Below are 72,089 nucleotides of genomic sequence, written 5' to 3' on the forward strand. Positions count from 1 at the left end.
TTTGTAGATTTTTTAGTAGATTTTTCGTTTTCTTTTTCCTATTATTTTAAAATCTTTTGGGTTTACACTTGCTTAATACACGCACAAATATTTGTTTATAAATCAATAACTAATATTTCAGTTTTTAGTTAAATTAATTTTTATTTCATAGATAATTACTTAGATATTGGATTTAGGGAAGTAACTACAGTATTTTTTTAGTTTCTTAATCAAATTTCAACCAAAATATTGAGATAATAGGTATACATTTCATTACATACATTTCATCTTTCTTTTTTTCCATATAATGACTTCCTTCTCATTTAAATCTTAAAATAATAAATATTCAGGCATCATATTCTTATCACTTCAATATAATGACTCATTTATCATCTCCAATTTGTAGACAATAAATATTCAGGCATACTCATCTTTTATTATCACCACTTCTTTTTCATTTTCAATACTAATATAATAGATGTTCAGGCATTTCGTAATTTTCATCCCCAATGCAATATCTTCTTTCTCATCAGTAATTTCTATTCTCACATTTTTTCAGTTCCATTTTCTGTATAAGAGATATTCAAGCATCTCATCATTCTCAACCTCAATATAATAACTTCTTTCTTATCTCCAAATTATGAATAATGCATATATTTTCTGTATAATGTATATTCAGGCATCCTCAGCTTTCTCATGTCCACTTCTTTCTCATTTCCAGTACCAAGATAATAGATATTCAATGATATTCAGTCAGATAATAGATCAGTCTAATATCTTCTCATCCACTAACTCTAGATAATTGATATTCAGGCATCTCATCATTCTCATCCCCATTATAAAGACTCCTTTCTCATTCATTATCTCAAGATAATAGATATTTAGGTATCTAATTTTTCTCATTCCCAATACGACTTTAATACTTTTTTTCTTACTCCCGATATAATAAAATATTCGCTTATATTCTTGGGCTGACATTGCCTTTATTGTTGAAATTTTACAAAACGTTTTGATTTAGTTTTAATCACAAGTCTTTTTAATCACAGTTATGAATACTTACGTGAGTTAAAACAAAAACTAAATTAGGGTTTTACATCAGTGTAGTATCCACTTCTTCTTGATGTCTAATGCTCGACTGACAAAGCCCACAGCCCCTCAGAAAGTGTGTAAAGCATTTTAGCGTGTAAAGCGATTAAAGCGTCTTTTTATATACTAAGAAGCGCTAAATGCTTTGGTCGGGCCACTCGTATATTTTCGTATTATTTTGTTTCGAGTCGCAAAAGACGCTTTAAACGCTTTACATGCTAAATCTCTGTACTCGTTTTTTGGGTGCCCGTCGCTTAAACTCTTCTTCAGCATATAAGTTGTATTATATTTGTTTATTATTCCATACACGTTATGCGATACTGGACATCGTGGTATGGTGCCTGTTGATACATTATTCGACTCCATTTGAATCCTTTTTCATTTACAACTTTTCTAATTACTTAAAAACTTCTAGTGCGATCAATATTTTGGTTAAATAAATGAATAGTTAATATTTAGTATTTAGGATATTTATGTAATTACTTCCCTTGACCGTGTTTATATATGCAATTTCAAACTGGTTGTAAATAACTTTAGAACTTAAATTCACTGTAAAATTTAAGAATATATCCCCGGTAAATATAACTTAATACACAAGACACGGCCGGTCTAGCACAGTACCAGGCACCACGTTTTCACACACCTACACCTACACCTTAAATTTTCTCTCGATTGTGACGAATACGCATGTGTGTTGTTCTCCTGTAGCTCACGAACACTTAGCCGAACTGATGCCGATCTTTGACGAGATCCGAGCTAGAGGGGAGATAGGCAACGCGTATCCGCTGCACGTGGGTTCAAACGCCGGACCCACCCTTCACTTGGCCCACGTCAATCCGAACACTTGCTATTGGGTAAAGTTGACTACTTGTGTGACGTGAACCGATCTCGATATCGGTGTCAATCGCAATCGTTTCACTCTAGAATTCCTTTTCGTGTGTTTTGACTGCTATTTTAGGTACTTATCTATTTTACCTCATAAGATGTAGGCTTATGGTATTTTACTTTTTAAGTACTAGTATTTAATTACTAATCATAAAAAAATCAGTTCTCGTTTTAGCATCACAAAATACACTAAAATATTAGACAATATGGCGTTTTTATACAAATGTTGTTTATAAAATTTTATTTAAAATTTTTTTAAGGGTCTGAGTGAGACGATTGTGTTGTCTATCATGTTAAAAGAAATATTTAGGTCTATGGTGTATAACATATTCAGTTATCTCATTTTATTCTTCAATGCATACCGGGTGGTGCATCGGCATTGGAAACATAGGAAATCCTATGTAAATTTTGAATTGCGCAAATATTGGTTCCCCTGAATTTACAGCGAAGTCGGTAATAGGAATTTCAAAGGTCTGCATATGCTGAATACACATGTCAAATTTGAACAATTTTGAACAAGTCGATTTTAACTAATTTATGAAAAACTCCATCTAGTTTTAAATCGAAACTGAACAGGTAACAATGCAAAACCAGGCATATGCTAACATACCTTAAGAATCCATTTCACTAGTTCGAAAAAGTAGCAAAATTAGAAGCGTTCGGCATTTAACGTTTATGTAAAACTAGCTAGGTATTTTTACACAAATGAAGAAGGAAATTAGAGATAAAGGATTATACTATATCCGTATTGTAGCACATTTTTAGACAACTTCTTTATTTTTAAGATTTCGATGGTCAAACAACATCAAAATATTCCTTATGTTTGGACTAAATTTTTTCGAAAATAAAGACATAATTTAAAATTCCGTTACAATACGGAAGTAGATTAAAGTTTTGTGATTATAGTGATATATAATTTATATCGTTCTGTAACAAATTGCTTGCTGTTTTATGGCAAATGCTGAAGCCCTCCAAACCTTGATCAAGCTTTAATCCAAGCACGTATGTTTGAAATTTTGGGTGTGGCTTAACACGACAGGATCTGGCTAAGTCTTAGGCAGATTTCTGAATTATAATATATATTTCCTTCGGTCACACACCCGCTTTACCCTGAGAGCGACCCGAACAGTACAGGAGTGCTTAAGTTTTCAACCTAGGATTTTGTGAATGTCAAATTTAATTTTTTGTACGTTACGCTTTTGCCTAATTTGGACAAGTTTTAAAACAAACAGATCTTTAAAAAATATATTTACGACTGTAAAATCAGTAGGGAGCCAATATATGGACAATTCAAAATTTAGATGGGATTTCTTATGTTTCAACGCCTATACACCACCCGGTGTATATATTTTTACTTAAATGTTTTTTATTTTTTTATATTGTATTTCTTTTAACATGCAGCAACGGTTTATATATGTAAAAATATATAATATTGTATAATTTAGTTTATTGTGATACGATATTCTGTGCACATGGTTTCGGTTCTCTTCTAGAATATAAGGTATAGTTTGTGCAATATTTTCAGAAACTAGCTAGGCTAAAGGCGCTCGTGTAAATACATTTTATTTCATTCTCTAGAAAACATATTGCTTTAGCTGTAAATTCTGGCTAGAATCTTATGTGACTTTTTGAAAATCTGTACAAACTTCACAGGATTCAATCAGCATGAGCATGACAGTGTTGCGGAGGTTTAAAAATAAAACAATAAAGAGGTTTCGTTATTTTGAGAGAAAAATGGAACTAGAGTTATTATCCCCTGTGGTTTATAAGTATTTTATGTGCGGAATCACTCTAATTTTTTTGATTAATATTATTAAGCATTTATCCCTAAATTAAATCTGATATTATTTAATAAAGATTCTTATTTTTAAGCATTACTTGCCAAAGCATTACTAAACCAAACAAGAAATATGGTGCTGTAAACATATTTTTTCTACAAACGTCAGTAAAAATGTAATTTTTAAGGTATGCTGTCAGTGCCTAAAATGTGACATATGTTACTGATGGTAAAAGTCATTTACTTTTAGCACTGGTGCTAAAAGTAAGTCACGTGATTTACTTTTAACGCTGAAGCGATAATTGTTACCCTAGCAACCATAAACTTCATAATTAATTTGATTTCAGAATGACATATATTATGAATTATTCATTAGCGTAAAAAGTAATAATACCTTGATATATACGAGCAGAAACTTGTTTGTAGAAAAAATAGTGTATGATATGTGTGCTAAAAGTGATTTTATTTTGTTCGAAGGGATGGGACAAGTCCCAAGCTTCCCTTCTCACAAAATAAAATACCACTTTTAGCACTTATATCATAAATAACTATTTTATTGCAATAAACAAGTTTCTAAATATTAGGGATGTCATGATGATAACATCAGTCAATATTTAAATGACATGATTGGATTCTCAAGTATATTATTTTTTTTAAATGTTCATTGTATTCTTCTTTTTTTAAGCATTTGTGTTTTCTTTAGGGCGAATGGTGAATCTAATTGTCCTTTAAAATGTTTTATGTATGTAATGCTTAATGTAAGATTTTTTATACCTTTGTGGTGGTAACATATTAGTAATTTTATGGGAATACGCCAATAAAACAAAGACTTGTGAATCATATATTTTCTAGTTATGAAAAAATCACTGGTCACCAAACCAAACACCATAGAAATAACTTGCTTAATGTTACATTAACTCAAAGTTATATGAAAAAATAAAACATACTATTTTAAGGAGTATTCCAATTGAAAACAAAAATATATAAAAACAAGTTAGGATTTTTTTAATAATATTTGTTAACAGTTTGATTCTTTAATTTTTGTCAACGTATTTTTATTTGAGTATTTGTTTTATTAGCGTTATTTTTAATAGATTATTGAAATGCTTAATGGAACTATACACTATTTAACTCAAAATATAGAATAAATTACAATGACAGTAGTACTATAATGAAATTGATTCATTTAGTTGCTGTTATCGGTCCAGAAAAAGACCACCACAAACTTTTGTATCTGTCCCAAATGCCAATGGTAGGTATCCAGCAGGTCAGTAAGAAAACATAATATTTAAATACAACTTTTAGCCCTAAATCGCACACTCGAACTTAGAACACGTTCTGCTACTCTTTTTACATTTTTGAAAAATAAAATTGAAATATTCTCTTTCATTTTATCTAAACGAAGATTGTCTTGACCTCTCCAGATCACGTAAAAACTATTCTGTTGGTGAGTATAGTTGTTAAACGTTAAAGAATCCACGTTTTAGATATTGCAATATTTATACAAAGTTTGTTGGAATTCGAATAATTGAATTTGACGACACTGTGCTCACAATGATGTTTTTTTTTCTTTAATTTAGTACCGATTATTAGAATCTAAGTATTATTTCAGTGGCACTGACGTTTTGAGAGAATGAATGATGAGTGACTGATTTTTGTGTATGGTAGGAAGTATATTTTTGGAAATGTTTGCCGTTTTTGTTAAAAGACGTTTTCCAGAAATATATTTATGAAACTACTACGCTGTTTTCCATAATCAGTAAAATTCGAGTTTGTTTATAGATTGAGACTAGATCTTATAAATTCTATAAAATATTATTCAAAATTTCAGTAGTGATATGCGCCATGTAATTTATTAAACTTTGAATTTTATGATGTCAGTTTCATCTTAAAACAACCTTTTATCGAGTGTAAAAGATCACGGCTTGGCTTTAAACAAACTCGTTTTTTTTCTATTTTCTACCACTGAAATATAAATAAACAACCTTTATTAATACATTACTCCACTATAAATTTAGGTCAGAGAAAGATCACAGAGGTCAGTACCAATGGGAAGCTTACCGCGCAATACCAAATCATCATTATCTGCTGGAACTCCCGATTCATTAAGCGACAATGAGAGTGGATTCAGAACGCCAAGAAGGCCGACGTATCGGTCAAACATCACCCCTGGTGGATCGAGAAACAACTCGAGACCAGCATCTAGAACGGGTAGCAGGCCTGGAAGTAAACCACCGTCTAGGCATGGGTCGAATTTGTCACTAGATAGTACAGGTAATATTAACAAAGAAAAAATTAATTATTCTTTTATTAAATTTGCTATTACTATTAGATGATACCCCTTCGAGAATACCTAGACGAACACCAACTACCTCAGGTCGCAGTTCAGCAACGCTGTCGTCTGCCAAAAGACAACTCTGAACGGAACGGGTTCAAGGCCAAGGACACCTAGTGGTCTTCGGTCGCCTGCTAGTCCAGCTCCTAGGTATTAGTTTTTCTATAAATAAATCTCCTAACATACCAAAATATAATCCAACACTAAATAATTTTTGATTTAATTTTGGGAACTTAATGATAAAAGAAAAAAATAACAAGAAAATGTAATAAGAATCTTCTTAGATGATATACCATTTAAGAAGTTTCTTGATTTCGCATTTTCATTTAAAATAACTAATAAAAGGTAACGTCGTGAACATTTTTTATCGAGATTTAAATTATTAAAATCTATTAGTGTTAGTATACCATACTTAATTATTCATTTAGCATTGATTTCTCTACTACGCCATATTAGCCTCATGTTCCTAAAGTTATATCAGATACTTAATAAGTACATAAATATTCTTTCTAATCAAAATTTTAAAAGCATTGAATTTATAGACTAATTTAACAAAAAAATATTGTATCAAGTAGTTTAACATAATAAGTGATTGATAACTGTAATGATTGAGCAACATGATATTAAATATTTGTTAATAGAATGATTAGGTGCATTAGGACTAAATTTTTACTATAAAATTGCGGAGAAAATATTCCATGTAAACAATTAATTTAAATTTGTATAAAATCTATTTTAGAATAAAAACAATCTCTATGACAATAAGATTGACTATTTTATTCTAAAATATGATTTTTATACAAATATAAAGCTTTCCAACACTACTAATAGAGGGCATGTATTTTCTTTAACCTTCGGTAGATCAACAGGCATATCCAGAGCCTCAAGCATACCAACCTTAACAGGACTTAGTTCAAGTTCATCAAGGTAAAAGAAAATGGGACAGAATTCTGTCATGTTCTGTATATATTGTTCGATAGCGATATTTTATATATTATATAATTTTGTTTCAAAATTCCGTTATAACTACTTTGCCAGTACTTGCCCTATTTTGATAGGCATTAAAAAACCATCTAAATTTGGAATTTTAACAAAATTATAGTATAATTATTTCGCAAAAATATATGGGAAACCGGTTTTGGTAGACAAATTAGAGGGGCAAAATTATAGATGGGAAATTTAGTGGGTTACTTAGGTTTTTTTTTGGTAATTGGGCCAACTAATCCAAATTTTATTTTTTCAAAATTGATTTTGGAATATATTACTCTTTACAGGAAATGTGTAAATGGAAAATGTGAACATTGAATTTTCGCCAATTCCAGCAAAAATTCCGTTTTAAATCAAAATTTAAGGTACAGTTTCGGTATTATAGCAAAAAATAATCTTGGTAGTTTTGACAATAATAATATTTACTAATAACTCTTAATATTTTTTAGTTTAATTCCAAATTTTATGTACTAATTAATTAAAATATACTTTGAAAATCTTCAGTTATTTTTTCAAATGAAATGTATTTATTTAAAAATAAATTACACAAATTGATCAGAAAATGTTAGATTACTATTACTAATTATTAATTTATAATGAAAGGTTGGCCTAAGAAACCAGACAGAACATTAATGTATAGACAGACTTAATAGAGTTGGTTGAAAAATATCTTTCACTCAACACTTATAGTTAAGCTGTCCACAGACCAGCATACAAGGGGGCACATAATATGTGCGACGACATGCGTAATATTCATGCGTGAGAACAAAATTATTGTACATTTTGTACAGCAAAGATATTCTTAAATACTGTATGTACCAAGTCTAGGTTATTCGCGACTAGAAAAGAAATCTACAAAATAAGTTTACGTTGATAACCATTGCGTTGAATCCAAAAGGAAACCAGCTAAATGTCATTTTCACAAAACATCTAAAGCGTTCTTGAATAGTTGCATTTAGATATTTTAAATATCTTTTTCTTTTTATTTTTTGTTTCTGACGACGGGAGGAGATATACTTCCTAAAACGTTAATAATTTTTTGTCGATTAAGATTTTTTTACTAGTAAAAAGCCACTGACAAACTAGTTTCCGTTTGGATTCAACGCAAATAACTTTTTGTACGACAAAACAACCTTATATGAGTTTATCAAACAAGTACGTAAATTGTTCATAGACCGGAGTATTCATGCCAGCTTCTGGCTTTGGGTGTTGATTTTCATGTATATTACAGTACAGTCAATGTGTACAGGGTTGATCAAATTCGACGCTTTTAAATGGAAACACCCTTTTCTATAGGGGATAGACGAAAACTAATATCGGTGTCTGGAGCTCAATTTTCATCAAAAACATGATGGTGAAAACCGCACATCAATATCTGTTACCGTTTCAGAGTTGCGGGGTGTTTTTCAAAAATGTGAATTTTTAACAAATCGCTGTAACTTTTTTGCTATGGAAAATTTTGTATTTCTATAAAAACATTTCCAAAGCACCTTTTTACGTAGAATTTAATGGTTTAAGTATAATCTTTTTAAAATTAATAATTTAAGGGTTATCAACAGAAAAATTGATTTTTATTTGGGACACCCTCTATATTTTTAATTAACTGAAAAGAATTTAAAATTACCTTTTCAAAAATATAGCACACTTGATATTTTGCTACAATACAGAATTTTAAAAGTTGCCACTTTTAACTAGTAGGCTTTGGACCCCTTATTGATGATATGCCCTTAATCGAACTCGATAATCTAGACAAGAATTAGAAATACTTAGCAGTTATGAGAGGGTATCTTTCACCCCCACTGAGTTAATGAATTCCGCGATAAATGTTCAAAAATTGCCCCGTCTGTCCATGACAGAAGACGGTCGATATGTCGAACACCTGTAGCAAAATCTCATGTCTTGGTTTGCTATTTATTTTTATAGTTATTAGATATAGTTTAAATGTGTTGATGTTGATTAAATATATTTTAAATTGTTATAATTCTGCATCTCTCATAGCAAATATTAGTTTCGTTTTAACTGATGCTCACAGCTAGAATTTTTTGGCGGTGCCGTTCAAAGCTCACTTATTTAAAGCGGGCGAATTTTTATATACTCTATATCTCGATGAATCTCTAAGGAATCGAGCAAAATATCAAGTGTGTTATGTTTTTGGAAAGGTAATTTTAAATTCTTTTCAATAAATTTAAAATATACAGGGTGTCCCATATAAAAAATCAAATTTTCTATTGATAATTCTTAAATTATTAATTTTTAAAAAAATATACTTAAACCATTAAATTCTACGTAAAAAGGTGCTTTGAAAATGTTTTCTTAAGAAGAAAAAAAATTCCATAGCAAAAAAGTTACAGCGATTTGTTAAAAATGCATATTTTTGAAAAACACCCCGTAACTCCAAAACCGTGACAGATATCGATATGCGGTTTTCACCATCATGTTTTTGACAAAAATTGAGCTCCGGACACCATATTAGTTTTGGTCTATCTCCTATAGAAAAGGGTGTTTCCATTTAAAAGCGTCGAATTTGACCCACCCTGTTCAGTACACTATGGTGTACTGATCAAAGTGAGGAGCAACTGCTTACAGTATAAGTCCTATAAAAATATAGGATCTTCTTCTTTTAATGCGCAGTAGTGAACGCAACATCTATCGGCAGTTAGACGACTCGCACGCTGCTCCAGAGAGCATAGCAAAAGATATATTAAAGAGCCAGTTTTCTTAAAATACTCTCTCGAAAACGTTACTAGCTCTTTAACTATCAAATAATTATATAATAAATAAACAACTGGCTTCTTACATTTTGCTTTATATCATGAGTCAATATACCCCACTGGCAAGTCTTGCTTCGCATGTACTGTCTTGCTGAACGCATGATGTATACCCTTCCCTAGAAGTACTGGATTTAAATTTTATGTTTCTGCAGCGTGACCGTCTCGACTGCGACGAAGCTGCCTATTCCCTTCCACGTCTCTTAACAATGTGCACAGTTTCTCGGTTTATTTCATACGTTTGGCAACGTTTTTACTCTTCTCCCTTTGTTCAGTACATTATAAATGCATTGTACTCTTCTTACATACGGAAATCTGAACCCAAACCCGAACCTTGACAACCGTAGTATATCAATGTATAGTATATACATAGTCATTTTTATACAGGTTTATAAGTATGACACACTGGTTACCCGTCTATGGGCTGCTAGGTACTTATCTGGCAATTCATATCGAGATTGAGCGTACAATTCTGCATTCTTATATATTAATGTCACGCATGTCGACGGACATGTGTGATGCACCTGTATGCTGGTCTGTTGGGCATCTTTAGATGTAATTTACTATGGGTAATGTGTTGGTTGGTATTGTAAAGGTCTCGCATACCGATATACAGAGGACATAGTAAGGACGAACCAGAGTCACTTTCTACGTCCAGTTCCTGTTCTATGTCGCTTTCTTCTGGGTAAATGTTCTATTAGTGCATGTTTTTGTCGAGTGGCGTTTTGGTTTTATCAAGTTATATTTTTTTGTTTTGTGCGTTTTTGATTTTTTTGTAAGTTAACATCTTATAAAATTTCATATAATTGAAGTTTGATTTACTTTCACCGTACAATATGCTTCAAAGAACTGTTTTCTTCTAATGTACCTATACTAACAGAATTTTCCATAATTTTCAGAGTTTCTCAGCAAGTATATGCATGTTTATTGAGAATTTAGCTAGTTCAGTGAAATCATTCAACGTGATTATAGTCTGTCTGATAAAAGAATTATATGACATTGGTGATTTTGTCTATTTTTTTTAATTTGCAAAACAGACTGTATTGTCTATATGAAGTTTTTAAGATCAACCATTCTCTGGTTAGGCACACTATATGTCGATAATACTGAACTAGCACTATTTTTTACTAACCTTTGTTGATATTACCGTTTTTGTGTGTGTATGTTACTAACCGTTTTTCTGTTTTTCTTTTTCCTGACTAACGATCAGTGACAAATCACTATCAAGTAAATCGAAAATTCCAATTCTAAAGAGGTAAAAATTCATTTACTGAACGCATTTCATATAGTTAGTAACTAAATGAATGTACAGTATGCTAAAACAGTGTACTTGTTTTACGACAATATACAATAAATTAAAAACAAGTATACTGTTTTTGTATATTATAACATTTTTGTACCTAATGCACGTGAATATTTTTTGTTTTAATTTGGCAAAACAATAATTATAGTATAGTAATACAGTAACGCATGTTGCATTTTGTATGTATATATTATTACTAGACTTTTTACAGCTAGTTCAGCACCAGTTTTATATTACATAATATACTTTAGTTTGCTGGATAATTTATAGCAATGAATTTAAGTATTGCATCGTTGTTTCACGAGATTTATACATATTGCATGTAATTTTATAGGTACTGCGTTTCCTTTTATATTTATAATTCATATTTTCCTTAATGTATTTTATCTTACTTAGTTTATTTATAAAAATAGGAAATTGCCAGTTTTACATACTACTCGCGGTTTTGGGACAAAAAACAGGGGCGTACCTTGTTTTATATTTAATAAAGAAATAAATATTAAGTATACAGTATATTTTAATAACTAAATATTAAGTTATTTTTGATACATATATAAAAGGAAATTGTGTCTTGTGCCTTTGGCATTTTAATGAATATAACCATTTTAACCTATTTCTAACCGGCATGTTGTGTGCCTTTTTAACGCAGGAGCGCAAGTTCAAACAAAGTTAGGCAAGTGACAATTGGCGTTGCCCCAACGTTAAGGACTGCCTCTAGGTAAATTAACTCTTTTAACAAGCTTCTAATATAAGAATGTTTGTTTTGTATTTGTTATAATTATCATAATTTACCATACTTCATTCGTTAAAAATATTTTAATTCTATTTACTATCCTTAAGTATAATTACAGTAACTTTTTTTAACGTTAAAGGTTTTTAAAGTTAACATTAAAAAACGTTTAACGTTAAAAGTTAACATTATTGATATGTTACAGAAAATAAAAAATACATTTCTTTAAATAATCCCATTTAATTAAAAAAGTTCACGAACATATTTTTTCAAGTGTCTTTGTGGTCTCGATTTTAGTCATTTACTGTGTTAATGTTATTTAGGGATAGATTATAAACAATATTCTTTATAAGGATTGTAAATAATCTTGGCATCGGCCAAGAAAGTGCGATGGAAAATCATGCTTAATGCTATCAACAAGGATGGTTAAACGTTATCTAAATTATCCAATCAACTATATACTCCTGTCTCGTGGTATATTTCCTTGCATAAAAGCTAATACTCATCTACGTTTACCGCGGTGCCGATATTTGGAATGTCGTTCTCGTTTCGTTGTAATGAGTGGACACTGATGTCCTGACAGATCACAAATTTAGAATAATTTTCATATTACTCAATTTTTTATTAGATAGCGTAGGGTAGTTCTCCATCTCCAATGTTCTACCAAAGTTTATGGTACGAATGGTTGTCGTCTCGGCTCACAGTGATGAGGTGTTCTGGTGTTTCCTCATTTTCCCCACGGAATTTGCATTCGCCGTTGTTTCTCAGCTTCACCCCACTGAGGTGTTCGTTGAGGAGACTCCTGTTAGAAACCCCGTAACAATCCGAAAATTGTTGGTACTTAAATCAAGGAAAATCTTTGATTTTTCTTGGTCGTGTCTTCAGAAACTTCTTCGAGTGTCTCAGACCGTTGCAGGATTCCCATTCCAGGTTACGGATGGAGTCTTCCAAGATCTTCAGTTTTGCTTTTAGTTGGTTTCCACTTGCGAAGCAAAACGGTTCTGATCCAGTTACTGGAGTTGCTCCTTTTCTAGCTAGATTATTTGCTTTCTCGTTACCTTCTATCCTTTGGTGAGCTGGCACCCAGAGTAGAAGAACTTTGTTTTCTTTGCCTAATTTGTTCAGCTTCTCTATGCATTCTTTGACCAACTTTGAAATGATACTGATAGTTCCTATCTAAGATAAGTTGTACACATATTTTGATAGCGTAGATTTCTACCTGTAGGATGCTACGGTAGGTGCCCATTGGTTTGGAGTATTTAGTTGTTGGCTCAAATCCTCCCTGTTTCTGCATTGGTTTTGGAAGTTTGGTCTTTTAACTGCTGAGCAAACGTTTCTCTCTTCCAATTCTTTTTATTGCTCAATACTAAATTGAGGTGTTTCTCAAAATTGTACATTCTCGGTATGTCATCCACTGGGAGTTGGAGGAGTGGTATTACTTTTTTGAGGGTGTTCCAAGCCCCTGATCTGACAATTCTCCCAGTACTGATTCCGTTAGCGATTATTCTAATCATTTGGAATATCTACCGATGACAATATACGGTGGTATTAGATCTAGAATGACCTCCATTGCTGCTGTTGGACAGGTTCTCATAGCTCCTGTGATGTAGATGCATGCCAGTCTGTGGTTTGGCAGTGGGTATTTATTTTTCATCTAATTGGATTCTTTTCAATTTTTTCAGATTTCGCTTTTTGGTGAATGGTACCACCGCACTACACACTCTTACACAAATTTCAAGAAAAACGGTTTACCAATATTCTTAATTTGTTTTGAGAATATTGGTAAACAATAAACAAAATATATTATTTGTATTTACCCGAGATTAATTTACCGATTCTTAATTTGTTTTGAGAATATTGGTAAACAATAAACAAAATATATTATTTGTATTTACCCGAGATTATTTTTACACCCTTCCGAGTGCCGGGGTAACCTGTAACTTTCTCGGAAAGTATCTTAGAGCATATGTTCATCTTAGGAACTTTTTGTTTTATTTTTATCTGTAGAATCACTGAAGTTGGATGTACTATTTTTTTGACACCCTATAATGTCATTGTTTTAAAATCAAATTTTGGTAACATCAAATCTATTAACCACTACACATCGATATTAATATCGATATATTAACCGTTTAATATTAATATTGATGTTAAAAACATCGAATATCACTGGCAAAACATCGATATTTCTAAAACATCGATAAAAACGTCCAATAGTATAATGCGATATAAAAAAATCGTTTATGACGAACTGCGGGGATTGTCGGTAAACCTTCTAGCCTGTTCTTTCGCTCTTCCACTTGAGTACGGTTTTCCATTTCACGGTCTTGGCGACGAATTCAGTTATACATATGATATTATATATCTACTAGCCTTATAGAGTGTATTATTTACGAGTATATGAGGGATAGTAACAAAATAAAAGTGCATATTTAGATATACCGTATGATAGAATAAAAACGGCGTCAGCGATGGCTATGAAATGAAGATCGCTGTCATTTTATATGTAAAATTATATGGGAAATGTCATAGATCGTCATTTCATAGCCATCGCTGACGCCGTTTTTATTCGATCATACGGTATTATTGATGAACGTTATAAGATAATATTTTGTTTGGACCGCCATTACAATACTTTTAGATATGAAAAGCTTTGTTTTTAATATTTTAACAACAAAGAACAATTTTTCTCACAAACAACACGAATTTTTGAAATATTAAAAATAAACCTTTTAATGTGTATAAGTACTGTATTAGTCTCAACAAATCTTATAATGTACATATAGGCATTTTTAGTAATTTTGTATTTTTATAATTTACATCTCTTAAATAAAGTGATGCGAATTATAAAGTTTCCACAAAGATGTCTTTGTGGGAACAGAGTAAACCTCAACGACTATCTTTCATCAAGATACCTTTAAATAACGAATAATTTGCATTACAGAGTGACTAATTAACCGATTATTTGTCTAGGACACGAACACCATCAGGCTCCAACACGCCAGTCCATCCAGACCAACAGACGGCAGTGTCCAGACTTCTGCGACGACCATCTGGAGCGTCAGAGACACCTACCGGCGTTGCGCGTAAAAAGAAGTCGTCTATCGAAGACAGGGAGCCATTTAGGTTATAATTACTTTTACAAAAACACATTTAGTTAGGTTTCTTAACTTATTTCAACTTACAATGACTGACATAATAAGTTGTAGGCTTCGTAATTCTAAAAAGAAGTTGTTCATATTTTTGTATAAAGTGTTAATTTATTGAAGATTAAAAAGCCTTTTCGGTGGGCAAAAATCGCCAGTTTTGCCAATCGAAGACGCCTAAGTTTGTTGCAACTTTTTCTAGTATATAGTTTAATATATAAAAAAATATACTACACTTATTTCTTTTTTAAAAGATAATTTTTTCTAGAACTTTTTAAAGGGATTTATTATTATATGTAAATTTTTTGTTCCCTTTTTTGTAAATTAGTTGCCATATAAACGTAGCAAAATCGGATTATTATTATTATTATTATTTGAAGCAATGTGATTTTTATTTTATTTTGCGATGATTTTGTTTTCATTTTTTTGTTGTTTACAATAGTTTTTGGTATTGTATAATGTTATTGGCTAAAAAGACGGGACCATTTTTTTATTTTAATTTTTCTTTACCAACGTTTACTAATTTTGCCTAACCATTTTTTGCTTTACACATTATGTTTCTGCTAGTCAAGCTCTAGCAAGTTCAAGTGTGATTACCAATTACCGATGGAAAGGTGAAACAATATTCTACAATCGCCAGTGTGGAATCTCGTTTCAGCCTCTATTATATATATGTATTGCTTTTTGTATTATTTAACTGTTAATAAAACTAAATTTTATTAAAAAAATATTTTTCATTCCTTCTTATTTCAAGTTCATCTCCTCAGATAAATTAGCCATTTAAAAAATATTGTATAAACATAAGATATAACAATATACATTGATCTGTTTTAAACCAACGTATACAAGAAAATATTAATAAAATTGGGTATTTAGTGTTTAATTTGATCACAGACAGTGTAATCTTTTTTTAAAGACCATCGGAATATTCATAAAAATAAAAAAAAGTATTAAATGAATACATTTCTCTACGTTAAAAGCATTTAGAAATTATATAAATAAAATATCAAAAAATGTATCTTAGCACAGATAACACATAATCCAGATGGCTCCTTACGTGTTAAAAATTGTCACCCTAATTTCACTCCAATTTGGAAAAATATTGGAGTGACATTTGAATAATCTGAAATTTTTAGATATCTTTTCTCACTTTTTTGGGAGGTTTTGCTTCTCTTGCACAGATGTCGCTTGCACTTCAGTTGCGTGGTTGCCAAACGTTATATCGAAATATATTTCATTTCATTATGAATATATAAAATTAAAGGTACTATACCAAATTAAAAATTATGTAATTTATAAACATGAAATAGATATGTTAAATTAATATATAAATATTTAACTTAATACGTTCATTATTATTTTATTAATCTATCGTCACACGTCAATTACCAGTTCCCTAATTACGAAAAGTTTCATATGACATTAACCTCAAAAATGATCTTTGAAAACAAACAACAACAAACAGAGCAACAAATGAACAAATAACTACATAATGACTGATAATGATAAGTGATTATTATTATCACTTTAATGATATGAAGGCTGATGAAGGTAATTATAAACATTATTTCGAGTTTGTTTAATAAAATATAGGATACAATATAACTAAGCAAAATCAAACAGTTTTAGACAACCAATACAAGATTTTAGAACTTGACATCGTGATAAACAAATTGTACATTCAGGAACTCGTTTAAATATTATAGGTAAGTAATATTTTCACAAAACTAAACATTTTAGCATAAAATCACAGGTAATATATAGAATATTACCTATGATAAAATGTTAAATACTGATGTATATTTATTCTAATCACATTTAAATTTAAACTCTTAATAATAATATATAATATAATATAGATAATTTTTCGTAAATATAAAGTAAATAATATTACATATTTCAGGTTGATTGACGAATACTCTACAGTTGATTAGAGCCCATGATGATGCGAAGATAATTAATATCACCTAACTTCAAGAAACCAACGTAAAGAAGTTTACATTCATAACTCATCTAACCATTATAGGTAATCATTTACAAAATTAGCCATTTTTGATTATAATATTAAGGTACTTAGGTACATTTTTATCTTCTAGATCAGTAATGTCGTCATAATTTAAATGAACTCACAGATAGCAATGGGGCACTGCACCGAAGCAGTATTACAAAATATGTGAAATAAAACTGTAATACAAATTGCTCTATAAAATTTAATAGAAATAAATTTATTTATCAAAATTAAGTTATGAAGTTTTATTTTTCCTAGGAAAAAAATAACATTTATATTTTGATCAATTTAGAACATTACAGTTAAAAAAATATGTGTTAGAATAACATATTTTTAATAAAATTGCAGCCTTTAAATTTATACTTTTTTGCTTTTATATCAATAAGAACTAACGTAAGGAACAATTCATATTTATACTATGAAAACACATGCATATTTTTTGATGTTTTTAAAACCAGTGAATGATGTTGAAATATACTACACCTATTATTCTTATTAACTAACTTTAATTATAAACTTACACATTATTGTCATTGGAAATAAATTAATTTGGATATTCTATTGTTTAGAAACTTTTTTACCTATTGTAGTTTTTTTAAAACCTACTTGATTAAAAACAAAAAAATGTCACCTGTTGTGACAAAAATAAAAGGTCTTTTTACTAGAAACAATCTAGTGAGCTTTTCTAATAATACTTTATTTGATATACCATATGATCGAAAAAACGGCGTCAGCGATGGCTATGAAATGAAGATCGCTGTCATTTTAAATGTAAATTTATATGGGAAATGTCATCGATTGCCATTTCCAATTCCAATTTTCAATTTTACCAATTTTCATCCCTTATTTCTTATGGGATGGATGTCCAAAATTTGCTTCTGAGTACTCACTTTCGTCACTTAATTAACAATTTCCAAATTTCAAACTCCTCGGACTAATTTTAAAAAAGTATGCAAAATTTCACCCCCAGTTTCACCCCTTAGTAGAAGAATTTCCTAAAATCGCTTTGTATAATCGAACTGTTAAGTTACGCTACTTAAGGCACCTCTGTGCAAAATTTCGTAGTCCTAGGACATGCTTTTTTTTTTGTCTACAAATGTACCCCCATATCACCCCCTTAACGAGCGAATTTCCAAAAATTGCCCCTTAGTGTTCAATTACGTCAGTCAAGGAGCACTCGTGTGAAAAATTTCATACTCTTAAATCAGATTTTAACAAATTTTTATGCAGCTTTTCATCCCTAATTTCACCCCTTAGCGGTCGAATTTTCAAAAATCCCTTCTTAGTGCTCATTTACATCACTTAAGGAACCTATGTGCCAAATTTTATTTATTACTATATAGATAACCTTTTACCCTTATTTTCAGCTAATGAATATTAAGAGACAAATAATAAAAATAAAATCTAAATTATAAATTTCATGGCTATAAATAGCATATATATGCATCTAGAAATTCTGACTTTCAAACATCCACTGCGACTAGTATTTTCATATCCAATTGTCTAGTATTAAAGTGCGAATATACATTTTCCCTGGGTTTGACCGGGAATTTGCTTATAAATGTGAACAACCGGCTACGTCGCTTCACATCGCGTGGCCGTGGTGTGGCTCCAAATTGGTTCGTTTTAAAAATATTATTAGATTTGGCTATAGGCGCCCTCTGTGTCATTAATAGGGAACTGTCTCATCGAAAACATGCTGTTCCGTAAGCAATGGCCATCTGGATTATATGTTATCTGTGATCTTAGATCATATCGTTGCCTTTCTGACGAAGATACCTAAACATTTTGTAAACATTACAGGATAGCTAAAGAACAAAAACGGGATAGGTTTAACTGATTTTATTCAATTTTATTGGTTTATTTAAGAAATGACAGCTCATACTTAAATGTAATTGAAGTGACGGAACGACAGACGACATGAACTTTGGACATGAATGCATGTAAACCCACACTAAAGCAGCGTAGTAGGTTAATTTTAAAGCTAATAATTTCCGAACTATTAGTAATGTAGATATGCCACTTCGTAATATCAGAGAGGTACACAAAGATCATACTAGTTCAGAAAGCGCAATTAACCCTGTTGCATTATAAACACAAGCATTAACGATCTGATTCACTCTAAGTGCACGTTCATATTGGCACCCCTTGAGCGGTGAGCTTTGCGTGTCGTGCATCGAGCGATATCATCTCAGGCGTTGTGCAATGTGGTGGTATTCATATTGAACGAGAGGTGCTTTGCTTTGTTTCAGTCGTTTCTTCCTAACCATTACAAGACAATTACGTTGGTAAAGAGGCATTTGTTCATAGAAAATTTACGCCTAAAATTAGAAACTATTAGACTCTCGGACAGGTCATGGCCAAGAACAGCTTCCGTCTCCTCGAGGTGTTTATGTCTTGTAGCTATCGCCCAGTCATCTTCATACCCAAGCTTTCTAGCTGAATTAGCAGACATATCAGCTTTATGATTATGAGCTAAGACGGGACCTTGTGACAATCCGTTATTAAGTTTCATCTTTTTGCTTTCTTGCTCTTCCAGATTGAAGGAGTGTTTCGGTTTTACCTGACAGAGTGTTTTATCGATTCGGTTCGATCTCCAAACTGTATCGTACGCCGCGGTCAAGTCAATAAAAGCAACTGATATTTTTTTTTCTTGGTGTTGGAATACTGTTTTGATGTAACTTGTTAGGGACAGAACCTTATCTACGCAGCTACATCTAGGACGAAAGCCAGCTTGTTCAATTGATATGCTCTCCATAATTTTTGGGCTGTTATAGATTAGTCTCTCCAGCAGCTTGTAGATTGTGCTCAGCAGTACGATTGGGCGAAAACTCTGCGGCTTGCCCTTAGGCTTACCTGGCTTTAGGATGGCGATGATTTTAACTCTTTTTAGTGGCTGTGGAATTGTGCCTGTTTTAATTATGTCCGTGAAAAAGTGCATCAGCCATCGCTTTGTTAATTCACCACAATTCACAAGGAATTCCGAGTGGATGCCGTCAAATCCCTGAGCTTTGCCAGCCTTAATATGTCTAATGCTTATAATATTTCTTCAAAGGTGAACAGTTGGGAGTATGCTGTCTCCTCAGCACAGGATGATTTGAGCTGTTTTAATTGTCGCTTGATTTACATTGTGTGTGCACGGTCGTTTCGTGCTTTTGAATTATCAACAATATTAGAAGCGATTTCGTTTGGGATCACAGGAGTGCCCAATCTCCAAAAAATTTCTATTAATACGTACAGGGCGATGCTGGCTATGTGAAAAATCATCTACGACATTTCGTGTAGTTGGAAGGGTGTGTTCGTTGCTGTCTGAAGAAACGAAACACACAAATCTGGGTTATAATCCTGTCTCCATGTTGCAGACTAAAAAGTAGAGGAAATGAAGGTATTTTGGAATAGTAGTTACATATAAAATTGCAAAAAATGTAAATGTTGATTATTTTGAATAAAATAAATAGTGTACCTTACATCTACATATCTAGTATGCTTGCGTATCTAGTATCTTTGTCGACGTAACATGCAGGTAATTTGGAATACCACCAAAATAGCAGCAGGTATGTTGTTTATATTAAAAAGGTAAATAAAACATTGTGGGAAAACTATCCAAATATTTATTAAAAGAAAAAATTAGGTAGAATATTACAGTTAGTCGCACATATACGTTCCGGCGTCATTTCCAACCATATAGATAAAGGAAATAAATTTAGATTGGAAAGCCCGCCAAAATATATAATTGTTTTGTACCGCGACCGTTGTAAGCGATCTGGCGCTGCCTGCTATAGCGGTTGCTAAAAACAACTGCAAACAATAACAGAAATAATTTTCTCTTGTCAAAGTCAGAATCTTCAAAAGTTATAAAATCTTTCAAAATTTAAACCGCCTTTATTGAAAAAATACCGAAAAGTGTTTAAACCGTCCATTCTCAAAGTAATTATCGCTATCTTGTGAGCTTAATTTAAATTTTAGTTACTCAAACCCGTAATAATTGTGAAAAAGTGGCATTAAAAACTAAAAAAATCTGTGTTGTGAACTGTGCACTGCAAAAACCATAGTGGATCGTGGCATAACGTCGGTTTCTATTGTTTCATAGGTATTTCACATACATGTCCTTATGAAATAAAGTTTCTTGTATGCAACACACTGTATTTTATTTATAATATTAAAAGAAAATAATAATAAATTTGACAGCTGATTCGAAATTATCAAAAGCTTTGGGTCGCGACCGTTGCAAGAATAGCGCCAAATAGTGTTTACATTGTCCTTATGGGCACTTTCCAATCTAAACTTGTTTGATTGGTTTTTCCAACATAGAGTGCACTGATGATTTGCATGTGAGTCACTGATTCCACTACTCTCCTCTTGCACCTTTTCTTCGCTGAATAAGAACATAATAGCTTACTTTGGGTTTTTCTTATTACCGATTCTGAACCGTCCTATAACTGTGATACGCAAACGCAGAAGGAAATATGAAAAAAGTATCTCAAATGCGCATACGCTGCAGAGTTCTAGGACGGTTCAGAATCGTAAATAACAAGAACTCGAACAAAGCTACAGTCTCTTCTGGCTCTCTATTTAAATCAAATTCTGGAGCGAGTTTTGAGGAGGAAGTTCAGATTTCGAGAGACAAGAAAAATCAAGTCCATTTAGCGTGTGTCGCAATTTTCACACCTTAAAAATTATTTTTTATAGCTATAGCAAGTGCAGCGACTATGAAAAAAGTTGTGTGGTTTTCATAGAAAATAACGGCACCTTTAATTCATTTGAGAATGTTATAAATCGCTAAAAGAGGTTTCAAATCTTGTGGCATTAGAAGTTATAAAAAAGATGGAATGCTTTTTTATAAGAATTTTCTTTTGGAAAAATATTAAAACAACTAACACTATGCGACGGAGCTGTTTGCCGGTGAGTAATGGGTCGTAAGCTAGTGAAAATTAAATTGTGATACTTACGTCTTTATAAGATACTGGGCGCCACTCAGTTTTCCATTTACTTTCGAAAAATTCCAAGTTGAAAATTGAGAAATCAACTCAGAATATAGGTATTACTTATTTTAGGAATTACACAAATGAAACGCTGAGATAAACTAATAACTAAGTATAATTAATAATTAAATGTAAAATAGAATAAAATAAGAATATGAAAAAATTTGGTGTTTGAAAATATCTGTTGGTAAATTGTATGTCAAAATACATCACTCTTAATAATGGTAGTTTAAATCTGCACGCTTCTGAATAATAATTTTAAAAGAATTATTCCGCATAAAGTCTGGCGATCTTGGTACCAAAACGTTACGACTCTTTATATTAAAAAAAAACGTATTATGTGAATATCAGAAATATGCATAACATGTGTAAAATTTATCAAAGATTTTTCTTTAGTAATTAAATATATAATATACCTGAAGGGCTTAATGAATTCAAATGATTTTAAATTATATAGTTATAAAATCAAGTGATCTGGCCTGTTTTATCCGTTCTGGTTACAAGCTGGTTGTGGTGAACTGTAACTGGAACTGGATTGTGGTATAAAACGTCTCTGGACAGACAGGATCGAAAACTTGTGTGGATTCAGGAGATTCCTCCGTTATTCCCGGTGTGAAATGTAGGGACAAAACGTGGACCAAATGTCAGGTACAAAAAAGACAAAATGGCACCAGAAAATGCTACCATAAAGTGCCTTAAACTAAAATGCTGCCATAAACTAAAATGCTGCCATAGTCTAAAACCCTATACAAAGAAAAAAGGGCATTAGGAAACGTTACTCAACGTTACGTTTAAAATAAAGATCTTACCTCTGCTGAGAGGGTTTTCCCAAACAAATTGACAAAATGCCAACAAACGCCGATAGTTCTATCGGGTTCAGCTTTAGCCACCAATATGGCAAGGGAAGGTAGGCACGAGGTATGACTATACATCGTCAGATATAAAGTGACGAACAAACTTCGACCGGACTGAAATATCTCGCCAGAAATAAATTTGAAGAAAAAATACTAGATAAAAACAATACTTAGAATGTCATCTCGGTGCGAGGACTTAAACCTGAATTATTTAAATAAAATAATTCTGTCTTCGGATTTATATTAATCATGCGAATTTTAAATATAATGCTACAATCTCTTGGATTTCTATTAATATTAAATAAATTTTATTAAAAATTGAACTAAAATTGTTAGTATCATTAAAAACAATTCAAATTCAAAAATTGTATCAGTCAAATTCCCTCATTTAATGTGAATATTAATGTAAATATAAATACAGCTCATTCTAAGCTCTACTTATCTTTAAGAAAAATTTAAATCATTGGTGCAATTGGGCCTTAATGCCATTTCGAATGAATAATAGTATTAATAATAGTTTATTTTTTTTTCTTTTTCTTAAACCTTTAGAATTATATCCATATATATTTTTTTTTGGGTATGAGGTTTTATAAAGATTCTATATAGACTGGTGGTAGCAAGGCGGCTGCGGCTTCAAGAATAAAGTGCCTGAGAAAGCCCACCATGATGAGGCGAAACGTCGCGCGTCGCATAATAAAAAAAAAAGTTTCCATTTTCAATTAATAAAAAAAAACCTCATACCCAAGAAAGGAAAAAAAATATATATGGAGTATTAATAATGTACATTATAATAATAATACATTTTATTTTATAGTGTGTATTAAAACTAAAAAAACAGTTTTAAATTAGTATTATATTAACAAATTTTGATTTTTTAATCCAAGAAAAAGTAACAAATTTCTCAATCAAAATATTTGTGGTCCTGAAAAGGACCTTTGTTTTCCCATGTTCGTCAAGGTAGGTAACGGGTAACCGGTAAAAAAACAGGATAATGAAATTTAAAAAATTACAAAAATTGTTCAAAAATGTCTCCCTCTTGCATTAAACAATAACCCAAACGATCATAAAATCCCCTCTTCTCACATTGGATAACATATCAGGGGTGACAGTGTCAAAGGCATTAAATGTTTTCTGCCTTAACTGCTCCAAGTTTTGAATTTCTTCATGGCCGTAAATTTTAGATTTTATGTACCCCCATAAAAAGAAATTATTCTCCTAGAGGTCAGGTGAAATTAAACGTCAGTCTAAACAAACCTGTCATTTTTGAAAACTTGTCAGAATTTGGACACACACTAAATGGACTTGATTTTCCTATGTCTCGAAGTCTGTCGACTTTTCTGTATGTATAAATAATGTATTTAAAGTAGGGTTCCCAACCGTCCCGGTTTGGCCGGGATTAACCAGGAATCAGAAAGTTTGTCCCGGCGAAAGTTTTGCCTTGGCCGGGACCTGGAAACTAAAAAAATGTGTACGACACACATAATATATTTTATTTTCTAATATTTAATGTCTTGCTTCAATTATTTAAAAGCTTAAAAATAATTGTCCCGGAATCGCCGATGCTCAAGTTGGGAACCCTAATTTAAAGGCTTTCATTGTTACGTCAAGATATTTCAAGATTTCTAGATTTCTTGACAATAAAACTTGGTATGGACTTAAAATTTCTTGTATTGTTTTGAAACATAAAATTACTTAAAAAAATCCAAACCAAAAAGAATAATTAATTCATTCAGATGTTTTTTTGTCTTTCATTTTATTAACACCGTGTTGACTATGTCTTTATAAATGAACGGTAGAGCATTCTAAACTCCCACCGCGCGCAATCAAAACTTTAAAATTATGTCGCCGCCAGAGGTCTGATGAAGTTTCGCCCGACCGGCAAGCTAAAGGGGCCGAATATTTACGACCCTTCGACAAAAACTATAGTTTGCCGCTATTCGCCGATGCTAAAATTCAACTGCACTGGCCGGAGATAAAGATCGGAAGTAGTTCGGATGAATTGTCTTCATTGATTAAGCCGTTGTTCCCGTTCTTCCCGATGTTTTGTATAGGCGAGTTCCGGGAAACTTCAACCGCCTCGCCTGTATATACCCAACCGGAAGTTTATTATTATTTAAAGTCTTCCGAGAAGTATATTATATACTTATATAATATATATATATATATATATATATATATATATATATATATATATATATATATATATATATATATATATATATATATATATATATATATATATATATATATATATATATATATATATATATATATATATATAGGTTATATATATTATATATAGTCTATATAGAAGTATATATATATATATATATATATATATATATATATATATATATATATATATATATATATATATATATATATATATATATATATATATATATATATATATAGGCGAGTTCCGGGAAACTTCAACCGCCTCGCCTGTATAAACCCAACCGGAAGTTTATTATTATTTAAAGTCTTCCGAGAAGTTAATGAACATATATTATCTGTGTATTTTATATAATTAAAAGTTGTAATTTTTGGAAAAATAAGTTTGAAAGAAAGTTTGTTATCGGTAATTTAAAATAAATAATATAAAAAAGATTTTAAAGTAATATCTTGTAAGTAATTACATCGTATGATCGAAAAAAAAAACGGTGTCCAGTTGGCTGGGAAACGACGATCAATGACAATTCCAAAATAAATTTACATATAAAATGACAGCGATCTTCATTTCATAGCCATCGCTGACACCGTTTTTTCTCGACCATACGGTACATATATCGAGAAACTATGGGTACACTAGTTGAATTTGACACATTATGTCAGTTTAATAATATATTTCTGTACAAAGTCTGTAGTTTTGTGTTTAGTCGTAAAAGTGCTTTGCTTTTATGCCTAGCCATTAAAATTACTTTTTTTATATTGTCAATCACGTCGCAAAAATTAATAATTTTGGGACGTTTAGAAAAAATATGTTTTTATTATATATATTTTTTTTTATTATATTATATATTTTTGTCTACTACGATTAACACTTTGTAGAGAGGCAGTGTCTTACTCAGTGTAAAACGGGGATACACTGAAAAAAATATTCTATAAATCAAAAGTAAATTATTTATTTGATTAACCTTTATTAATATTAAATAAAACTTATTCAATTTTAATTATGTTCAATATACCGCTGTGTTTTTTAGAAATTCTCTGTTTTTTGTCTCGACTTAATGAAAATATATTCATATTTAAAGCATAATAATATATGATTTTTTTTGTTGACTAAATAATATATGGGGAAATTAAAATAATTTTGGTTGCACATCATAATACGACCACCAGCAAACTCCATAAGACGACGCATGGTGTCATTGATGACTTGCACGGAAAGTTGTTTTAATTTCCCTTTTTTTCCAATTTAGGAACAGTCGCTATTTGTCTTAACAAGTTTTACTAAAATAAAATAGATATATCAAAAGGATAGAAATAAATTTCTGAAAACATTTCAAAATAATAATTGTTTTGCCATTCTTCAAGCATATACAGTATGTCCCCGGATCGTGATCTACAGGAGAAAAACTCTTTGTTAATAACATTTAAAAAAAATGCATTTAAAAAATTTCGCTTGCTTTAACATTATTAATCCCGCTTATACTTTTCCAAATTTTCATAGCGTTTTAGAGAAAAATAAAAAGATATATGAAAATACAGTAGATCACCTTTTTTGTTACACTGACTAAGACACTCGAAGACATTTATCAGGACTTACGACTGAGGATTAATTTAAGTAGGAACAATATTCGGATTGTCACGAGTATTTTAACAGGATTGTCTCTTCAATGAAGACATCAGCAGACTGAAGACAAGAAACGACAAATTGAGATTCTGTGGGAAAAATGAGGAAACACCAGAATACCTCATCACTGACTGCGCCGAGTTGATAACCATTCGTGCTATAAACTTTAGTACGACTTAAATCGGACATGGAGAACTAACCTCTATAAAACCGTTTCAGATACTGGCTTTTCTCAAAGCCTTGACAATGTATGATGAGATATCTCAAGAAAGGGGGACACAATACGGTGATCAATTTCCCATCTCCCATTAATCTACAAACTACAATCTACAATCTTCAATCTACAATCTACATGCTACAATCTACAATCTACAATCTACAATCTACAATCTACAATCTACAATCTACAATCTACAATCTCCATCCTCCAATCTCCAATCACCAGTCCCCAACCTGTAATTTATAATCTACAATCTACAATCTCCATCCTCCAATCTCCAATCTCCAATCTCCAATCTCCAATCACCGATCTCCAACCTGTAATTTATAATCTACAATCTACAATCTCCATCCTCTAATCTCCAATCTCCAATCAGCAATGTGTAAGCTGTAATCTGTAATTATTTTTTCTGCAATGTTCAATCTGGAATCTACAATCTATAGTCTACAATCTACAAACCACAATCTACAAACCACAATCTACAATGTACAATCTACAATTTACATTCTACAATCTACAATGTTTATCATCGAATCTCCAACCACCAATCTCCAATCTGTAATCAATAATCTATAATCTACAATCTCCATCTCCTAATCTCCAATCTCCAACCTGCAATTTGTAATCTGTAATCCGTAATCTGCAATGTACAATCTAGAATCTACAACCTACTATCCACTACTACATTCTACATTCTACGTTCTACATTCCACATTCTACAATCTTCGTAACACTAAAATAAATTTTGTGATAGTACTTTAACATTAACAGAGCCCAAATTTTTTTCTTTACACTGACTGAATAAAAACGATATTATTATTACCATAGAAACGTCCTTTTATATTATAGAACTTCAGGAAAAATTTAACGATATTTTCATACTTTTTATTTTCCCTAAAATGGTATGGAAGTTTGGAAATATATTACGGCGCACGCCGTTTTAGCACAAGCAAAATCTTTTATAAAGAATGTATTGTTCTTAAAATATTAATAATAAAAAAGGGTTTCCACTTGTAAACACTATCTGGGGACATACTGAATATGTACTTAGCCGTTATATTTGAAATAATAAAAACGAATCGTTTAAATCAAATAATATGTTTTTTCAGTGTATGATTGCTTTTCTTGTTCGAAATGAATTTGTCCCGAAAGCGGCAAATCTTGGCACCGGAAACGACATTTCCGAGATAGTTTTTATTGTTGATTCGTGCAGTTTTGCCAAACCCAATAAATTTTCTTTTATATCGATGTCTGTTTTTTTCCCTCTTCGATGTAATGGTTTTTGGCCGAACTCGCCGATTGTTTTGAATAAATAAAGTGAAATTTATATAAAAATGTTCTTAAAACAAATAACACTGTGGTTGTTAATTATTTTTTATAGCTGCATTTTTTATAAGTGATACCAAGTCGTGGGAAATTTCGAGTTACAGAGAGAAAAGGGAAATTTTAACTCTAAACATCATATTTGTGGGAAATTCTTCAAAGTTCATGTATTATTCGTAAAATACAATAGACTCTCGATTATCCCAGCTAATGTGGGCTGTACCCTAACTCGGATAATTAGCAGCTCGGATCGTTTTTTTATTTTTTTTAATATGTATTATTTAATGATAAATGACAGTACTTACCTCAGTCCGACGTTGATATCTTCGATCGCAAACTGTAAGTGCATAGATTGCATGTAAGTTCCCATTGCAGTCGGGTGCCAGGGGGAATCCTTGGCTGGGCCTCTGGAGCATCTCGCTGTCTTGTCTCTGACCGTAGTAACGTGGGTCGTGGCCAGGGATTTGCAGCAAGACGTATAACGATGCTGGAAGAGGCTACCGTGTTCCTTTTACCAGGCCCCTCTGGTAGAGGGTATTGGAGGCCTTAGCTTAACCGCCCGGAACAAGAATCAAAGGGATGCGTGGCTAGATAGAAGACTAGCCTTTTGTCTAGTCTCAACCTTAGGGAACTAGGGAGCACCCCATTGTATTTGCACCCGTTACTTCTACATACTGGGCTCTATAGTGGTTTTTTAGATGAAAGACAAGGCAATAGAGAAAAAGAGATATATCCTCTATTATAGATTCGGGACAAAACCGGTATGAAGTCTAGGGAGAGTGCAAGTTAAAGAGACGAAGAAAATGGAGACAGATCCTCCAGCCTTCACCTCACGGGTACCTCAGCCGGAGATAAGGTTCCCGACTGTGAGGAGCACGGAGGGCCAAACCCCCAATATGGAAGGGTGCATACTCTGGTAGGAGGTAGATGTTTACCTCCTCAATATTAAAATCCCCATGTATTACGTGTTATAGACTGTATGATGAATTATAACTCAAGAAAGAGGGACACAATAGATTTTTAAGGTCGTGGTGATTAACCCCCCTCCTACTCATTCTACATTCTAGACGTGCACACTATAGCCAGCTTAATACATCGAATGGCGTTAGAGCGTCGCGGGGAGCACAGGATGTGGATAGCAAAGAGTTGAACAATTAGATCTTATATGCCGATGAGCAGTGACCGAAGTGATCAGACGACGCGGTAGAATAAATCTGGGGAAAGATGACAACCACATGTAAAATTGACACGTTATGGATATTCAGTATATGGCCATGGAGAGTTTAGGTTAGAAAGTAATAAAGTTTGTAGTGTGCCACAGGTGTAAGTGAATAATATAACTAATATATTAGTGAGTTTTTCTGTTTGTTAATCGCAGATTACCTGTTGCCATAATTAAGGGATTTTTTGTATTAGATCGAGGCTGCCTGAAGCACTAGATTGAATAAAGCTGAGTCTGATCGTCTACGTATTATTTTCCATCTCCAATTAAACCCTCACAATCCATCCCTTTACAAGTTACAAATATTTATTTCCGCAGGCATTACTGCTAATATTTTCCGAGATGCAGCTGAGAGCTATTCTTTGAAACACCTGGTACTATTGAGTAGTCGCCACTGAATATAATAAATAATAAATAGATCTAATCTAAAATACTATAAAATACTACTAAAAAAACATTTGCCTCTGAGCATTATTAGGGTCCAAGGATCACTAAAGGTCACTGAAGGAATTTGAAATGATGTCAATATTTGCTCGGGCTTTGAGCTGAAAATCAGTTTGGGGCCATGTGGACCGAAATGTCGGTCCCGACCGTCGCCGATCGAATTCTAATGACGATCCGAGCGCGACATCGTGTTTGCTTTACCGAAGAAAAACAAGTATTTCAGACTTCCAGTCATTTTTTTTTCTTCGAACTGGGAACTATTTCGAACTATTACTGAAGTTTAGCTATCGCAGCAGTATTTATATGGATGGGGAAAAGTTTCGTGCTGTATTGGATTAACAAAGAGGATAAATCTTAAAAATGATTAATTAAATATTTATTTTTATACAAATTGCACGAAGTATTAGTTTGTTGATCGAGAATTTATGTTATTTTTTGAAAAAATACTATTCTAAATAACGTACTTTGAGCACGAGCTGAAAACAATATTTTTACAGGCGTCAAAGTATATCTGTTATAAATGGTGTAATGCTGGTTGACACGGTCCAAGTGTACTTAATCGTCTCCTATACGATGTGGCAAATGTTCATGTGTCCAACGTTGGAACGTGTTTGATACATTGTGTGGGACCGGCTTTACCGGCCTTTTTTTAAGGTGCATCCAAGTAACTAGGATGGCTGCCAACTTACTTGGATGTTTTGAAGCCTTACAACTCGACTTGTATAAAACAGTTGATACCATGCAAACAGCGTAAAAGTGAAACGCGCGCAACATCTATCTAAGTACCGTATGATCGAAAAAAACGGTGTCCAGTTGGCTTGGAAATGAAAATCAATGAAAACTGTGAAGAAAGAAACAATAATGTTTGTCTGATGTTTATTGTTGCGAATTTATGTTCTTCAAATTTTTTTGTCAATATTGTCACCAAATTAACTGGTTTCTAAAAAAGGCTGATCTTCTGATTTGTTTTTTAATTGTATATCAATTAATTGTTTTTATGCATAAGAAACTTGAACTATAGTTTGAACTGTCTGACAAGTTAACAGCTGATTTACAAATTATTATTCCACATTAAACTCTTAATAATTAAACTAAACTGTGAAACCCTTATCATAATTTTGCTGCATAGGATTAACCGTTCTTATTTTAAACACCGTTACATAAGAAAACTTTCAAAATATACAGGGTGAGAATTAAATAAGTGCAAATATTTTTAGGGGTATTATATTTCGAACCCAGTAACACGATTATGAGTTTTTTTTGCAAAAAAATTTTGAAAATATGGAATTTTTTGAAAAAAAATTTTGGAATTTCGTTTTTAGTTAAAAAATATAATTTGTTGATAATATGGCAACAAACATAGGTAGTATATAAAATTTACAAGAAAGAAAATGCAGAAAAGATCCAGTGGTTCTCAAAATTTTAGCACAAAATCTTTTTTTTTTGGAAATTTTCAAAGTAAAATATCTCGGTTATTTTAGATTTATTTGAAAAACGGTAAAGAGAAAATATTTTTCTTTTATCGAGATCTACCAACTCTGAAAATATTTGCACTTATTTCTCACCCTTTATATATGGTAATTACAGTTAGTTTAAAATAATTTCTTTGTTTAAATTTTACTGATGTAGGCATTTTCCGAGGCATTTTCTATGATTAAAATAAACTTTATAATTTTTTGAAGTAGTCATAATTTTACTGTACACGAGTTACCATTCTTACTACTGTGTGGCATCGCCGACCAGGACAAATAGGAAATCCCATGTAAATTTTAAAAATTATGAATTAAAAATATTACAAAACTCTTTAATATGAAGCGAATTGTTCATTTTGAATGGTTTATACGAATTCGTTCTGGAGTTATGAGATATACAAAAATACTAAATATCGCAAAAATTTAAAATAATGTGGTCTTGATCAAACAAACATTACAATCATAAGTTATGTCATAATATGACAAATCTATTCTGTTAAAATTATTTTTGGCTACAATAAAGTCAATTTAACATTGAAAGAATAAATTTGAAGATGACATGTTTGATATTCTAATCAGGACCGTATTATTTTTTTGATTAATTTAGTATTTTTGTATTTCTCATAACTCAAGAGCGAACTCGTATAAATCATTGAAAATGAACAATCTGCTTCTAATGTTGCAAGTTTCTAATATATTTTTTTTATAAAATAAAATGGGAAAAGCTTATTCATAATTAAAATTTACATGGGGTTTTCTATGTCCAGGTCGGGCGATACAACGCACTGTGAATAAAAAACACAAACGTCACATAAAAAATGATAAAAAATATACAGGGTGGTCCGAACTGTATTCCGAAAACTTTGCCAGTATATTCTGCACATCAAAATAGGTCAAAAAGATCGAATAAATTTATATCTTAAAATGCTTCGTTTCGGAGATACACGGTGTAGAAGTTTCATTTTTGTTTCGATTTTTTCCAAATAATTCTTGAACTATAGTCGATATTTAGATAACAAATTAGTGTCTGGGTATATTTTAACATGAACTGATATAAGGAAAAAAAATCCATATTAAACACCTAAGAAAAATTCTATATAAGATTATTGAAATTAGAAAAAAAAACATATTTGACGTGTCAATGAGGCGATTATATTTTTAATCTACGACAATGTCATTATGACATATTTAACATTGTCATTTGAATGTCATTATGGCTTTCATAATAGCACTAGTGCTATTATGAATTCATAATAACACGCAAATTTTAAAATAAGAAACAAACAAAAAAGGTACCTAAATACGTTTATTTATTGTAAACATTAATTATAATATCAGTACAATTGGTTAAATTAATTCCAGACGATGACAGGTGAGTTGAATTTTTAGAAAGTAAATTTATTTCCTGAGTGCCTGAACTTGTTGAAGACATTGCCAGAAATGTTACCCAAAATATTACATGACACTTTTTTCTTATTTTCTTTGGAATTTTCAATATAGCTCTCTACCACTGTGTTAGAGCGCCAACCACCATGTCTTTTAACAGTTAATAAATTCACTCCTGAATCTGCAAGCAACGACGCAGACGATCTACGGAAACAATGTCCAGTGTATTGTTGTGGATTTGGAAGAATGGTATTTTATACGGCATTTTCCCTAAAGTATTAATGCCAACGGGTTGCTTAATACATTTTCCATTTCTGTACCCCACAAAAATCGAGTATGCTCTGTGTTGCTTGGCCGCATAGCTATATATCTTCGAACCATTTCCACCATATTTATTCCTTCAACATTCCCTTTCCTTATAAAAAAATCTCGTGATATCTTTGTTTTCGTAAACGGAATAATGACATGAATGCATTGTCTTTCATCTTTAACATTTTGCAGCTGCAGATTTGTCAACTCGATACGCCGACAGGCTCCCCCAAGTCCCACTATCAATGAAACATTTGTCAGGAAATAAGTTTTATCATCAGCTTCCAACAAAAAACGAGTTATGTCTTCTTTTCTTAAAATTCTCGATTTTTTTGACCGAAATCCTTCCGATTTTCTTTTTAGAAATGGAATTAAATGGACGTACTTACTAATATCTGTATTTTTCTTCACTGATATAACTGAACGTAGCATGGAATAATATACCCAAAGCAATGAAGCCTTCCTATGTTTTGAAAGATGTTCAAAATATGCCAGGAGAACCTTTTTGTTACTACTATTCTTGATTCCTTTCCCTTTACACCAATCTTCACGTTTTAGACGAATCAAATCTATTTTTCCAGGCTCCTTGATTAAAAATTAGTGTTTTTAATACAACCATGGCACTCTAGATTGAAATTTAAAATACGATCTTTTTTAAAGCAAAGATGTCAAAAGTTGGCATATGATATGTCATTCGATTCAGAGTGTCATTTTCAATCGAATAAAGTAAAAAAATACCGAGAGTGCCATTTAAAAATCAAAAGTTGTAGTCAATTCCGGTGAAACAGGAAGTGACCGAAAACATTTGAATATGTCATTCAATCCCAATTTATATCAGATACTAACGTACCAAATCTCGGTTTTTTATCTGAAAAAATAAAAAAGTTATAGGGATGAGCCAGTTTTGAGACGCACTCGGTAAGTCCCAAAAAAACCAAATTTGAACTATTAACGAAAAAATTAAAAATTCAAAATTTCAAACTCTATCTGTATAAGCATCTTTCATTTATATATTTTTTATTAAAACAAAACAACGACTAATTGTTTTTGTTTTATTTATTTTTTTTATATGATGATTTGATGTTAAAATTATTATATTTGTTTTAAATGGAAATAAAACTAATTTCGGACCTGCTATTTAAATTTAATAATTTCTAGATGTATGTATTTCTGTTTTTATGATGGACTTGAACTACGCCAATAACATCAAATCTAGATGAAACAACTATATTAATTCTGGGATCAATTAATAAAATAAATAAATACCAAACGGTTGGGTTGGATTTGGTATTTATTTATTTTACATTTACATTTTTCTTGTATATGTTGGGTCAAAATAAATTTAGGTGTTCTGGTTTTACGTGGATCTGAAATTTTAAAACATTTTCAGATTGTGATGGATTTATGGGATGAATCTTAATTTAAAAGTGACAAACAATATAGCAAAATAAAACTCATAATACAACAAAACACTCTTACTTTTACACTGGACGCGCGTTTCGCTAACCATGTTAGCATCATCAGCAGATGATTATAAACTGATGAAAAGAGTTTATAATGAATGAGTTTATAATGAATGATGAAATGAGTTTATAATCATCTGCTGATAATGCTAACATGGTTAGCGAAATGCGCGTCCAGTGTAAAAGTAAGTGTGTAGTGTTTTGGTGTATTGTGGTGATTTAGCGTTTTATTTTGCTGTATAACACCAAAGGTTCCAACCCTCAACTGTGATAACAAACAATATATTTAGTATATATATTTTTTTTAAAGATTTTTACGTTTAATTAATATTTTAGTAATTAATTTATTAATAATAGTTTTATATCTTATTTCATGATCCCCCAAACCACAGTTAAATAATACATATCATACTTTTTCAAATATATGTATTTAAGGGAAAAATAATAACAAATTATTAGTTAATAAATAACAAAGTAACAAATAATTTGCCATAGAAGATGTATTGAAAGCATTAACAGTAACGGCTCTGAAATAATTAATAAATAAAATCTATCTAATAAATAACTACTTAATTAATCAATCAAACTTACTTCTCTGACTGCAGTCAAGCAAGGGTAATAAGGACCTTTATTGTCACGTTCTCATTCAAAATCAGGAAAGCTACAAGCTCTTTGCTTCGACTGTTTAAATGCTTCGGAATATTTTCAACACACAGTTTCAAGGAATCCAATACAAAAACTCGAAAATTTAGTTTTTAAAAGAACTGTTTATGCTTAGAAGTAACAATTTAAGAAAAAAAACTATGAAAAACGGCAAAAAAAACGAGAATTACTCCCAAAAATTCAACAACACGATATTATACAAAATAATGACTGACACTAGGATAATTGTCAAATAATACACGACAACATTGCTGAACATGGCACAATGTGACCAACAAGGCGGTAATAAAAATCGGTTTAATCTAATTTTTGTAGCTTTAATCTAAATAAAATATCTGTTACATTTGCTCTATAAAGTATAATGAAGAGCTGCTTGGTATTTTAAATTAGTCAACAAATTTAAACATTTTTGCTAAAGTTTAATTTACTCCGGTTTATAGGCTTTAGTGTCAATTTCGATGTGATTTATGACGTGCATCGGAAAATGTTTTAAAATTTCTATACATGCCAGTGAGAATGACTCATACCCATATACCCCGTATAATGAAATTGCGTTTTAATTAAACACGATAACTTCGGCGTATATTGCGGTCTGTTACCAACTAATTTTACTGTAATTTACACCCATACGTGCCACTTAATATATTCTCAGCTAGTCCTCCGTATCGGTTACGATGCAACATACACAGACAAACATGTACAGAGATACACCGACACATATATGCACACGCATCAATTTACTTCTCGGACCCCGTTTCCAATCGGGCCAAACAGAACAGAACAGAACCAATTTGAGCGCTATCGCATCCAGAGGGCGCATCGGAGAATGTGTTTGCTTAAGATGCCCTCTCTGCGTTAACGATGATACTTGCCCACTACACGTCCATTATTATAAACCGCATACGTTATCTGTTTTGTACAGGGTGATCAAATATAGATTAGATTTTATAAGGTGGCTATTGGCCTATTTCAGATCTAGTGTAGTAACATTTAGTCATCATCTTACAAGTAGTCCCACTACAGTTTTGACGTTCTTTTTCTTGCATTGTTTTTTTTTCTAGAATTGATTTGCCTGCACTATTTCTGGTGAATTTTTCCACGAATTAGAGATCATATTTTTATTTCACAGCCATATATATCGGACTAGGATATCCACAAATGACGCTATGTTTTCCCTCCTTAATAAAGTTTACTCCAGCCTAAATAACCATCATTCTACAGCAACAATTTTCTGTGATTTTTCCAAGGCGTTCGACTGTGTAAATCATAAGATCCTAATTAATAAACTGCAGCACTATGTGTTCAGGGGAACATCTCTCGAATGGTTTAAGTCGTATCTGAGCAACACAAGTCAACTTGTGAGGGTGGATACCACGTTGTCTTCTAGCATGCCAATAGAATGTGGAGTACTTCTGGCTCAGTAAGAGGCCCTATTTTGTTTCTTCTTTTTATTAACGACATTACTAACATAAACATCAGTAGTAAAATATGTTTTTTTGCAGACACTAGCTTCACTTGGAGCAACAAGGACGTCACGGCACTTCATAGGATTATATCAAATGACTTAATCACCATTAAATCTTGGTGCGATTTGAACCTCCTGAGTCTCAACATTTCTAAAACTAAAGCTTTGTCGTATAAAAACTTGTTGCAGTCTTTTGTACTTTGTAACACCACTATTGACGTCGTAAAATCTGTAAAATTAGGGCTTGTTGTAGACAATTCTCTAAAATGGGACATGCATATCGACGCTTTGTCGAAAAAATTAAGCTCTGCCTGTTTTGTATCTAAGGTCTGTTTCTAAGGAGTTTAACTTGTCAGTGACTAGAACTGTTTATTATGCACTTTTTGAGTGGCACCTCAGATATGCCCTTTCATTCTGGGGTACGTGTTGTCTGACTCAATTTGACCGCATTTTTTAGCTCCAGAAGAGAGCTGTTCAAAATTCACTGGGACTAAACAGCAGACTCATTGCCGGGACTTTTTTAAAGAATTAAAAATATTGACTCTTCCTTCCTTATTTATATGTGAATCCGTTTGCCTATTACGTAAGCATGTATCAGCTTCTCAAGAAAGGCCATCTCACACTTATCCACTTAGGAACGTGGAGCAAGATCTTTATCTACCTACCCCACGCTCAGAGTTAGTTAAAAGTTCAATATTATACAACTCGAAAAAAATGCACAATCACCTGCCATTTGAAATCAAATCCATCATTTTCTTCATTTCGCAAAGCATTGAAATCTTATTAACTAGACAAGGATTTCTTCGCCGTAAATGACGTATTTTGATGATCGAATTTGATCTTGTAAACACTGATCTAATATTTGCTATTACTATATTTACTATAAATATAGTAAATATTTTGAATCTTATTTTCATTTTTATATTCTTTGACATTGTAAACATTTTTTAAATGTTTATTTTTTAAACAATAAGGGCCATTTCGCACCAACACAGTCCAGTCTAGTCCCGTCAGATTCAGTCTAGTCCAGTCAAATAACTACAGTCCACTGCTTTCACACCAAACGCATCCGACGTTTGTTGGTGAACGCTTTGAAGAGATTCTCGTCCATTTTCAAAGCGCTCTGTTGTTAAACAGCTTATTTTTGCAGAAAACACGTTAAAAAAAATCTCATCAACAAACGTCGGCCCCTTTTGGTGTGAAAGCAGTAGACTGTAGTGATTTGACGGGACTAAACTGAATCTGACGGGACTAGACTGGACTGTGTTGGTGCGAAATGGACCTAAGGCTAATTTGTATATACTTGTTTTGTATTCTCTTTTGTTTGTTTACTCATCTTTGTCTACAAATTGTAAAATTTCTTGACAATAAAGGCATTTATTTAGGGTTTCTGGTTTCTCGACCTCTTTTATTTCTCGAGACACGCGAATTCTGGATTAGAATTTTACGAGTTTTTCGAGTATCTCTGGAAGTTTATAAATGTTTAATAAGATTAAACATTAAAAAAAAGAATAAATAAATTTTTGCTATATTAAAATTAGACTAATAGATAAGATCTAATAGATTGGCTATAGAAAATTAGACTAATAGATGAGATCAATTAAATAAAATTGTGAATTTCTCGAATGCACATACTAATTAGCAAATCAACAAATCAACTACAAACGATAAAATTAGTGAAACTATACCCGGCTGGTCTATATAAAAAGTAAAGAGTAGAGTCGTAGTACTTTTTTTTATAATTATTGTATCTCAACCAGTTTCCACATGCATGTACAACAACCTTTAATTAAACAAAAATTACTAGTAACATTATTACATACGTAACTATAAAAAATCTTTTAACAAAACAAATATTTTGCTCTCAACAAAAATGACTTTTCTGTTTGTAAACCATTATGTTAATAACATCACAGTCTTTCGACTAACGAAACCGTAAATTGTAATCATTATCGAGTTTTAGGTCCTCTTCATTGTCATGCTTTGCGATGTCCAAAACTTCGGTTGAACTAGAATTTCAGTTTGGATATAAGCTATTATCCGCCCGGAATTGATTTCTCGATTTCTCGATTTGTTTTTTGCCGTCTCGACTAAAGATAAATTTCGAAAGGCGAGAATTCTTGAGCAGAAACTATACAGGGTGGCCTATCAAAAACGTTCCGCAAGGCATAACGGCTAAGATATTCTTTTTTTTTTCAAAAAATCCAAAAACACGTCAATTTTGTTTGTGAGGGGGAAAACTTTTGCCCCAAAAATGATTGCAAAATCGTCAAACCTCTAAGCGGGGATGTCATCCCCCAACTTTTTTCAAATGGGAAGGAGGATCAAGTGGCACCGCAATGAAAAGAACTTTCTATTCTCTATATTTCCCCGCCTCGTTTTTGAAAATCGGTCGAGTCATTGAGAAAATATGAAGGATTGAAATTTAAAAAGTTTATTTAAACATTTATCAGAGTAAATGATAAGGATAAATTCCTTCGACTAATTTGAGGTTTTTTCTTATTATTTCTAGATGTTTACGCATTTTTTCACGTGCCACAAAGTTGAACGATCAGGTACGGTAGTTGCTAGATAGCTGTTCTGTGACTTGTGCGTTGAAGTTCTTCTCAATATCGTTAAACTGACCCACAATAGAATTTTCAAAAATACCAGCCCACACGTTCAATTTCTGAGGGTTTTGTGTGTGCACCTCGTGAAAAACCCTGGGGGTGTCCTCAGCCGAGTACCGACAGTTGTGCTGATTAACTACACCGTTCATAAAGAAAATACACTCATCTGAAATATACACATTAAAGAGGAAATTATTATCATTCGCCACTCGTTCACTCATAGTTTCACAAAATTGCAAGCGATGATCAAAATCGTGTTCGTTGTGTTCTTGTACCAACTGAATTTTGTATGGGTGGAACTTGTGTTTTTTTTAATATCCTTTGGACACTTGTACGATTCACGCCGGTCTCATTGGCTAATTTTCTTGTATTCAGCGTAGTATCTATTGCAACTTGCAATACTAATACCTCCATAGCTTCATTTACTACAGGATTTTCCCTCTGCCTCTTTTTATTTATAACGGAACCGTAGTTTCGCGAAATTTTGCTACTAACTCGCGAACAATTTTGCCATAAAGGTGTTTGTCAGGATGGCGTTCGTTGAATATCTGCGCAACCCGATTGCCACATTCATTATTTTTAAAATAAAGTTCGATTATTTTCACTGTTTCTGCAAGTGAGTACACCATAATTATTAAAAAGTTTAACGATATTGAGAAGAACTTTAACGCATAAGTCACTGAACAGCTATCTAGCAACTACCGCATCTGATCGTTCAACCTTGTGGCAAGTGAAAAAATGCGTAAACATCTAGAAATAATAAGAAAAAACAGCAAATTGGTCGAAGGAATTTATCCTTATCATTTACTCTGATAAATGTTTAAATAAACTTTTCAAATTTCAATCCTTCATATCTTCTCAATGACTCTACCGATTTTCAAAAACGAAGCCGGAAAGTATAGAGAATAGAAAGCCCTTTTCGTTGCGGTACCACTTGACACCCCTTCCCATTTGAAAAAAATTGGGAGATGACACCCCCGCTTAAAGGGTTGAAGATTTTGCAATAATTTTTGGGACAAACGTTGTCCCCCTTATAAACAAAATTGACGTGTTTTTGAATTTTCTGAAAAAAAAATTACCCTGGCCGTTATGCCTAGCGGAACGTTTTCGATGGGCCACCCTGTATATCGGACGATTGATTAATGGTTTCAACATATTTTGTACATTTTCATAACTGTTAGGGCAACGGTCCAGCGTCGAAACACCGTTCCCATTAGAACACCGAAGTTAGGCGACGTAAGGCAATACTAGTTGATGGACGGGTGACCGGTTCGAAACTCTGTATCTTGCTGTTGTCCAAGGCAAAAGTGTAAAATCTATTAACACACACTGAGATCGGATATCTCGTGAGTAAGAGTCGATTTAGACACTTGCCAAGTCGGTAGGCCATTGACCATGATATGGTCGAGGACCGCAGTTCGGATTCCGCGTAAACAAAGTAGGTCCCGTCCAGATTAGCCCTGGCAACAAAAAGGAGACGTTAACTTGAAATCTTTACTTTTTTATGAAACTATTTCAGAACTGATAGAATTTATGGATGGGCGCAGTAGTTTTATAAAAAATTTTGATTAAATATTGGACAAAAATTAGAACTAGATTAAATTTGACTGACAAGTGATTCCTTCAAAATATTGTGAAAAAAACTGTATAAAACTGAAAAAAATGTAATCGAGTTATTTTATTTAACAAAAAACGGTATGTGTTAATACAAAATAAACAAGAACAAGACACCACATACAAAAAAAAAATATAAAAATAACTATTTCTTACTTTCAAGCTTCATGAAACTTCCCGCATTTATGATTATATTTATCAATATATCTTATGAACAAATATAAATTTGTAACAAATATAAAATATAAATTGATTAATTAAATTTAATTTTAATTTTTTAAACCAGTACCTTTTGACATTATTTTTCTGCAGTACTAAAATCCATTATTTACCTATCGTGTGATGTCGATATTTTACAGCTACTCCAGTTTTTAGTATGATCCTTCTACTATATACGAGATGCACTTATCTACGACGAGATGCGAGATGGTATTTATTGACACAAACTTTATTGATGGTAACTTTATTGGTGTATAAGACTTTCTGGCTGGGCAGCGAGTATTAACTGTAAACTGTGCTCTAGGTCTACAGTTAATTTTCACTCGATTTTTCCTCCATTTGACTTCAAAAGACACAAAACACACGAATCAAAACGCATCATCTTCCAAAACGCAGGGTATTTGACAAAAGTTGGCACAAAATTATAACCTATAATTTGGCAAGACTTTGACAAGCGTCAAAAATCTAAAGGCGAGTTCATGCGCATCGGCGTCCGTTTGTCGTTCATCGTTCCGTCAAACCAATAAAATTGAAATACGATCTGTCATTTTTGAAATAAACCAATAAAACTGGTTAAAACAACAAGAGACGACGCATGACGGATTTATATTTAAACCCATCCATAGTTAACTTAAAAATTATTAGAATTTTTTTTTTAGTAAAATAAATAGATTGGTATGGGACGTCATCTGTTTTTCTTCTGTCATCGTCTGTCGAAATCTTACCTGAAAAAAAAACAGAGTATGTATAGTTGAAAATTTTATATTTAAATATTGTTTGATCACCTGGTATACACGTATATCCATCGCGGGGCTATGAGGGTTTTCACCCCCACTTTTGGGGTCGGCATCCAACATCTGGAACACGTCCGAGATCTGGTCCGCCTCAATTAATAACCGTTCAATCAATATGGAAGGTCAGGCAGCGATGTACGATTTTGTCCGCTATTAGCATCGTAGTCTGTGGGTAAAAGGTCAGATTTTTTTCTTTCGTTTCTCAGATTTTAGCTTTAATTTGATTGATACGGGAAAACATTTTTAAGTTGATCGAAAAATCTTCATAGCGTACATTAGGTACTAACATTACTACTTACTACTATTTAGTTATAATTTATTATTACTAAGTCTATACTTTATGGTCTGTGTTCTATGAATATTGCCAAACATTAGATTCGCAAAATTACTCGTTTTGAAATTATATATTTATATTATTTAATTCAAACAATTTATGCCTTGATGCTTTACCAATATAAAAAATAAATCTAAAAGAATATAAGTATATTTTGTGTTTTGTCTTCAATATGTATATCTATTGTGGCCTGTACTTTGCGTTTGGGTTTGGGATGTGTTTTTTAAGTATATATTAAAATATATAAATATTATATAGATGAAGGTACAAGATACATATTATACACTGATGAAGGATAAAGGTTTATGGCCGAAACGTTTGTTTTTTTGTAGAGTAAAGACCACGACAAAAAGTAGCTTTTGTTCTTATTTGTCCTATAACTTAATTTAGAGAAAACAAGAAAACAGAACCTAATATCCCAGAAAACTAAAATAAAAAGTATATACTAATAGGTATATAAACAGTTCACCTGAAATCTTCTTACATGTCATGCTCCGTTCAGAGTCTATGCAATCTTTAGTATGTACTCGCGATGTATGTCATCATTTTTTCACGTACGTTTTCACCATAAGTAAATGGAACCTACAGTTTATCATCGTATCCAAACGGTCCTATTTGAGAGGCTCTACTAGACAGATAGTCACTACACCTACTGTAGTGATTTACTGTTTATAATACATAGGATCTGCATTTACTTGTGACCGTCATTCAGGTAAATTTAAATTAATCATCGATGGATCATAATATTTTCTGCTAAACTAATTAGTATACATGAGGCATTTAAGTTTTTTGCCGAAATCGTTCATCCTCTCTGGACCCCAAACCACAAAATTTTAAAAGGAAACGAATATACAGGGCGTCCCAGAAATACCTGCAAGTATTTTAGGGGTGGTAGATCTCGATAAAAGAAACATGGTTTCTCTTTATCGTTTTTCAAATAAGTCCAAAATAACGGAGTTATTTTACTTTGAAAATTTGCAAAAAAATGATTTTTTTGCTAAAATTTTGAGAACCACTAGATCTTTTCTGGATTTTCTTTCTTGTAAATTTAATCTAATACCTATGTTGCCATATTATCAAGAAATTATGTTTTTAACTAAAAATTAAAAATAATTCCGAAAATTTTTTCAAAATATTTCGATTTTTCAAAAAAAATTTTTGGCGAAAAAAACCTCATAGGTATGTTTCTGGTGTTGAATTATACTACCAGTTAAAATACTTGCATTTATTTCTGGGACACCCTGTATAGATAATGTAGCTAAGCAGGCTCTCTGCGATGGGTTGCCTATTACAAAATTAAATTCACATACAGATATGAACAATATTTTTTGAATCAAGCGACAATTTTAATGAATCAAGCAAACTTCATGAGGTCAAACCAATCATCTCCAACTCAATTTATCATTTTCCATCAATATTTCGTAAAGACAATGTGATACTGCAAAGACTAACGATAGGTCACACACATCCTACACAATACTTTATCCTTAATAAACCTCCCCTTTTTGTGAATTTTGTAAACTACCCTTAACCATCAAACACGTACTTACTGCCTGCACTAACCCAGATCAGGAATGTCTACCACAAAGAAGAAATTCTCAACCTTGATCGCTCCAATACAGATAACTTAATGAACTATCTTAATAAACATAAATATATGTTTAAGAATATAAAAAGTCAAAAAAACAGGTTCCAAATAGCTTAGATCTTGGTGCACTCCTCAATACTAACTTAATGGATTACTTGATTATTATTTTGTGTTTGTGATTATTATTTTAGTGTGTTTATTTCTGTCGTATAATACTACGATTAGGTATACAAAAGGGTATACAACGAACAAGATAAAACGAAATAAAACATTTGACTAAATTGAAGAGCGCAAATTAGCTTGATGCCATCGTTATTTACCCGTTTACTACAACCGGAGATCATTTCCACTCTTAACGGAAGCTCCAAAGCTCAATTACCGTTTCCCTCCCCCTACGACCCAACTTCAGATTACACGATCCCCCGTAACAGCTTGACGTAATAGTTTTTCGCGAGAAACAAAACGAAAGGTTAATGGTTTGGTCGGCGAAAAATAAGACGCGATTGGCCGTCAGGTCCGATGCTATGTTAGCGCCAGTTTTTTTCATTCTGTTCATCTATTTTTCTTTCCGTTTTGCCTGGGCAGGATATTATCGATTAAGCGATTTGATTTTGTCCGTCTCTTCCGTTTCTGGTGGTTCGGTATGTCGATCTGATTATTTTTTGATTGATATTAACGAGGATAGTTTTTTATTTAATTTGATTTTTTCTATAGAGGTTTTTTTAGTGATAGAAAAAATCGAATTATTTCAATAATCGAATTATCAGGTTATGAGTGATTTTAATATAATCGGATTATAATTCGAATAGACATGTTCACTAATTTTTAATTTCAATGAATTTCGATAGCTACATATGAGTAAAAAAACATGGTAGGGGAAAGGGGGACACTTTCGGCCATCGGGCACATTCGGCTACCCCAATTATTTCATAAACTGTTTTGAATTTAGCACCAGTTTTGCTCGTAATCTGTCACTTGTCATAAATGTCCATTCGGCAGTTGAACATTGATGGTGTATAGGCGAAAGAAAATATTTTGTGAAAAGAATTGGTTTTACAAGCGAAAAGGTAAGATTTTTTTGCCCTACATTTTCTCTTATAAGTTGTGCATTTTTTGTTCGATTGACGTGGTTTATAAGTCATATGTTAGTGGAGAAATCTCGATCTTGATTTTTAGCAAAATTATAACCGCAAAACCTCTGTTTACAATTTTTTCGTGTTCAAAACTTTATTTTGGTCGGGTGGGTAACATTCGGCTATGAAAGGTGGGTAACATTCGGCTACTAGAAATATCCGAGGGGGATGATATTGTTAATGGCAATTTTGTGCTCGTGAAATTCGTGGTTTCGGAGTCTGATATTTATTATATTGGGAAAGTCCAAGGATTTCCTGGTGGTAACAATGAGGACTTTGAAGTATCATTTTTAAGAAGAAAGAGGACATCAAATACTTTTGTGTTTCCTGATGCTGAAGACATCGCCTTGATAGAAAAAAAAGATATTGTTGCCATTTTACCCTCTCCTATTACGCAAGGTACTTCAAGAGTTGCGAATTTCCAGAAGTTTAACGTTAGCTTCGGGGGTTTAACTGTTAATTATTTATTTAGTGACTTAGAACAAGATGTTTTGTTCAGCTAGTTTTAGTAGCGATATTATTATCATTTATCCTTAACAACCTTATGTTTTATCTTTATTTTGAAGTTTACTATAAAATTTAAGAAGTTTTGTTCAGCTAGTTTTAGTAGAAATATTATCACTTATCCTTAATAATCTTGTGTTTTATGTCTATTTTGAAGCTTATTATAACAGACAAGATGTGTGTGTTCTTGCCGAATATAAAAATATTTGTAACGTTATTTTTTTTATTTTGTTATGCTTTAGACAAATATGAAACAATGACGAATGTTCCCCACCACATAGCCGAAACTGCCCCACCAGTGGGGCACATTCAGCTAAATGTCAAAAAAAATATAATCTTAAAATTTTGATATTTACAATTTACTTAAAATTTCTTTTTTACTTAAAACAAATTCGTAATAGATAACACTTCCATCACTTCCAATTAGTTTTTTCTAATTTTTTACTGTTTTGCCAAATTTGTTGCCCAAAGCTAAACATGCCGAATGTGCCCCCCTTTCCCCTAGGTACTCAAAATTTTTCTTAAAAACTATAATTTTCTCACATAAACTCAAAACAAAATTGAGAAATGCAGCAAGGCTAGAAAACATACCCGGCTCGAGGCTACCTGTTTTTGACGTCACTGCTTTGATCGATCGATGGCGTCCGTACGATCGTGCACTTGCCGCATTGTTTTTGCAGACGTTCGCGAAGGTGTATTGTTTATTTTCATTGTTTTGATGTTTTGAAGAAGTAAAATGAGTTCAAATAAGTGGTGTTTTGTCCCTGGGTGTATTAATACTTCAAAAAATAATCCACAGAAGTTTAAATCGTTACTTTGCGTTCCTTGCTTATAATTCTTATTTTCTACTTTTAAGTGCATTTAATTTTAAAATTAAATGCACTTAAGCTTGGTTTTAAAAAGTTTTTTTATCAATTTTTTCACTTGTAAATTTTTCGCTTAATATGGGTCCTATAGGGTGTCCGATTTAAAATGAGGTACATGGGGATCTTGGAAACCCGTTGGAGATACAAAATCGGTTAAATGGAAGCAAAGTTGCGTATTTGTGTGCCCAAAAATAATCCATGTCTATTTTATTTTAAATCCATACCGTTACGTAGATACAAGATGAAAAAGAAAAAATGAACATTTTCGAAAAACCACCATATTTTCTTTATTATTGGAGCTAAGGTAATCAAAATTTCAATATATGGGCAAGGCAACATGGCAATGATAAAAATGATATAAAAAAACCTAGGCCTTCTATGTTGCGCACGGCCGATGTCAGCTTTTATGTTTCTTACGAGCGCCATATTTAAATTTGGCATTTTAAAAATCCTTATTAAAAATGTTTTCAACCATGTATTTCAATATGGCGCCCATAGAAATATGGCCATATAGAAAAGCAAAACTGCACTTCGGCTATGCGCAACGTAGTACGCTTAGACTTTGTTGGACATAATTTTTAAAATTTCCATATTGCCTTACCCCTATGTTAAAATTTTGATGACCTTAGCTCCAATAATAAAGAAAATATGGTGGTGTTTAGAAAATGCACATTTTTCTTTTTCTCCCTGTATTTACGTAGAGGTGTATGAATATTAAATAAAATAGACCTAGATTATTTTTGGACACACAAAAACGCAACTTTTCTTCTATTTAACCGATCTTGTAACTTTAACGGTCTTCAAGATCCCCATTATTCCCCATGTAGGTACCTCTCTTTAAACTGGACCCCCTGTATACGTGTGCAAACTTTCAGGTCAATACAATTAAAATTTAAGATTTGGCTCCTTCTCCTTAATACGGCCCTGTATCAGATCAACAATACTATAATTTTACATTGTCTTAGCTTCTATATACGCATGCAAATTTTCAGTTTAATATGATAATTAAAATTTGGCCCCCTCCTCCTAAATACGGGCCTCTGACAGCTCAAAAACTCAATAATTTTGTATTGTTAAAAGCCAAGTGTGGTTTGTTATCGCTTTCAAGTAAACCCGTCCTCCATCTCACTAAGTAGCTTTGTTTTTAAACTGATAATAAACTCCAAATATTAATCACAAATTTAATATACACACTACATCCGAGCACAACGCGATATGTCGTATTTTAGCTTGTTCTGTTAGAAATTCCACAGCGTGCAGACAGCACCGTTTACTCGCGCGGAAATACCGATCGAAGCAGTGACGTCATGCCGCGTTTAGCGGATTCAAACGATTACGATAATTTCGCAGGGATTTTTGAGGCATAAGCCTTTTACGGAATGTTATGAAACTTTGCATACTGAGTTTTAATGTCATAATGAATGATTTTATGAGAAGTAGGTACGTTTTAATTTTTTTGTGAACATTTCTATTATAAATCACTTATATTTTAATCAATTCTCAAGGGTGCAATTGCAACGCCGCAAGGTCATCAACCATAAATTTATCACTCAGTACTCATTATTCGAAATTCGACTAGCTTCTACGTCCCACTAGTCAATTCGCATACCCAACGTTGCCGTTTGTTTTCTGTTAATTTCGCAGTTCTGCACGGGCCCGCAAAAAAAAAAAAAGATAATTGGTCAGGTATTTCGCGTGCAACCTAAATAAAAAACACTTACCACAGGGACTAACCAAGGCAATCAAAATACGGCTACGGCGGAAAGTTTTGGTTTGGGTTGGGACATCATCATGGGACCTCTCGTTCCTTAAGCGACGGCCTTACCAATGCATCCACAGGTGTTATTGCAAAATTGGCTATAACTAAGCGTTACTTTCCGCCGTTTTTAAAACCGTTCATAAAATAAGGTGACAACAAACGGCCACATTTACCCAACAATATTGTCGAGTTGACTAGTGGGACGTAGAAGCTTCTGTCGTCATATCCTCTGTAGTTAAATTAAATTAAAACAGGTTAAACAAACACTCAAATTATTAAGAACTAATCGGGTTGTTTGTCTCTCTTTCAGTCTCTGTTAGTTTCTCGATAACCATAAAGAACAAGTTTACAGAACAATCCCGCCGAAACATCGACTATTCGTATTGGTGAGTCATCACGTTTTTCAAATTTTTTTCAAAAAAATATATTTTTTTAATTTTTAAACTTAAATAACTGGGTTATTTGGGACTTATCTGAAAAACTGTAAAGAAAAAATATGTTTCTTTTATCGAGATCTACCAGCCCTGAAAATATTTGCACTTATTTAACACTCACCCTGTATAACTCTACAGGGTTGTTCACCACATATGACACGGAGTATTGTAGCTAAATGATTAGATTTTTACAAATTGTAAGTTTTGGGTTTGTTGAAGGACTATTAGAGCTACAATTTAAAAATATTTTTGCAAGATACAGAGTATCCCAAATAAATAAAAAATATCAAAGTTGTATTTTTTTAAATGGAACACCCTGTATATTATTGCATTTTTAGTTTCTACGATTAAAATAAAGGTAAATTTGATTAAGGTTTACTACACTTAAACCTTACCGTTTTTGAAATATTTTCAATTTTGTGAAATTGCAGTATAAATTTTAAGGCTTCATTTCTCCGAGGCTATCAAAGTTTTTAATACTAAATATTTACTGAAGTTTATTTATTGATCAGTTATTGTGTTGCAATAATAAAAATTATACTACCTTATACAGAGTGTCTAAAAAATTATTTAAATAATTACTAGCTTTAAACGGCAATAACTTGTTTAATTTAAATGGAACACCCTGTATATTTTATGAGAATCAGATGCACAATTTAATTGTGTATCAAATTTTATTATACCACTTTTTACCTATCCCTTCAAGTTTTCGTAGAAAATGCATTTTCTTATAATTTAGACCTCATTTATCAACGTACCCATGGAATATTGACATTTTAGATTGTTTTTAAAACAACAAATGTACAAAATGTATAGACTAGTAATATTATCGTTTTTAGTAAAACGATAATATTACTAGCCCATTTTTATGCAAAAAGAAAACTATTTAAATCTTTATAAAAGAGTATACCATTAATTAAATATACCACCAGTATTTCCGCCCAAATACTAATTAATTACATACTTAATTGTGTTCGTTAATAAATTATTCTAAATAAATGTGGATTTGAATCAGAAATCAATATAATAATAAGTTATGAAAATGAACGTCTCTGTTGTTATAAATAAGCATTTGTCAAAAAATAAAATATCATTTTTAAGGTGTTAGTTTTTTTACCACACTGTCTAATACACATACATAATTCAGTTTTTAGTATTTGGAGCAATCAATTATTATTAATTAATGCAAGCAGTCCATTAATGTAGTTTGAATACTGGAATCATATTAATTGGTCCTTTTTACAAATATTTAAACATTTTTTTTTATTTTTTAATGACATAAACGAACTATATCGACAATATTAGTATTGTACCATCCTTTAAAAATTTGTTACATCTTTAAAAATAATCTAAAATGCCAATATTCCATGGGTATATTGATAATTGAGGTCTAAATTATAAGAAAATGTATTTTCTACGTAAACCTGAAGACATAGGTAAAAATGATATAATATAATTTGATAGACAATTAAATTGTGCATCTGATTCTCATAAAATATACAGGGTGTTCCATTTGAATTAAAGAAGTTATTGCCGTTTAAAACTAGTTATTATTTAAAATAAATTTTTAGACACTCTGTATAAGGTAGTATAATTTTTATTATTGCAACACAAAATTTAGTAAATTGAAATACTTCAGTACAATATTTGGTTTTAAAAACTTAAATACGCCTAGAGAAATAAAGCATTATAATTATTACTGTATTTTGACAAAAACTTAAATATTTCAAAAACGGTAAGATTAAAATGCGGTAAACCTTAATCAAATTTACCTTTATTTTAATTGTAGAAACTAAAAATGTAATAATATACAGGGTGTTCCATTTCAAAAAATACAACTTTGATATTTTTTTTATTTGGGACACTCTGTATCTTGTAAAAATATTTTTCAATTGTAGCTCTAATAGTCCTTCAACGAACCCAAAACATACAATATGCAAAAATCTAATAGTTTAGCTACAATAGTCCGCGTCGTATGTGGTGAACAACCCTGTATATTTATTTTCACTATTTACTGCAAAAAAATATTTAATTGCACTAAAAAAATATTAAATTACACTAAATTATTTAAGTTTTTATTAAAATATCATTTTTATTAGTAGGCCTTGATTGATAATAAACGAAGCTAAAGAATTATTAGAAGTCTACTGCTATATATCTGTCTCTTGTTTTATTTGAAAATTTTGTTGACAGCATCTTCCGTTTGACAAAAAAGTGGGACAGGTTTGTGCAAACCGCATCCTCATATCTTTACTAATCACGGAGAGATACCGTAGGATTTCAACAAAAATGGGACACCCTGTACATCGGGTAGCCCATATTTAGCATCCGGTGTCAGTCTACCGGTTTTTGGAACAGGCCTAGTTTCTGATACGACATCTTGAAAATAAAAATTTAATGGTTTTTTTCTTACTCTAGATTGTTGTATTGTATAACTTTGCTTGATTCTCACTATACCTTCCATATCAGCTCCCTTCCGTGTACATAAAATATTATATCATGTAAATGAATAGGACAATGCACACTATCCATTCCGTTTCCCTTACGTTCCATATCATTTCCTTCCATACATTTTTTTGGCGGACGAACCGAAGCGTACCGGAAAGAGCATTGTTAAGTTCTTACATTTGTACCAGGTCTGTTAACATTTTGCTGATATTTATTTATTCTTTCACCTCTTAATTAAATATATTACCTTTTTCAAAAGATACAAATCTTTAAAATAAAACTTTCGTAATGATATAAATTGTACAATAAAAAGTATGGAACTGATACGGAACGGAAGCTTACGCATAGCGTCAATACAATAAAAAATACAGAACGGATATGGAATGGAAACGGAAGGTATAGTGAGAATCAACCTTTATGCTTCAACCACCTATTATTACTTTGATGGATTGTGAATCCCAAGTACTCGATTGAGGTTGAACTGACCTAAGTATCCAAACTATCTTTATTTATATTAGATAAACATATTCGGCTGAATAAATGCTGATCGTATTCAATCCAACGATCTTTGGAACGGTAGAACGAGACCTGAGGTATAAGTAGGGAAACAGAGGGTCACTGATTTCGATACAGGGACATGTTGGCCTGAAGGAAGACGATGGGTAAACTTTTTTTGTCAATTGTGAGAACAAGAAAAACTAAATGTTCATAAAAGTCTCGTAAGCGACGATGTTTGACTCTATTACTCGGATCTATTATAAGATTTTCATCCACTTCTTTTAACATATTCTTATTTCTATTACCTACAATTAATTTTGGGTTTTCTTAATTTTAGATAAATGTTGACAATTTTTTTACAACTTTAACTATTAAGAGCCTTTCTAAATTTTTCTTCTCATCTTTTAAGATGTACTTTTTTGTTTTACTTAGTTCATTTTCACGATTCGATTTATTCTCTTGAAGTATACCAGTTTTCTTCCTACCAGTTAAAACAATCTTTAGTTCCTAACCACCTTTAAGAAAATTAGCTCAGAATTGTAAGTAGGTATTTACTAGTTTACTACAACAATGCTCGTTTACCGATCATTAGCAGAAGCCTCACAATTCAATCACCGTCCTGCCATTCTTGAAGGCTTAACCTCGGATTACATGCTTCTTCATCCCTTGTAACAGCTTGACGTAATAGTTTTCCACAAGAAATATAAACGAAGGGTTAATGGTTTGGAGATCGTCGGCGAAAAATAAGACAAGATTCGTCTTAGTCATTGGGTTTACCGCATATACCGGGCGCGTCTTAAAAGTGGCTCACTCCTAAAACTTTTTTATTTTTTCAGATAAAAAAAACGAGATTTGGTATTTTAGTATATGACATTAATTAGGATTGATTGACGTATTCAACTGTTTTTGGTCACTTCCTGTTTTCTGTTTTACCGAAAATGACAACAACTTTTGATTTTTAAATGGCATCCTCGATATTGTTTTACTTGGCATGATAGAAATTGACGCTCTGAATAGAATGACATATCATGCATATGTCAACTTTTAACATTTTCTCATATGGTTTATTTGAAATTGTAACATGCGGATCATAACAATTTGACCGAAATACCAAGTGTGTGGTACCAAATTATTCGTAAAAAAATGCTTTTTCCAAATATGCTAATGAGTCACCCTCGTTCCATTTGAAAAAATTGAGATTTGATTAAAAATACGATTTGAGCATTTTCTTTCTTTCATCTTTTAACATGCCAGGACAAGACACGACAAACATTAAACAATCAAATCTATTTTTCCAAGGCTCCCTGATTAAAAAATAGTGCTTTTAACACAGCCATGGCACTCTAGATTGAAATTTAAACTACGATTTTTTTAAAGCAAAAATGTCAAAAGTTGATATGTGATACTATTTGGAGTAATGTATTCTATCGAATAAAGTAAAAAAATACCGAGGGTGTCATTTAAAAATCAAAAGTTGTAGTCTTTTCCGGTGAAACAATAAATGACCAAAAACAATTGAATACCTCAATCAATCCTAATTTATTTCATATACTAACATACGAAATCTCGTTTTTTTATCTGACAAAATAAAAAAGTTACAGGGGGTGAGCCACTTTTGAGATTTTTTTAACTACAGGTATACCAAACAGAAAACTGCATTTTTAAGCAATATTTTTTGTTGTTACTTATTCTAGTCGGATGTGTTACCAGGCTAGATTGTTTTTTAGAGACATTATCAGCGAATAAATTTGGTTGTTGTTAGTTTTGCGGCATTCATATATCCATAAAAGGCCCTGAAACAGTGCGCGTCGGCCATCTTCCAAAACTTCTATAATAATAAAAAATTAAATGAAACCTAAACTGTGTACTAGTAGGCGAATCAAATTAGAGGAGTCACTTGAAAAAAAGTGTTGGAAAGCTAATTATTGTTTTGAAAGGTTTATTTGACGTGAAAGAATGCTTTCCCAGGTTAGCACGTATATTCGTTTTTCAAAGACTGTAAAAGGTTGCTTGAAAAATAAAACAGCGATAATATAATAGTGACTGAAGAAAAAATAAAATCGGTTCAAATATGGTTCAAAAACAGATATCTCTCTCTGCATAAAGCTTGCAGCATAGAGCTTTACTTCTCTACGTATCGCAGCGACAGATAAGACCGGCGTGTCCCGACGCAGAACCGCGTCCTCTTGCCGTTACTGCATGACGAAGAGACGCCCGACGTCGGTTGTAGCAGCCAGAGCGGCGCCGAGACGCATCGATCGCGGACGTCCAGAATTTGACCTGCCGAGAAATGAGGTACTCGCAGTTGAAACTCGGCGGTGTCAGATTATCCGTCATTGAAGAGCTTTAAAACTGGATTTTATGTCAGTTTTCTAGAGTACGAGATAATACATAGATGGCATATCTACAAAAAAATGTTCTTCGTTATTTCATAAGGAACATCCTGTACAGGATGTCCCATTTTCGTGTTTTATAGGGTTCCTCTTTTATGAGTATGTATAATATGAAGATGCTACGTACACGTAGAGATTTGATTAGTACCTGAAATACAGGGCAAATTTGAAACTGACGCCGTTTTTCGACTGCCTCGATTCTCGGTATCTTATAACTTATCGAAAAAATGAAATGAGTCCCAACATAGTTCTCGGGTAGAATTCAGTGGCGTAACTATTTTTTCGCTGTAAACTCTGTCGTATTTAATAAGTCAATAAGCTCTCTACGATACTTATTTTCAACAATAAGGTAAAAAATGCATTTTCCAAGTTTTTAACATAGGCGGCCGGTTTAAATTAAGTAGGTACTGAAATCATTCGAATAATAATTCAACTTCAAATTTGGCTATTGGCTTATCTTGTCCATGCTAGCAGGGGCGCATATACGGGAGGGGTAATGGGGGTAATTACCCCTCCCAGAAAGAAATTAATTTATTTTAATTATTTCTTTCGAAAATCGACAACTATGAAGCCTTCCCGGACACAAACGGTACATTGTGAGATAGAAAATTGTAGAGAGAAACAAGCCCTACAACATAGGATACAATATTTTAATGAACAGTGCTTTCCATAAAATCAATATAAAGAAAAATATACGAAATAATATACATGTACTGATTTCTTTCGAAAATCGACAACTATGAAACTATGATCCCTTCCCGGACACAAACGGTTAATTGTGAGACAGGAAATTGTAGAGAGAAACAAGCCCTATAATATAGGATACAACATTTTAATGAACAGTGCTTTCCATAAAATCAATAAAATAAAAAATATACGAAATAATATACATGTACTGATTTCTTTCGAAAATCGACAACTATGAAACTATGATCACTTCCCCGACACAAACGGTACATTGTGAGACAGGAAATTGTAGCGAGAAACAAGCCCTATAACATAGGATACAACATTTTAATGAACAGTCCTTTCCATAAAATCAATAAAATGAAAAATATACGAAATAATATACATGTACTGATTTCTTTCGAAAATAGACAACTATGAAACTATGATCACTTCCCCGACACAAACGGTACATTGTGAGACAGGAAATTGTAGCGAGAAACAAGCTCTATAACATAGGATACAACATTTTAATGAACAGTCCTTTCCATAAAATCAATAAAATGAAAAATACACGAAATAATATACATGTACTGATTTCTTTCGAAAATCGACAACTACGAAATTATGATCCCTTCCCGGACACAAACGGTACATTGTCAAAGAGGAAATTGTAGAGAGAAACAAGCCCTATAACATAGGATACAATATTTTAATGAACAGTTCTTTCCATAAAATCAATAAAATGAAAAATATACGAAATAATAAACATGTACTGATTTCTTTCGAAAATCGACAACGATGAAACTATAAACCCTTCCCGGACACAAAGGGTACATTGTGAGACAGGAAATTGTAGAGAGAAACGAGCCCTATAACATAGGATACAACATTTTAATGAACAGTCCTTTCCATAAAATCAATAAAATGAAAAATATACGAAATAATATACATGTACTGATTTCTTTCGAAAATCGACAACTACGAAATTATGATCCCTTCCCGGACACAAACGGTACATTGTCAAAGAGGAAATTGTAGAGAAAAACAAGCCCTATATCATAGGATACAATATTTTAATGAACAGTTCTTTCCATAAAATCAATAAAATGAAAAATATACGAAATAATAAACATGTACTGATTTCTTTCGAAAATCGACAACGATGAAACTATAAACCCTTCCCGGACACAAAGGGTACATTGTGAGACAGGAAATTGTAGAGAGAAACGAGCCCTATAACATAGGATACAACATTTTAATGAACAATGCTTTCCATAAAATCAATAAAATGAAAAATATACGAAATAATATATATGTACTGATTTCTTTCGAAAATCGACAACTATGAAACTATGATCCCTTCCCGGACACAAACGGTACATTGTGAAACAGGAAATTGTAGAGAGAAACAAGCCCTATAACATAGGATACAACATTTTAATGAACAGTTCTTTCCATAAAATCAATAAAATGAAAAATATACGAAATAATATACATGTACTGATTTCTTTCGAAAATCGACAACGATGAAACTATGAACCCTTCCCGGACACAAATAGTACATTGTGAGACAGGAAATTGTAGAGAGAAACAAGCCCTACAACATAGGATACAACATTTTAATGAACAGTGCTTTCCATAAAATCAATATAATGAAAAATATACGAAATAATATACATGTACTGATTTCTTTCGAAAATCGACAACTATGAAACTATGAACCCTTCCCGGACACAAAAGGTACATTGTGAAACAGGAAATTGTAGAGAGAAACAAGGCCTATAACATAGGATACAACTTTTTAATGAACAGTGCTTTCCATAAAATCAATATAATGAAAAATATACGAAATAATATACATGTATGATTTCTTTCGAAAATCGACAATAATGAAACTGTGAACCCTTCCCGGACACAAACGGTACATTGTGAAACAGGAAATTGTAGAGAGAAAAAAGCCCTATACAGGGGCGTATATACGGGAGGGGTAATGGGTGTAATTACCCCTCCCAGAAAGATATTAATTAATAAGATAAAATTTGGTATAAAATAAAATTGTTACAAAAAATTAATAATACAAATTAAAACAGAATATCCAAAGCAATCCAAGTAGATTTTTTCCACAGTTCAGATTTAGTACTTCTTTGAATATTCACACTACCCCTCCCAGACTCAATCTCTAGATGCGCCACTGCATGCTAGTTAACATATTATTGCAAGTGGATCAAAAATGACAATAACTCTGATTGATGGAGTGTTACCTGAAAGCTGCACAAGTTTATTTTCAGTACAGTTTATTAAGGTTGATTTTTGGATTGATTTTTGTTAAGAACTTTGCATTATTTATGAAAATCTATACTAATATATAAAATCCTTAACATTGAAAATGTTTCTGTTATCCTATATAAGGGAGCCCAAATCGAATTAAAATGCTACATTTGCCACACCATGACGTCATATATACAAGGGTATAGGAAATCTCGGCGCAGCGGCGGCAGTCGGCCAGCGCGCGCAAAAACCATTACATCGCTAATTGTTTATTGATATATCTTTATTAGTTTAAAAGCAAAAAATATGGGGTTTGCTTTGATACCTTGTCAAGACATGAGCGAAACTTTTAAATTGTTTCTTTTTTTCATTTAGGCCTTCGTTTTTCGTTAAATGAAAGTTATATTAAAAAAAAATCTCTATTTTTAAACCAAATTTTCGCATGATTGAAATGATTATTCATGTTTAAAGTTTTTTTTTGGTCATAAGCGCTAATGGAAATGTTTTTTTGTAAATAATTATAAAAAATTACTCCCTACGAAGACTTTATTCTGTACTGGATCAAAAAATAAGTATTTGTTTTCTCTATACGGTGGTATTAATATATCGATTTTTGATGATAGTGCCTTTTTACCCTGTTTAATTTTGTACTACTTTCGGAATAAGGGTCCCCATATCATGTACTGTGATGTACTGTACTTCCATCCCTGAAAAATTCAGCTTGTGACACCGAAGTGAGAGGTAACGTCAAAATAAGCTTTAATCTACCTACATCATCATAGGTAGGTGTAGGTACTCTAGGTAAATTCTACCTAGACAGTAGCTGAACTAGCTGACAGTAGTAATTAATTTGTTATCCGATAAGTAGTTGTCATTATATAAGTTTAATCGTCTTATACCTCCTATAACGGTAGGTTTTGGATTTTTCCTGATTGGTTTGTTAAACAAAAATATACTGGGCATATAAATGTCTGTTACAGGTTAATTCGTTAAAGAAATATGTTACACACATATTATTTTAATAATAATAGTATAATAGTAATGGCTATATTATGTTATAACACATTATTGAATTAACAATTGAAAACAGTATTGAATGTACTTATTTTAACCAATGCATTGTTTTGTTTTTTTAATCTCACAAATAAGAAATATTTTATAGTTTTTATTATAAAAAACAGTGATTATACAATTTATTTACACCCCTTACACTGTTTTCTGTAAGGGGTGTAACCAGGAGTATATTTCGTAACCTTTTACGATATAAGAGGGCACAAAGTGTTTTATTACTTAATGCTTAAAATTTAATAATATATTTGTACATAAAATAAAATAGACTAGAAAGTCAATTAATTAATATTGACGTAATTACTAAATAAGTACAAGATTTTTTTTCTAATTATTTTAGTGTATTTTTAGTCACCGAATTATAAAGGAGAGATATCCAACCATTGCATTATTTTACTCACAAATAAATGTTTTATGGTTTTTATTATAAAACAACGATTAATTTATTATACACCCCTTAACCCAAACACTCCAAGGAGGATATTTCGTGACCCCGTATTTAAAGTGGACAAGGTTTATTAGTCAATGTTTTAATTACCCAGCGTCTTTAATAAAAATCTAATGTAATTTTTCATAGAAATGATCTGACATGAAAAGCAAATTTTATCAAAAAACTTTTTGATTATCTACAAGGAGTAAACCGCTGACAAATGTCTGTATACTAATGCCAAAGTAATGCCAAAAATACAAATTAAATACCAAAATTTCTCATATAATGCCCCACTAATGCCAAGCTGATTCCAATATAATACCACTAATACCACGAATAATATGTAACACATTTGTTTCACGAATTAACCTGTAACAATACTGGTAGGTACGTGCACAGATTTTTTCCTAGGTAACTTAAAAGTCGTTAAAAAGTCTAATTATATTTAAAGAAGATATAATTCCAACAAATTACATTATAAGGCCAATAATGCACAAGTAATACCATTAAAATTTTAGCGTTTTTAACTTGTGTAACATATTTCTTTAACGAATTAACCTGTAACAATAGTGGTAGGTACGCGCACAGATTTTTTCGCTAGGTAACTTATTAAGTCGTTAAACAGGCCTATAAAAGCTATAACAACATAGGTAACTAATATTTATAATTTAATTCGAGTTTTAATCTCAAATAATAAATGTTTTTACTGGTGTATTTCTGAAGTGTTCATTATTAAAAGTAGATATTCTTCAAGTTATGCGAAGTAATAAGTAATGTTTCCGGTGAGACCGCGTATATGTCACCGGATTCTGGTTAGTATAAAGACTTTTTCTATAGAAAGAGTTTTTTCTATATTTTCCTTTCAAAATAAGACTAATTTCTTCTTATTCTTTTAAATATTACAGTGTTTCTTTTTCCTAAAATGTTATACTTAATTTTCGCTTAAAATTAAAAAATCACAAATGGAGGAAAATATACGTTATTGAATAAAGTTTATACAAATCACTTTACCATAACAAAAAAGTAAAAACATGTCATGGCGGAAGATATTCAGGTGGCATTTCACACATTTATCTATTAAAATCGAGATTAAAATAATAAACTTGCGAACATGTTATACACGAGATAGAAAATTTCAGAATCGATTAATACGCAATACGCTACGCAGTCAACTTATTCCTATGCGCGGATGAGCGTCTTCAAGACTCTTCCTTCGGCCAGGGTCACGACGCCGTCGAAGAGGAATCGGCCTACGTTTGGCTAAACAGGCTGGACACGGAGTACGATATTGGCGAGTCTGACTATTTATAAAAATTTGCAAAGTAAAATATGTTGGAAAAATAATTAATCCATACATATATAAAAGCTCAAAGGGTTTTTTTGTTGCATCCATCCCGCCGAAACCGCTTTACCAATCTTGATGATTCTTTTTTTAAATGAAAAGTATATATGTGTAGATTTGTTATGAAGTATTTTTATAGTGCTTAATGGCTATTTCTTTGTATAAAACGACTAAATACTAAAACATACCTGAAAAACACCTACACACAATACCTCCAGAAATAAATTATTTGTCATTGTCAGTGGTGTGTCAGTTAGATTATATATAACGTTTTTAGATATTTTAGAGTGAGTTCATGCCGCCAGCTTTACATACATAAATATTAGCACAAAGGTTCGTTTAAACGACATTAGTGAATTAGCTACACAAAGCGATTTTAGGAATTCATCCTCTTAGAGAGTAAAATTATGTCGGAACAGTTTGTTGTATGAAAATTTCTTACTATTTGGTCTAGAAGAATGAAATCCTACAAAAAGAATTAGAAGAAATTTTTGAAATTCATTAACCAAATGGGTAAAGTTAGTAAAAATTTATATAAAACTTGGTGACCTCTGGATTATACACATAAAAATTGACACAAAGATAAAGCGAATTTATGAAATTTATACACTTAGGGAGTAGAATAGGGAATGAAAGTTTGCTGTACGAAAATGCAATACTATAACATTATAAACCAGACAGTATAAAATTTTATACAAGGGTTTATTTAGTGACATCATAAGGAAATATATCTTCCTCAATTATCCTTCAAAGAATAATAAATAACCTATAAAGAGAGTATTAGTGCTCTTAATAAATAAAAAAAAAGATGAAAAATAAAAAACATCTATGTTCACTAGCTCTCTATAAAGAAGTAAAAAATCATTTAAATCAATGCATGAACGATTCAAGGTGTAACGCGAACGTAGTCGCGGGAAAAAGCTAGTAATTTATTAAATTATTTTATTTAACTGATTTTCATTGAAAAGGAATTTTTGTAATTCGCCACTATATTAGTTAAAAATTAAGAAACTCATATCAAATTTAAGTTTTGCGATTTTGACTTATACTTTTTACAAAATCGGAACACATTTTAAAAGAAAAAAGCTTTTGATAATGAAATGTTTGTGTAGATTGACTACAAGTTGTATAACATAAATTTCTACGACCGGTCTACCTAGTGGTCTGCAGCATCGCCTTGTGGTGCAAACGTGGGCCTCTTAATCTGTTACGTGACGCACAACAGCCAAGAGAAACAGAAACGTGGCTAAGAATTTAGTAATTTAAAAAAAAGTCTTTTAGATACAGTAGTAGGTATTAAAAAGTTTTTTGTTTAAATGGGGTTTGCCTTTAACAGTTAAAAAATTATATCGTAAAGTGTAACTTTCCGTAAGAATTCTTTTTTTTTGCTTGCTTGTTTTACAGATAGGTGCGATCGCATTTATTATTGATAATGTATTATCGCAAATTATTATTGATAATGTTTTATTTAATTTTAACATTACTACTTTTTCAGTGAATCTTTAAATCTGTTGTTTTTTGTTAAGTTCGTTATTTAAACATATGTATGTAATACACTCATATTAACACTAATCATATTTTTACGTTTTTATTCATCATTTTCAATGCCCCCCCGGTTGCATCTTTGTAAAGGACTGTGAATTTTTTTTATTTAAAAACCGGTCAGTTTTTCGGAAAAAACTCTTAATTTTAATCGTATATTTTATTAGGTTCTTTTACATATTTTAAGATATTTTAAAAATTTATACAGGGTGTTTCATAAAGTATGATCATTGAGTAATCACGATTCTGCTTAAACTGCTTGACGTTTAAAGCTGATTTTTGGCAAACAGATTGGCTGCGGGGTGTAGAGGTTCAATATGGAGGGGTTTCTCGAATCTCAAATTCCAAGAGGGTGAAAAACGCCCCTTAAATATTACAATATTTTTGTTATTTAAAAAACAGTCTTTCGGGAAAACGCTTAGACACGCATAATTTATTTTGTTTTTTACATATTTTGAAACTTTTTAAAAAATCATACAGGGTGTTTCAAAAAGTTGGGCAATTGATTAACCACGATTCTGCTTAAACTGCTTGACGTAAAAAGCTTATTTTTGGCAAACGGATTTTTCAAATTCCAATGAGATGAAACTACCCCTCAAATATTAGTTATATAATAATATCGCCATATTGTTTTTTCTCATGCTGACATAAATGTGAGAAAATTTTTATCTAGTTTGTATGTTAATGGAAATTCTTGCTTTGCAGTATCATCACCATTACAAATGATTAATTCGACGCGAAAGAAGTCGCGGGTACACGCTAGTAAATATATATAATACTTTTGAAAAGATGAGGGTAAATTAAATATGAAAAGGTATACAGGGTGTAAAATAAAAAAAAATGAGTCATATTTGGAAAATTACAGCTCCCAGAATATAGTTAAGCCACTGGATTCTATGTGAAAAAATTCTATAGATTCCTTACCTTCTCAATAATTTATAATACCTTCTCAATAAGTTATAAGATAACCAAAACAGAAAGAGGGGAAAATCCAATATTTTAAAATTCGCCTTGTATTTCAAGAACTAAGAGGGTTAAGACAAATCTGTGTGTAGCATATTTAATTCCATCAAAAAGGAACTTGTTAATGTAAAAACTGCATATTATAATAATTAATTCGTACCTATTCGTAATCAAAAAATTCCATAAAATACACGATAATAGGACACCCTGTACTCCAAAACAAATGAACGTAGTTTATATCAAACTTTATGATTTGATAAATATTTTGCATATCTAAAATTCATGTTTATTCTAATTTTCTATTTTACTGTTAATTTTTAGTTAAATTGGCAGAATAAACGATATTAATGATTTTTAATATATTTTTATAGTATATAGGGGAAATAAAAGACCACACTTTAAAAACATTTTTAATGATTTGAAAATGTCCTGTCCATTATTATTTTATTATTATTTTTTAATATTGTGTAATTATAATTATTTAGATAAGTAAATTTCGAAAACAAATCTAATTTTTGAGTAATAACATTTCTTGATTGTACTAGTCTAGTTGCCTTATGAAATGAATGGCTTGTTGGTCTTTCTAATGTTTTTTTTTGTTTAACGTTCTACTTCTCTACATGTCCCATCTTCTGCCAGCTCTAAAGGTTTCTTGCAGGGAGGTAGAATTATTGGCCTATAATTTCTCTTAAAAAAAAAAAAAAAAATATATATATATATATATATATATATATATATATATATATATATATATATATATATATATATATATATATATATATATATATATATATATATATATATATATATATATATATATATATATATATATATACCGGGTGCGTGACAAAAGTGACTCACCGCTATAACATTTTTATTTTTTAGATAAAAAAACGAGATTTGGTATGTTACAAATTAGACCTAAATTAGGATTGATTGACGTATTCAATTATTTTTGGTCACTTCCTGTTTAACTGAAAATAACTACAACTTTTGATTTTTAAATGACACCCTCGTTATTTTTTTACTTTATTCTATAGACGCTTTGACGATGACACTCTGAATGAATAAATATCATGTGTCAACTTTTCATATTTTCGTATATTGGCTTATTTGAAATTGTATCATGCGGTTTATAACGATAATTTGACTCAAAATACGTGTGCGGTACCAAATTATTCGTAAATAATTTTTTAAATATGCTAATAAGCCACCCTTGTCCCATTTCAAAAAATGAGATATCATTAAAAAACGATTTGGGCATTTTTAAACCGGCCAAGAAAAGACACAAAAAACATTAGATGACCAAATCTATTTTGTTCAAGGCTTTTTGATTAAAAATTAGTGTTTTTAACATAGTCATAGCACTCTAGTTTGAAATTTAAAAGACGACTTTTTTATAAGCGTAATTGTCAAAAGTTTACATATAATATGTCATTCTATTCGTTCTATTCATGGTATCCTTTGCTATCGAATAAAGTAAAAATATACCTGGGGTGCCATTTAAAATTCAAAAGTTGTAGTCATTTCCGGTGAAACAGGAAGTGACCAAAAACAATTGAATGCGTCAATCAATCCTAATTTATGTCATATCTATACTAATATACCAATTCGTTTTTTATCTGAAAAAATAAAAAAAGTTATAGGGGTGAGCCACTTTTAAGGCGCACTCGGTATTGTATACTGAAATCTATAATAACGCTATAATGTTTTCATTTTAGTTGTTCCGACATTTAACTGATTATAACTTTTTTGTTTTTAGAAATCGACTATTTACTTAAAAATTAAATTGTAGGGTTTTTAGTCCAGTTTCTAGAGTGTATTGGATACCATATTTTTATTTGATTTCAAACATTATCCCATACGCTCTTTTCCTTTATCAGTTTTAACAAAATGCGATAAAATATACATCAATGTTAATTATGTTTATTCATATCAAGGTAGTTGCCATATCATTGATTACACATTTATACGATATGAAACTCTTAAAAAGGGATGTATGATATATTTTTGAAATCAATAAGAAATGTGCTATTTAATACAACTTCTAATATAGACAGTTGCCAACTTGACAGTGGTTAAAAAAAGGTTAAAAAGCCATTGTCAAGATGTCAAGTTGTTTACGATTAAAAAGTCGTGTTGGTACAAAAATAAATAATTAACAGTATTTTCGGAGTACACATTTTAATCAGGTTTTCTTTATTCTTTTTGTTTTTTGCTACTTCTTGATTCTGAGATGTTAGACAATTTACACTGACAAACTGGTTTTTGTCTGGATTCTATGCAGTGGAATTTTACAAAAAATAACTTTTTTGTTTTATAGATTTCTATTTCAGTTGCGAAATACCCACAATTTTTTTAAGAACCAAGTTATAGACATTATTTAGTTACTTACCTCTTTTGGACCTTGAGTTACAGTAGCTGGGACACTTTCGATGTTATCTACCATTATCAGAAAAAAGCACATTACTAAAAGGCAATACTTCCCATCAGTCATCTTGTCTTCTTTTATGGAGGACTACATACCGCAAACTAAATTTAAAAATTAGTTACTATCATTTATATTATATGATCTTGGTCATGTGGACATTAATTACTTCACCGTTGTGCTTTTTCTAAACATTTAATTAAAAATATAAAAATAGATTTTTATGTTAGTGTTGTCATATGTTTTCTTGGTAAAATACTAATAAATAAGGATTATGCGTATCTATTAATGATAAATAAAACCGATTATATATACCTAGTGTGTCAAAAAAAGAGATGATATACCATGCACTACAAACCGATGCTAAGTTTGTTCGTGAAATAAACGTTCAGAGTTTTTTAGAAAAAATTAAAGATTTCAGTTAACGTCTCCTTTTTGCTGCCAGGGCTAATCTGGACGGGGCCTACTTTGTTTACACGGAATTCGAACCGCGGTCATCGGTCATATCATGGTCAGTGACCTACCGACTTAGGAAGTGTCTAAATCAAAGAGGGCTGGTAAATGAAAACCATTGATAATTTTAGCGAGGTCAATCTGTAGAAGTTATTTACTAAAATTGAAATAGAACTTAAAATTAATACTAATAATTATAAAAACATTAAAAAAGGATAGAAGTTTCCAGAGATATATCTATTTTTCTCTAATTTTAAACTATGCCTACTATTTAAAATACTTTTTACTCAGTATAAAAGTAAAATACAACGTTTTTAATGCCAACTGGTAGTAAGCAATAGTCCTCACAATAGGAATTGACCTCAAATCCAAGGGGGCAATAGAGAAAGAGAGACATATCCTCTATTATAGATACGGGACAACACCGTATCTAAGGAGATACCAAGTTAAAGAGGTGGAGAAAATCGAGACAGATCTTCCAGCCTCACGGGTACCTCAGCCGGAAGCAAGCTCCTCGACTGTGCAGAGCACGGAGGGCCAAACTCCAACCGTGGAAGGGTGTGTACCGGTTGTGTATGTGGTAGAAATAAAAAGTAAACGCTACAGACAACATAGAATAAAACGATAAAACGTAAAAATATGTACAATTGAATTAGTAATTGGTTGCTTTAAACCAAAGTGTAGCTTTTTAGATACCTATATTTTAGATATATATCCCGATCTTTCCAGAAAATCAAAAAGTTTTGGTTGCTCATTTGTAGAAAAAATAACTGACATGTCTGACGAAAGATTGCAGGCCTCTCTTAGGTTAATTAACTGACTACATTCCTTAAGGATATGTTTGACAGTTAAAGGATTACTACATTTATCACATAGGTCCTTAAGCAAAAATGATGAGAAAACGGTGGTTGGTCCTTAAAAAAAAATTGATGAGAAAACATAACATGAGTCTGTTAATTACTACGGCTTTGCGACGATCATAACTCGATGTGGAGAAACCATAGAAGAATGTCTTTTAGATATTACAAGAGTTTGTTAGGTTCCTCCAGAAGATCCCACTCCAGTTGAACCAGGGATTTGCACAGTCGGGCGATTTTTGTGAGCAGACAACCCGTGGAATAAACTGATAACCTATCTGTACATGTGTATGATGGGTTATAGACTGTGTGATGACTCAAGGAAGGGGGGCACAATAGATCTTTAAGGTCGCAGTGATTAACCCCCCCTCTCACTCATTCTCCATTCTGGTACTAAGCGCCGTTAAACAATAAAGAAGAGTACGAAATGATGTTTAGTTCTTGACCTCGCCAAAATTCATCGTTTGCATTCCCCAACCGTCTTTGACGCCATTTAATCATATCGTACGGTATAATAATGGGTTGGTAACAGGGTAACTGAAAATGAATAAATTAATTGCTGCGTTTCAGTTGGTTAGGTCAAACAATGAACGAATGTTACTAAGTGTCATGATGTTTGCCGACAATACATGAAACGACTAGGCCTTTAGGGGATTTCAGTATATTAACGCCGATATTAGTACAAAATGCATTTTCTAACTTTTTATCATATGGGGCCGGTTTAAATTAGGTACCCAAAGCAATCGAATAATGGGCTCTTTCACAAAAAATAAAATACCCAATTCAGGGACAAAATCTGAAATAGAAGACTATTTTCAGTATATTTATCCATAAAAATAGTTCCATGACATTGAATAATTTTTTATAGGCCCTTTTTAATTGCTTTGGTAATTAATCATTTTAAAGTGCCAATTGATGACGTATGAAAAATACGCCCAATCACATTGCAAAACCGTGCTCGTGCACTATGCAGCCAACAACTGGCAACATTGCGATTTGATTTGACGTGCATGTTGAATAATAAATTTGAGGTTAAATTTTTCGTTTACTCCGTTTGTGAAAGCTCGTAATCAAATTTTAAGTTTTAAATTGTTATTTTTTGATAATTTGTTCCATCATGGTCGTACCAGAACCTGGATTCGAAAAGGCGTCATCTGATAACCTTCCAAAAGTTGACACCCAAATGGTTCTTTTTTTCTTCTTCTTTTTTTTATGATGGCTCTGCTACAAGGCAACCGCCAGCTCAATTTGGGAGTGACCAAGATGTTGACTGGCTCTAAACCATATCAAGGCCACTGATTCTTATCTGAGTAAAATGTATAATGGGTAAATTTTAATATAACTAACTTCTATGAAGGTAACCTGTGACCTGTGACTGTAAAATGTTATTATTATTATTTATTAAATATATAAATGACGTGCTGAAAGGAAGATTATATCACACACAAAGGCACATAGGATAGAGGTCACACAAACAGACTGCATTCGGAAACTGAAACAAAAAGAAAATAAAAAATAGAAAGTTGAGCATTATAATTTAATTCTATTAATGTTTAAAAATATCATAATAGTTTCTATTAATTTTTCACTTGGCTTAGACAAAACTGTAAATATTGATAGTGGAGTAGGAAAATTCATTTCAATAAATTTTTGATATAAATCCAAATTAAACAAAAAATTTATAGGACATTCTAAAAAGATATGATTTAGGTCTTCAACAGAGCCACACTCACAGAATGGATCTTCCTTCACTTTAATTTTATATAAATGGTTTTTTGTTAAGCAATGGCCTGTACGCATTCTAATTAACGTTGTAATATGTCTTCTATCTATATACTGGAAATTTTTAAACCATTGTTTATCTGGGAAGATTGTTTGTATATTAAAATACACATGCTTTTTTCCTTTCATACGAGATTTCCAATTTTCCTTATAATTACACAAAATATCAGTTTTAATTGAATTAAAAATATCTATTGAATCCATCTCCATAGATTTCGGAATATTTAAATCTTTTCCAATATTAGCCAACAAATCTGCCTCTGTATTTCACAAGATATTGGAATGACCTGGAATCCAGGCAATCCTGATGTCAAAACCATTAGAATTTGCTAAACAAATTAAACGTTTGGTTCTTAAGGTCCAATAATCACCAGATGCTTTAAAGAGATTTTTACTAATTTTTTGAAAAATTTTAAATGGGTTAGCATGGTGGGTTAGGTTACAAGTGCATCAAAATATCGATATCTGATTGACAGCGTGTTATCTAAAAGCTGCACAAGTTCATTTTCACTGAAGTTTATTAAGATAACACGATGGAAAGCAAAATTTATCTCGTGAAAATAAATAAAATAATACTCTTTGAATCTAAGTTGATTTATTAAACGTTCTCTAACCCAGTGTGAGTTCATCGGGGGACTCACAATCTTTTCAAATTATTTATTTCAAAAAATAATTTTTGTTAAATGTGGCAACATGTTTCGGGAATAGTTGCTTTTGTCATTTGGACCTGATGATGGCAAGTAACTCCCGTAATTGTCGAAACTACTTGACCTATGAGTCCCCTTCCCCTCGCTAGAGGTTTTGCATTTAAGTTGATTTATGTTAAAAGATTAAATAATGCATTTTTTACCTTATTTATGTAACCTAAGAATTTAATATGTTATATTTTTAGAAAGCTCATAACAATGCAAATAAAATATAAAAAATTAATTTACAGTTTATTTTTTAGATAAACGGGTAGAAAAAACGATATCAATGATTTTTAATATATTTTTATAGGGAAAATGAAAGAACCACATTTTAAATATATCTTTAATTTCAAAATATCCTGTCCATTTTTTTTCATAATTTAATACTATGCAATATAATATTTTTTTAATATATCATAATTATAATTACTTTTACATTTTCTTTTTGAGTAATCAAATTTCTTCATGGTACCTCATCTAGTTGCCTCATGAAATGAATGGTTTGTTGGTCTTTGTAATGTTATTTTTGTTTAACGTTCTACTTCTCTACATGTCCCATCTTCTGCCAGCTCTAAAGGTTTCTTGCAAAGAGGTAAAATTATGGGCCGAATTAGAGGAAGTATACTCTAAAAAAGAAAAAAAATTATATTGTATATTGAAAACTACACTCACCGGCACGAAAAACGCGGGGCACCTTAAAATTTTCGTGTATTTTAAAGTTTTATATGTTGTGTTTTAGTGGACCGATTTTGATTATTTTTTAAGCAATTTGTAGCTAAATTATTTGACTTTTTAGTGTCTCTTTCTAATTTAATAATGAAAGTTTTCTCTGTCAATTATACGAGGGTAAAAAAAAATTAATATTATGTGAAAGTTTGAAACACCCTGTGAAGTACGTTATTAAAGCAATGAATTTAAAAATAATTTTGTCATCTAGGGGTATTTCTTTTCGATAGTGTGTTTTTTGGTTCATCTCAATTGCTTAATTTTCTTTGGAGATATTCGCTTTAAAAGAAAACATTTTCTGGTATTTTTACATTAAAACCATAGTTCTGCTTTTGGTTCTAGTCAACAGACATAAAATAGTATTTATGATTCATGTAATGTCACTGTCTTTGAAAAATCATATTATTCTTGTCTTGGGCAGTTACTCTAGCAGACATGGTTTTAAGCCCAAAAGTTCATCTCTATCATGATCAATTAAGGCAGCAATTGCCGATACGTCAGAACTCAAAACAATCTCTACTAGAGTAAACGTCAATAAATAATTATAATAATATGATTTTTCAATGATAGTGACATTACATAAAAAATAAACACTATTTTATAAGTGTGTTGAAGAGGACCCAAAAGCAATGCTTTCAATGTTAAAATTGCTGTAAATCGTTACCGCTTTATTCAAAAGAGAAAATCTCTAATAAAGATAAAGCTATATATTTAGATGAATCAAAAAAACAACTATCGAGAAAAGACGTACCTAGATGATGAAGTAATTTTTAAATTCCTCGCTTTGTTAGTATATTCCAGTATTTTGGTGAAAGTTTGAAACACCCCTTCAAACTTTCACCAAAAGATCAACATTCTGTTTTTCCTCGTATAATTGACAGATGGGAAAATTCATTTTTAATTTAGAAAGAGATACTGAAAAGTAAAATAATTTAGCTACAAATTCCTTAAAAAATCATCAAAATCAGCCCACTAAAATGAAATGTATTAGACGTTAAAATACATGAAAATTTTAAGCTGCCCGTTTTTCGTGCCGGTGAGTGTATAATCACAGGTTTGGTTTGGTTTGGTTTTCCGATATTTAACTGACTATAACTTTTTTATTTTTTGAAGATAGGACATTCTATTTTTATACATTTATATGGAACTAGCGTGTACTAGCGACTTCGTTCGCGTCGAATTAATCATTTGTAATGGTGATGATAAAGCAAAGCAAGAATTTTCATTAACATACAAACTGGATAAAATTTTCTCACATTTATGTCAGCATGAGAAAAAAACAATATTGCGATATTATTATATAACTTGGTAATATTTGAGAGGTAGTTTCATCTCGTTGGAATTTGACTTTCAAAACATCCGTTTGCCAAAAATATGTTTTTTACGTCAAGCAGTTTAAGCGGAATCGTGGTTAAGAAATTACCCAACTTTTTGGAACACCGTGTATGATTTTTTAAAGAAATCCAAATATGTAAAAAAGCCAAATAAATTATGCTTGTCCAAGCGTTTTCCCGAACTAACCGTTTTTTAAATAACAAATATTGTAATATTTGAGGGACGTTTTCACCATCTTGGAATTTGAGATTCGAGAAACCCTTCCTTATCGAACCTCTACACCCCGCAGTCAATCCGTTTACCAAAAATCAGCTTTAAACGTCGAGCAGTTTAAGCAGAATCGTGATTACTCAATGGTCATATTTTATGAAACACCCTGTATAAATTTATAAAAAAGCTTAAGATATGTAAAACAACAAAATAAAATATACGTGTTTAAGAGTTTTTTCCGAAAAACTCACCGGTTTTTAAATAAAAAATATTTTAATATTTGAGGGATAGTTTCACCCGCTTAGAATTCGAGTTTCGAAAAATCCCTTCTTATCGAACCTCTACACCCTAAAGTCAATCTGTTTTCCAAAAATCAGCTTTTTACGTCAAGCGCTTTAAGCAGGATCGTGATTAATCAATGACCTGATTTTTGGAAACACCCTGTATACATTTTTAAAAAATCTTAAAATATGTAAAAAAAAACAAAATAAAATATACGGGTTTAAGCGTTTTTTCGAAAACTTGACCGTGTTTTAAATAAAAAATATTGTAATATTTGAGGGGTGGTTTCACCCTCTTGGAACTGGAATTTCGAAAAATCCCTTCTTATCGAACCTCTACACCCTAGAATCAATCTGTATGCCAAAATTGAGCTTCTTACGTTGAGTGGTTTGAGCAGGATCGTGATTAATCAGTATGTCAGTCACTTAAGGATTTTATATATTAGTATAGATTTGAATGAGACTAACAACAAGGGCTGTTTGAAATCAGAAAGAAATGTGCTGTTTAATACAACTTCTTATGTATATGTCACGGTTAAAGTCCGATGTCCGGTTAATGTCGACATTAACAGGTTAATGTTTTTTTTTTGCTTGTTTTGTTGTATGTTATTCTCGAGATTAATCGGGTAATGTCGATACTAACCGAATATCGGACCTTAACCGTAACATATACACTGTCTTTTGTATATGAAAGAAATGTGCTATCTTATGCAATAATTGACACATTGACAATGGCTAAAAATCATTGTCAAGGTGTCAACTTGTTTACGACTAAAAAGTCGTGACAGTACAAAAATAAATAATTAATAGTTTTCTGAGAGTAATTAACATTTACATATTTTAAACAGTTTTTCTTTATTCTTTTTGATTTTTTGCTTCTTTTGTCCCATTAGTAAGCATTTTTGTTGGTTAGGCAATTTATTTACGAGCAAAGACAACAAAAAATATCTTTGTTTCTTTAGTTTTATGTTTCAGTAGCGAAATACTCAGAAGTTTTTTAAGAATTAAATCAGCAGAAAGTTATAAACATTATTTAGTTACTTACTTCAATTGGACTTTGAGTTACAGTCGCTGGGGCATTTTCGATGTTATCTATCATTATCAGAAAAAAACACATTACCAAAAGGCAGTACTTCACACAAGCCATCTTGTTCTGTTTTATGGAGGACTACATACCGCAAACTAGATTTAAAAATTAGTTACTCTCATTTTATATAAATATTTCATCTCTATTAACAGGAAATACCTAC

At 31.6% G+C, this 72,089-nt stretch overlaps 1 protein-coding gene and 4 long non-coding RNA genes across 5 annotated transcripts; 2 read left to right on the top strand and 3 right to left on the bottom strand.

The window, feature by feature from the left end:
* Positions 1-1,663: 1,663 nt before the first annotated feature.
* On the top strand, positions 1,664-15,724 carry LOC115890242 (mediator of RNA polymerase II transcription subunit 1-like; the record flags this gene model as incomplete). Its single annotated transcript, XM_030910420.1, is given in 9 exon segments — positions 1,664-1,919; positions 5,746-6,001; positions 6,060-6,143; positions 6,146-6,212; positions 6,924-6,989; positions 10,413-10,502; positions 11,028-11,072; positions 11,770-11,838; positions 14,824-15,724. Coding segments are annotated over 9 exon segments (1,093 nt in total), but the record flags the coding sequence as incomplete, so codon positions are not given.
* Positions 15,725-16,574: 850 nt separating this feature from the next.
* LOC115890288 lies at positions 16,575-17,220 on the top strand. The gene is made up of 3 exons (XR_004051615.1): positions 16,575-16,702; positions 16,900-17,022; positions 17,093-17,220. It is a non-coding gene; the product is annotated as an uncharacterized LOC115890288 (long non-coding RNA).
* Positions 17,221-62,662: 45,442 nt separating this feature from the next.
* Positions 62,663-64,684, bottom strand: LOC115890330. The gene is made up of 2 exons (XR_004051624.1): positions 64,474-64,684; positions 62,663-62,765 (listed from the first exon to the last, which is right to left on the bottom strand). It is a non-coding gene; the product is annotated as an uncharacterized LOC115890330 (long non-coding RNA).
* A 2,336-nt stretch (positions 64,685-67,020) lies between these two features.
* Positions 67,021-68,152, bottom strand: LOC115890299. The gene is made up of 2 exons (XR_004051619.1): positions 67,550-68,152; positions 67,021-67,308 (listed from the first exon to the last, which is right to left on the bottom strand). It is a non-coding gene; the product is annotated as an uncharacterized LOC115890299 (long non-coding RNA).
* A 510-nt stretch (positions 68,153-68,662) lies between these two features.
* Positions 68,663-72,038, bottom strand: LOC115890297. The gene is made up of 2 exons (XR_004051617.1): positions 71,885-72,038; positions 68,663-68,913 (listed from the first exon to the last, which is right to left on the bottom strand). It is a non-coding gene; the product is annotated as an uncharacterized LOC115890297 (long non-coding RNA).
* Between the last annotated feature and the right edge of the window lie 51 nt (positions 72,039-72,089).

This window comes from Sitophilus oryzae, unplaced genomic scaffold (assembly GCF_002938485.1).
Source record: "Sitophilus oryzae breed Bouriz unplaced genomic scaffold, Soryzae_2.0 scaffold_860_pilon_pilon, whole genome shotgun sequence".
Classification (NCBI taxonomy): Eukaryota; Metazoa; Arthropoda; class Insecta; order Coleoptera; family Curculionidae; genus Sitophilus; species Sitophilus oryzae.